The sequence below is a fragment of the Symphodus melops genome (genome assembly GCF_947650265.1).
Source record: "Symphodus melops genome assembly, chromosome: 2".
In the NCBI taxonomy this organism is placed as follows: Eukaryota; Metazoa; Chordata; class Actinopteri; order Labriformes; family Labridae; genus Symphodus; species Symphodus melops.
The window spans coordinates 26947902-27008849 of NC_136692.1; the positions used below are offsets into that span (position 1 = coordinate 26947902).

General features: G+C 41.4%; 3 protein-coding genes and 1 long non-coding RNA gene across 4 annotated transcripts; 2 read left to right on the forward strand and 2 right to left on the reverse strand.

Annotated features, from left to right (window-relative positions):
* Positions 1–1223: 1223 nt before the first annotated feature.
* Positions 1224–2972, reverse strand: LOC306820431 (uncharacterized protein). Its single transcript, XM_079338267.1, has 2 exons — positions 1430–2972; positions 1224–1338 (listed from the first exon to the last, which is right to left on the reverse strand). The coding sequence occupies exons 1-2, from the start codon at positions 2816–2818 to the stop codon at positions 1318–1320; spliced, it is 1410 nt and encodes a 469-aa protein (XP_079194393.1). The 5' UTR covers positions 2819–2972; the 3' UTR covers positions 1224–1317.
* Positions 2973–35713: 32741 nt separating this feature from the next.
* Positions 35714–40474, forward strand: LOC306819799 (tubulin beta-4B chain-like). The gene is made up of 5 exons (XM_079337357.1): positions 35714–35971; positions 38139–38247; positions 38333–38443; positions 38963–39207; positions 39286–40474. Exons 1-5 carry the CDS (start codon positions 35915–35917, stop codon positions 40096–40098), a joined length of 1335 nt encoding a protein of 444 aa, XP_079193483.1. The 5' UTR covers positions 35714–35914; the 3' UTR covers positions 40099–40474.
* Positions 40475–42075: 1601 nt separating this feature from the next.
* dennd1c (DENN domain containing 1C) lies at positions 42076–54168 on the forward strand. Its single transcript, XM_079338097.1, has 24 exons — positions 42076–42219; positions 42662–42726; positions 44025–44068; positions 45050–45099; positions 46186–46305; positions 46733–46802; positions 46897–46977; positions 47243–47308; positions 48255–48308; positions 48440–48550; positions 48850–48950; positions 49145–49190; positions 49308–49409; positions 49608–49733; positions 49889–49990; positions 50687–50774; positions 50862–50902; positions 50989–51039; positions 51156–51203; positions 51290–51397; positions 51836–51918; positions 52017–52230; positions 52338–53240; positions 53683–54168. Exons 1-23 carry the CDS (start codon positions 42203–42205, stop codon positions 53202–53204), a joined length of 2655 nt encoding a protein of 884 aa, XP_079194223.1. The 5' UTR covers positions 42076–42202; the 3' UTR covers positions 53205–53240; positions 53683–54168.
* A 1634-nt stretch (positions 54169–55802) lies between these two features.
* Positions 55803–59257, reverse strand: LOC306820214. The gene is made up of 3 exons (XR_013778651.1): positions 59058–59257; positions 56990–57059; positions 55803–55820 (listed from the first exon to the last, which is right to left on the reverse strand). It is a non-coding gene; the product is annotated as an uncharacterized lncRNA (long non-coding RNA).
* Between the last annotated feature and the right edge of the window lie 1691 nt (positions 59258–60948).

The window sequence follows — 60948 nt, forward strand, 5'->3', positions numbered from 1 at the left end:
CTTACTTAAGTATTGTAACTTCTTACACAGCATCTATGTTCTGCATTCTGGGTCAAAGAGAACGGAAGCTGCCTTTGGTGTAACAGGTGAGGTTACTACTTTAAGCAGCCTTAATGAATGCATTCAAGTTTCATGTCTGTAGAGAATTGTAGGCCACATTTACAGTCAACACTCGAGTCATTTTAATTCAACCCTCTCTTTCCTAGACTCTGTGAACTTGACCCTTGACCCCGACACAGCCCACAGACGTCTGGTTCTCTCTGAAGGCGACACAAAAGCTCCTCTTCAAGGGGCGGCGCAGCCTTACCTTGACACACCGTGGCGTTTTCACGGCTGGACCCAGGTGATGTGCCCGAGCCTGCTGTACGACCAGCGCTCTTACTGGGAGGTGGAGTGGTGGAAATGTTTGTCAGTGGGTCGACCGCTCATCTCCAGATTAAATTAAAATAAAAGGAAAAATTGGGAAGATATTTTGTTTGTTTTTTTAAAACCAGAGGATAGACCACAAATGTCAGAAGCCACAAGATGAAGTAGTAAGCTGCATCCTCTAAAATGTTTGAGTGCTATGTCAGCTACAGTCTATGTGTCAGCAGAAGTTTTAGCAGAAGTGGCGTGATGCTCGTGTGTTAGTTTCTGATAAACAAAGTGTCCTTGAAATGTTGCAAAATGCAAACAGCCAGTACACATTTAGTACAGTGCTGCAAGTTTAGAGCATTAAAGGAGAGGTATACATTGGCCTAAGAAAATAGCTTTAACAGGTTGTTAGAGGGTTTTATGTAGGTCCTGACATGGTTAATGTGCATAAAAATGGTTATGCATGTAGGACAAAAAAACATCTACGGGGAGGCCTTTTTGAAGGTTTCACGGGGGCGCCACTGAGCCATTTTGTAAACTTTTTTTTGTTAATGAAAATATCAAAATATCAATTTTTTTAGCCAGACCTGCTGAGGCATAAGGATACTACAACTTAAAACCATTCAATGCAGGCCCTCAGAGATCCTAGACATACTTTAAAGTATTTTAATCCCAGAGTAATGGTGATGAGGTTTTGTAAACTGCACCATAGCTCAATTGTCTTTAAAAACTGTCATCACAGTTTTTATTCTGTAGAAATGTTTGCTTTTCATCTTTTCAATACAGTCACAAATCACACAGCTGTGGAAGACAAGGTGTTCATTATTTATGTTATAGTGTTTTAAGTGAAAGGCAGACACATGCAGAAATATGTTTACCATTTTTTATTATCGTTATTAGAGTGGCCAATTAAGCGAATGTCTTGATTATTTGGGAGGAAAACTGGAGCATCCAGAGGAAACCTCATATGCAAACGGGGAGAACATGTAAAGCCCCACACAGAAAGACCGGCCAAGGATTCAAACCAGGAACCGTCTTAATGGTGGCACTGTCGTGCAATCCCGCAGCGTCATAGATTAAGAGGGGAACGAAGGGCAGGTGATGGAGCGAAGGCTGGATGAAAGGATAAAAAGAGGAGGAAGGAGATCGAGGTGGAGGAGGATGGAAACCAAGGAGCTACTGATACCTGAGCTGACAGGCTACAAGGAGCCTCCTCCGCCTCTTTTACCTTCTCTTTTTTCGACCAGAACTTCCAAAAACTTTTACTAGTCTTCTCCTCTTTGTCTTTTTTCTTCTGTTCTTTCTTCCTCTGTTCATCCTTCTTCTGTTCTTCCTTCTCTCTTTGTTTCCTTTCATTTTCTTCTTTTTCTTGTTGTTGCTCCTCATCTGTTTTCCCTTTAAAAGTCTTTGAGAAGAAGCCTGTCTTCTTCTTTTTTTTCTTGAGATGGAGCTTGACTTCTTCTGTCTCTGTCTCGAGCTCTTCGATTCTGGCCACCAGGATCTTTTCTTTGTTGACCAGTTCTTTGTTTTCGGTCTCTACCTCCAGGACTCTGGTTTGTTCCTGATCAGCCTCTTTTTCAGCAGTCATCTCGAGCACATCAACTTGGGTCGTCAAAGTCTCATTTGTCTTTGCAAGGACTTTGTTCTCCGTCTCCAACTCTGTGACACTTTTACACAATTTCTGGTTCTCCTCTACCAGCTCTGATTTCTCCTGCTCTACATTCTTGATTCTGGAGGTCCAGATCTGTTCTTTCTCCTCCATCTCCTTCATGAACTTTTCCTGCAGAGCCTTGTAGTTTTCCTCCTGGGGATCTTTTTGGAAGGACTCATTTTCTCTGCTCTTCAGCTGGGTGGAGGTCTCAAAGAGTTTTTGGGAGAGGTCCTCCTTCTCCTTCCTGAGAGCCTCTATGAAGCTGTCTCTCTGCTGGACTTGCTGCTTTTCAAGGTCCAACCTCATCTGGGTCTCCTTCAGCAGAGAAGCAGCCCTCTGGATCTCCAGAGATGCCTTAAACATCTGATCTCTGAGCTCAGAGTTGATCTGCCTCTGTGCCTCCAATTGTGCGTCATTCTTCTCCATCTGCTCCTTGTTGAAGCGCTTGGCAGCTTCAATCTCCACATCCTTCAACTTGAGAGAGGTGTTGAGGCGGGAGATCTCCAGCTCTTGTTTGGAGATGGTCTGGATGTTTTTTTCAAGATTGTCTTTAAATTCCTTTTCCCTGATGCTCATGATGTCCTGCAGCCGGTTGGCTCTGTACCGTCCATTGTGAATCTTATGGCACATATTCCGCCTTTCATGTTCCCAAAACACCTGGTCATCGAACCTCTGACAATGAAGGTTCCCAATCTGGCTTTTAGCACCTTGAAGGGCTTCTTTCAGGTAATGTACCTCATCAGGGTGATACTGAGCGCTCTGAGGGGCAGCAGAAGTAGAAGCCTGGTTTCCTGATTCCTGTCTTGAATCCATGTCTCTTACTTATCAGACTTTTGTAAACTAAGTCTTGAGCAGGCTGTTGCAGGCTTGAAGTTGTCTATCGCAAACTGTTTAAAATGCTCTCTGCAGTTGATACTGTAGTTGATCCTTCTCGAGTGATGAACTCGTCTTGTCCGTGTGGTCAGTAAAGCCAGTCTCTCGTTGTGCTTTGATGACTCATAACTCAAGCATCAAAGCAGCCCAACCTTCCACTAAATTGTAGCTTTCTGATTGGCTCTGATGCTTGAATGTTCTGAAAGAGGGCGGGGCTTCCAGAGCATTTTAAAACAATAAACAAAAATAAACAACCACTGTAAGGAAGGGGGGGAGGCAATGGTTGTTTATTGTTTACTGTTCATTGTAACTAATGTCTTGTGTCCTGCATGCCATCTACTAGAATTGAATTTCCCTCTAGATCAGGGGTGCTCAATACGTCGATCGCTATCTACCAGTCGATCGCGAAGGCAGTGTTGGTAGATCGCAAAGCATTATAAAGTAGACGTCAGCCTATCGTCCGTCCTCACTATGAAAAAAAACGGCTCAGCGCCTCCGCATTTTCCTCTTAAGTTTCGTTTCATTAAAACCGAAAGTAAAGACGGTCGCGATGTGACTGTATTTGCTGAATGAATATTAAAATATGTAACGTAGTGTTAAAAGGCTGCATCAATCAAGTTATCATTTGTTGCAGCAAGAAAGGCAGAGGATCATCAGGCAAAGAGGAGGAAAGGTGAGAACTGTAATAAGCTAAGAGAATGAGAAACATAGTGAAGGAGCCTTCAGATGAAACAGATTAAAAAATAGAGATATAAATTCAGATTACATAATTTACATAAGCAAAACTACATTTCTGTTGGGCAGTGGGCCCATCAGAGAATAAACCTTCATAGAGGCAAATAAGGTGGTGAACAAACACATCTGGAAGTGGATGAGCTGCAGCGGACTACTGGGTGCGCGTGTGTGTGACAGCCGACGTCCTGACGTACTACGGTGAGCGTATTGCATCACTTCCTGTTGTGTCTCGCTCTATCGCTACTACCGATCGATAGCTCGGTAGCTAAAGCTAGATTGTTTATCCTGTGTATTTTCTTACATTTTGTCTCCATTCACTGCACACTCTGAGTAATCGAAGTAATCACTAAAGCACCCCTGCTAGCTATCTATAGATCTTTTGTTTGCGTTAAACTACGTACTCTCAGGCTAACTTAGCAGTTAGCTTCTCCTACTATGGCTTCTCTCCCTGCCTCTCCCTCTCCTGCTCTCTCTTGTTCTGTGTGCCAGATGTCTAGTTACTCCTCGTCCTCCTTTACTGATAAAGGTATCTGTATTAAATGTAGTTTATAGCTTTGGAGGCGAGGGTGTCTGAGTTAGAGAGCAGGCTCCGCACCTTTGAGTCAGAGTCATCTTATGCAGCAGCAGTTAGCCAGCCTTCTGTAGCCGGTGCGGGCCGACATAGTGTTAAATCTCCCCCGGTAGCTCCCGAGCAGCCGGGAGGCAGTGGCTGGGTCACAAAACGAGGCTCACGACTCCCCACCAACCACTTCATGTTTCAAACACATTTTCCCCACTCAGCGACGCACCCGCTGAGACAAAAACTCTGATAATTGGAGACTCCATAGTCAGAAACGTGAAGTTAGCGAAGTCAGCGGGCATAGTTAGGTGTATACCCGGGGCCAGAGTGGGCGACATCATGGCTCACTTAAAGCTGCTGACAAAGGCTAAACGTAGATTTGATAAAATTGTAATTCATGTCGGCACAAATGACTCCCGACTTCGCCAGTCGGAAATTACTAAAGTTAATGTGGAATCGGTGTGTAGTTTTGCTAAGACGATGTCGGACTCCGTAGTTTTCTCTGGTCCTCTCCCTAATTTGACCAGTGATGACATGTATAGCCGCATGTCTTCATTCAACCGCTGGCTATCGAGGTGGTGTCCAGTAAACGATGTGGGCTTCATAGATAACTGGCAGTCCTTTTGGGGAAAGCCTGGTCTGCTAGCTAGAGATGGCATCCATCCTACTCTGGTTGGTGCAGCTCTATTATCTAGAAACGTAGCAGAGTTTATTAGTCCCAAACCCTGACAACTCATCAGAGTTCAGACCAGGATGCAGAGCTGCAGTCTTACACACTTCTCTGCGCTTCCTTTAGATCTGTTTACCTGCCACTATAGCTGTCCTTGTGACTGTAAATCTAACTGTAACTCAGTTAGATCTTCTTATAGCTGTAACCCTACTTATACTATAGATACTGTGTCTGTTCTCTGCCCAAGACCTGTCATAGGCAATTCCAGCCTCAAAAAAAGAGGCGTAAATCATCAAAATTTAGTCAAAATCAAAACTACAAATACGATTTGGCAAAAAAATCTAACAATTAAATGCGGCTTACTAAACATTAGATCCCTAGCATCTAAATCCCTCCTGGTAAATGAGCTAATATCAGAGAATCATATTGATCTACTTTGTTTAACTGAAACCTGGCTTTCTCAGGATGAATATGTTAGTTTAAATGAATCCACCCCTCCCAGTCATTTGAATGCTCATATAGCTCGAGACACTGGTCGAGGTGGTGGAGTAGCAGCTATTTTTAATTCTGGTCTTATAATCAATCCTCGACCAAAGCTGAATTATACCTCTTTTGAAAGTCTTGCACTCAGTCTTTCACATCCAGTCTCTAGAACTTTTCAGCCAGTTCTAGTTGTTATAGTTTACCGCCCTCCTGGCCCATATTCAGAATTTCTATCTGAATTTGCAGAATTTCTATCACACATAGTTCTTAGCAGTGATAGAATAATTGTTGTAGGTGATGTCAATATCCATGTGGATGTTGTTAATGACAGTCTTAGCACGGCTTTCATGTCTCTATTGGACTCTATTGGCTTCACCCAGGGTGTAAACAAACCTACCCATCGATTTAACCACACCCTGGATCTTGTTTTAGCTTATGGTATTGAAATTAACAGTCTGTCGGTTTTTCTGGAAAATTCTCTGATATCAGACCATTTCCTAATAACCTTTGATTTCTTTTTACCAACCTTAACTCCTCTTAATAAAAAAGTGCTCTCTAGAAATTTAAATGATAATGTTGTAGCTAAATTTAAGGATGCTATTTCAGCTGCCTTTGTTTCTGTTCCATCCCCTAACCTAGTTGAAAACTCCTATAATCACTTTAGTCCCTCTCAGCTAGATCAGTTTGTAGATAGTGCGGTGGATTCACTTAGAGTTACTCTGGATTCAATCGCTCCCCTAAAACAGAAGCCAATCAAACGACAGAGATCAGCTCCATGGTACAATTTAGAAACCCGTACTCTAAAACTAACGTCACGTAAATGTGAAAGAATTTGGCGCTCCACCAAAACGATAGAATCTCGTTTAATTTGGCAAGATAGTCATAATCGATATATGAAAGCTCTACGGCAGGCCCGCACGGCCTATTACTCGTCTCTTATCGAAGAAAATAAAAACAACCCAAGATACCTCTTCAGCACTGTAGCCAGGCTGACAGAGAGTCATAGTTCATTTGAGCCATCTATTCCTTTAGCCTTTAGCAGTAATGATTTCATGAGCTTTTTTAATGATAAAATTCTAAACATTAGAGACAAAATTAGCAACTTACTACCTTTACTTAGTGCAGATTCCTCCTATATTTTCGATTCGGCAGAAACGGCTCCAAATTCTGATACTAACCTCGATTGTTTTTTTCAAATTAACCTCGCAGAACTAAATTCGATTATTTCTGCGTCTAAACCGTCAACTTGTCTTTTAGATCCAATCCCAACCAAGTTGTTTAAGGAAGTCTTTCCTCTAGTTAGCAGCTCCATACTAGATATGATCAATATATCTTTAGCAGCAGGTTATGTACCCCAGTCATTTAAAGTAGCTGTAATTAAACCGCTCCTTAAAAAGCCTACTCTTGATTCAGGAACTCTAGCTAACTATAGACCTATATCTAACCTTCCTTTTATCTCCAAGATCTTAGAGAAAGTGGTAGCTAATCAGTTGTGATTTTCTCCACAACAACAGCTTGTTTGAGGAGTTCCTGTCGGGATTTAGAGCTTACCATAGCACTGAGACTGCACTAGTTAGAGTAACAAATGATCTTCTGTTAGCCTCAGACAGGGGACTTCTATCTGTGCTTGTCCTGTTAGATCTTAGTGCTGCTTTTGATACAATTGACCATCAGATTCTGTTACAGAGACTAGAACAATTGCTTGGAGTTACAGGGACTGCTTTAAGTTAGTTTAGATCCTATTTGTCAGATAGATCTCAGTTTGTGCATGTTCATGATGAGTCCTCTTTGTACACCAAAGTTAGCCATGGAGTGCCTCAAGGATCAGTGCTTGGTCCGATTTTATTTACATTATATATGCTTCCTCTAGGTAGTATTATGAGAAAACACTCCATGAACTTTCATTGCTATGCAGACGATACTCAGCTCTACATAGCAATGAAGCCAGAAGACACCAACCAGCTTCGTAAACTAGAAGCCTGCGTCAAGGACATCAGGACCTGGATGACCAGAAACTTCTTACTGCTCAACTCAGACAAGACTGAAGTTATAGTGATTGGTCCTAAGAACCTTAGAGAGACTTTCTCTGCCGATATGACGGCCCTTAGTGGTATTAGTGTAGCCTCTAGTACCACTGTTAGGAACCTAGGAGTTCTGTTTGATCAGGATATGTCCTTTGATTCCTACATTAAACAAATTTCAAGGACAGCTTATTTTCACCTTCGTAATATCTCTAAGATCAGGCAGATCCTGTCACAAAATGATGCTGAAAAATTAGTTCATGCATTTGTTACCTCCAGGTTGGATTACTGTAATTCTATTTTAGCAGGGTGCTATGGTAAATCTCTAAAGACCCTCCAACTCGTCCAAAACGCTGCAGCTCGTGTTCTTACTAGAACGAGGAAAAGGGACCACATTACTCCTGTATTGGCTTCTCTCCATTGGCTCCCTATAAAATCTAGAATAGAATTTAAAATCCTTCTGCTCACCTACAAAGCTCTAAACGGTCAGGCACCATCGTATCTTAAAGAGTTAATTGTACCGTACTATCCATCAAGAACATTACGTTCCCAGAATGCAGGCCTGCTCGTGGTGCCTATAGTCTCTAAAAGTACTATGGGAGGTAGAGCCTTTAGTTATCAGGCACCGCTCCTTTGGAATCGTCTACCAGTCGGGGTCCGGGAGGCAGACACACTAGGTACTTTTAAGAATAGACTTAAAACTTTTCTTTTTGATAAATCTTATAGTTAGGGCTGGCTTAGGACCAGCTCATAGTTATGCTGCTATGGCTTAGACTACCGGGGGAACTGGCACCAGGATCTCTTATCTCTCTCTCCCTCTTTCTCTCCCAGCTTTCTTACCTTATAGTAATAAGATATGTCTATAGTGACAAGCAGTAGCTTGTCACTATCTTTGTATTCTAACCTCTCCTTTTGAGCTCTCTTAGGTTCCTTGAGCTCTCTTAGGTTCCTTGGGACTGTTGGTGAGGATGGCCTGCCCAAACAACCCCCCCCCCTCTTTCTGAGGATGGCCTGCCCAGACCCCCCCCCCCCTCCCAACCTATCCCATCCTATTCTTCTTTCTGCATCTTGTCCCATCTCCCCCATCCCATTTTCAAGCCCAGCACAGTTTAGCAGATGGCTGTTCCGTCATGAGCCCGGGTCTGCTGAAGATTTCTGCCTGTTAAAAGGAAGTTTTTTTCTTGCCACGCCATGACGGATTAAGCTGGGCTCTTGTAACATAGCCATAAGTAAGGTCCTTTACCTGCTTTTTGTAAACATAACAATGAGCATGGTCTTGTTACCTGCCCTTTTGTTAATGTTAACAGACAAACAGTAAGGTCCTTTACCTGCTTTTGTAAAGTGTCTTGAGATAACGCCTGTTATGAATTGACGCTATATAAATAAAGATTGATTGATTGAAATGTAGCCTAGGCTGGAAAACTAAAGGATATGCAATGAATCGGAATATTTCAATATATGTTTTGCACGTTTATATTAGGTAGATCATTTTAACTTGGTCATTTTATAAGTAGCTCCCATGCCGAAAAGTATCTATCTTTCGAAGTGTCAAAGGTGCAGAGTCTGCAGACTGATCCTTTGATTTCTCCAACATACTTTCACCTCCTGATCTGAATCTTTGTAATACGGTAAGATATTTTTAAAACATAAATCATGACTTTTAGTTGTTTAAGTGAAAGGTATCACACCATCTTTAACCATCACCATCTTTTAGGGTTTTATGTAGGTCCTGGCATGGTTAAGGTTTTTCATAGCCCGTATTGTTCATATCCATTTTTTAGGGACATGCTTTGTATTAACATGAATCTCTAAATACTTACCATCGAAAATATTTGATACAGACTCATATGTGAGGTGTTCATTATTTATTTTATAGTCTTTAATGTGAAAGGCAGAAATACAGAAATATGTTTATAATTTTCTATTATTATTATTATTATTATTATTATTATTATTATTATATCGAGTGCACCTAATACTTGTGTTTTTATTATTAGAACACACTGACATCGAGCTTGCAATGATCGGCTGAACCCCCTCGGACAAGTTTGTTCAAATTGGTGACCTGTGAAATGCGAATTTCAGCCAATTTTCTTGCATCCAAAAAAATATGGCAGACTTCCTTAATGTTTTTCTTAGAGAAGGAAGAGAAGAGACTCAGAGTCAAATTGAACAAACCAGAAGGTTTAATAAAGCAAGGAAATTCAATGTAGATACCGAGGGTTTATCTGTCCACCTCGCGACCAAAACCAAAACCTCTAAAATGTTTGAGTGCTATGTCAGCTACAGTCTATGTGTCAGCAGAAGTTTTAGCAGAAGTGGCGTGATGCTCGTGTGTTAGTTTCTGATAAACAAAGTGTCCTTGAAATGTTGCAAAATGCAAACAGCCAGTACACATTTAGTACAGTGCTGCAAGTTTAGAGCATTAAAGGAGAGGTATACATTGGCCTAAGAAAATAGCTTTAACAGGTTGTTGGAGGGTTTTATGTAGGTCCTGACATGGTTAATGTGCATAAAAATGGTTATGCATGTAGGACAAAAAAACATCTACGGGGAGGCCTTTTTGAAGGTTTCACGGGGGCGCCACTGAGCCATTTTGTAAACTTTTTTTTGTTAATGAAAATATCAAAATATCAATTTTTTTAGCCAGACCTGCTGAGGCATAAGGATACTACAACTTAAAACCATTCAATGCAGGCCCTCAGAGATCCTAGACATACTTTAAAGTATTTTAATCCCAGAGTAATGGTGATGAGGTTTTGTAAACTGCACCATAGCTCAATTGTCTTTAAAAACTGTCATCACAGTTTTTATTCTGTAGAAATGTTTGCTTTTCATCTTTTCAATACAGTCACAAATCACACAGCTGTGGAAGACAAGGTGTTCATTATTTATGTTACTGTGTTTTAAGTGAAAGGCAGACACATGCAGAAATATGTTTACCATTTTTTATTATCGTTATTAGAGTGGCCAATAAGCGAATGTCTTGATTATTTGGGAGGAAAACTGGAGCATCCAGAGGAAACCTCATATGCAAACGTGGAGAACATGTAAAGCCCCACACAGAAAGACCGGCCGAGGATTCAAACCAGGAACCGTCTTAATGGCGGCACTGTCGTGCAATCCCGCAGCGTCATAGATTAAGAGGGGAACGAAGGGCAGGTGATGGAGCGAAGGCTGGATGAAAGGATAAAAAGAGGAGGAAGGAGATCGAGGTGGAGGAGGATGGAAACCAAGGAGCTACTGATACCTGAGCTGACAGGCTACAAGGAGCCTCCTCCGCCTCTTTTACCTTCTCTTTTTTCGACCAGAACTTCCAAAAACGTCTTTTACTAGTCTTCTCCTCTTTGTCTTTTTTCTTCTGTTCTTTCTTCCTCTGTTCATCCTTCTTCTGTTCTTCCTTCTCTCTTTGTTTCCTTTCATTTTCTTCATTTTCTTGTTGTTGCTCCTCATCTGTTTTCCCTTTAAAAGTCTTTGAGAAGAAGCCTGTCTTCTTCTTTTTTTTCTTGAGATGGAGCTTGACTTCTTCTGTCTCTGTCTCGAGCTCTTCGATTCTGGCCACCAGGATCTTTTCTTTGTTGACCAGTTTTTTGTTTTCGGTCTCTGCCTCCAGGACTCTGGTTTGTTCCTGATCAGCCTCTTTTTCAGCAGTCATCTCGAGCACATCAACTTGGGTCGTCAAAGTCTCATTTGTCTTTGCAAGGACTTTGTTCTCCGTCTCCAACTCCGTGACACTTTTACACAATTTCTGGTTCTCCTCTACCAGCTCTGATTTCTCCTGCTCTACATTCTTGATTCTGGAGGTCCAGATCTGTTCTTTCTCCTCCATCTCCTTCATGAACTTTTCCTGCAGAGCCTTGTAGTTTTCCTCCTGGGGATCTTTTTGGAAGGACTCATTTTCTCTGCTCTTCAGCTGGGTGGAGGTCTCAAAGAGTTTTTGGGAGAGGTCCTCCTTCTCCTTCCTGAGAGCCTCTATGAAGCTGTCTCTCTGCTGGACTTGCTGCTTTTCAAGGTCCAACCTCATCTGGGTCTCCTTCAGCAGAGAAGCAGCCCTCTGGATCTCCAGAGATGCCTTAAACATCTGATCTCTGAGCTCAGAGTTGATCTGCCTCTGTGCCTCCAATTGTGCGTCATTCTTCTCCATCTGCTCCTTGTTGAAGCGCTTGGCAGCTTCAATCTCCACATCCTTCAACTTGAGAGAGGTGTTGAGGCGGGAGATCTCCAGCTCTTGTTTGGAGATGGTCTGGATGTTTTTTTCAAGATTGTCTTTGAATTCCTTTTCCCTGATGCTCATGATGTCCTGCAGCCGGTTGGCTCTGTACCGTCCATTGTGAATCTTATGGCACATATTCCGCCTTTCATGTTCCCAAAACACCTGGTCATCGAACCTCTGACAATGAAGGTTCCCAATCTGGCTTTTAGCACCTTGAAGGGCTTCTTTCAGGTAATGTACCTCATCAGGGTGATACTGAGCGCTCTGAGGGGCAGCAGAAGTAGAAGCCTGGTTTCCTGATTCCTGTCTTGAATCCATGTCTCTTACTTATCAGACTTTTGTAAACTAAGTCTTGAGCAGGCTGTTGCAGACTTGAAGTTGTCTATCGCAAACTGTTTAAAATGCTCTCTGCAGTTGATACTGTAGTTGATCCTTCTCGAGTGATGAACTCGTCTTGTCCGTGTGGTCAGTAAAGCCAGTCTCTCGTTGTGCTTTGATGACTCATAACTCAAGCATCAAAGCAGCCCAACCTTCCACTAAATTGTTGCTTTCTGATTGGCTCTGATGCTTGAATGTTCTGAAAGAGGGCGGGGCTTCCAGAGCATTTTAAAACAATAAACAAAAATAAACAACCACTGTCCTTCCTCTGTTACATCATTGCATCACTAATATATAAGGAAGGGGGGGAGGCAATGGTTGTTTATTGTTTACTGTTCATTGTAACTAATGTCTTGTGTCCTGCATGCCATCTACTAGAATTGAATTTCCCTCTAGATCAGGGGTGCTCAATACGTCGATCGCGATCTACCAGTCGATCGCGAAGGCAGTGTTGGTAGATCGCAAAGCATTATAAAGTAGACGTCAGCCTATCGTCCGTCCTCACTATGAAAAAAAAAACGGCTCAGCGCCTCCGCATTTTCCTCTTAAGTTTCGTTTCATTTAAATCGAAAGTAAAGACGGTCGCGATGTGACTGTATTTGCTGAATGAATATTAAAATGTGTAACGTAGTGTTAAAAGGCTGCATCAATCAAGTTATCATTTGTTGCAGCAAGAAAGGCAGAGGATCATCAGGCAAAGAGGAGGAAAGGTGAGAACTGTAATAAGCTAAGAGAATGAGAAACATAGTGAAGGAGCCTTCAGATGAAACAGATTAAAAAATAGAGATATAAATTCAGATTACATAATTTACATAAGCAAAACTACATTTCTGTTGGGCAGTGGGCCCATCAGAGAATAAACCTTCATAGAGGCAAATAAGGTGGTGAACAAACACATCTGGAAGTGGATGAGCTGCAGCGGACTACTGGGTGCGCGTGTGTGTGACAGCCGCCGTCCTGACGTACTACGGTGAGCGTATTGCATCACTTCCTGTTGTGTCTCGCTCTATCGCTACTACCGATCGATAGCTCGGTAGCTAAAGCTAGATTGTTTATCCTGTGTATTTTCTTACATTTTGTCTCCATTCACTGCACACTCTGAGTAATCGAAGTAATCACTAAAGCACCCCTGCTAGCTATCTATAGATCTTTTGTTTGCGTTAAACTACGTACTCTTAGGCTAACTTAGCAGTTAGCTTCTCCTACTATGGCTTCTCTCCCTGCCTCTCCCTCTCCTGCTCTCTCTTGTTCTGTGTGCCAGATGTCTAGTTACTCCTCGTCCTCCTTTACTGATAAAGGTATCTGTATTAAATGTAGTTTATTTATAGCTTTGGAGGCGAGGGTGTCTGAGTTAGAGAGCAGGCTCCGCACCTTTGAGTCAGAGTCATCTTATGCAGCAGCAGTTAGCCAGCCTTCTGTAGCCGGTGCGGGCCGACATAGTGTTAAATCTCCCCAGGTAGCTCCCGAGCAGCCGGGAGGCAGTGGCTGGGTCACAAAACGAGGCTCACGACTCCCCACCAACCACTTCATGTTTGAAACACATTTTCCCCACTCAGCGACGCACCCGCTGAGACAAAAACTCTGATAATTGGAGACTCCATAGTCAGAAACGTGAAGTTAGCGAAGTCAGCGGGCATAGTTAGGTGTATACCCGGGGCCAGAGCGGGCGACATCATGGCTCACTTAAAGCTGCTGACAAAGGCTAAACGTAGATTTGATAAAATTGTAATTCATGTCGGCACAAATGACTCCCGACTTCGCCAGTCGGAAATTACTAAAGTTAATGTGGAATCGGTGTGTAGTTTTGCTAAGACGATGTCGGACTCCGTAGTTTTCTCTGGTCCTCTCCCTAATTTGACCAGTGATGACATGTATAGCCGCATGTCTTCATTCAACCGCTGGCTATCGAGGTGGTGTCCAGTAAACGATGTGGGCTTCATAGATAACTGGCAGTCCTTTTGGGGAAAGCCTGGTCTGCTAGCTAGAGATGGCATCCATCCTACTCTGGTTGGTGCAGCTCTATTATCTAGAAACGTAGCAGAGTTTATTAGTCCCAAACCCTGACAACTCATCAGAGTTCAGACCAGTATGCAGAGCTGCAGTCTTACACACTTCTCTGCGCTTCCTTTAGATCTGTTTACCTGCCACTATAGCTGTCCTTGTGACTGTAAATCTAACTGTAACTCAGTTAGATCTTCTTATAGCTGTAACCCTACTTATACTATAGATACTGTGTCTGTTCTCCGCCCCACACCTGTCATAGGCAATTCCAGCCTCAAAAAAAGAGGCGTAAATCATCAAAATTTAGTCAAAATCAAAACTACAAATACGATTTGGCAAAAAAATCTAACAATTAAATGCGGCTTACTAAACATTAGATCCCTAGCATCTAAATCCCTCCTGGTAAATGAGCTGATATCAGAGAATCATATTGATCTACTTTGTTTAACTGAAACCTGGCTTTCTCAGGATGAATATGTTAGTTTAAATGAATCCACCCCTCCCAGTCATTTGAATGCTCATATAGCTCGAGACACTGGTCGAGGTGGTGGAGTAGCAGCTATTTTTAATTCTGGTCTTATAATCAATCCTCGACCAAAGCTGAATTATACCTCTTTTGAAAGTCTTGCACTCAGTCTTTCACATCCAGTCTCTAGAACTTTTCAGCCAGTTCTAGTTGTTATAGTTTACCGCCCTCCTGGCCCATATTCAGAATTTCTATCTGAATTTGCAGAATTTCTATCACACATAGTTCTTAGCAGTGATAGAATAATTGTTGTAGGTGATTTCATTATCCATGTGGATGTTGTTAATGACAGTCTTAGCATGGCTTTCATGTCTCTATTGGACTCTATTGGCTTCACCCAGGGTGTAAACAAACCTACCCATCGATTTAACCACACCCTGGATCTTGTTTTAGCTTATGGTATTGAAATTAACAGTCTGTCGGTTTTTCTGGAAAATTCTCTGATATCAGACCATTTCCTAATAACTTTTGATTTCTTTTTACCAACCTTAACTCCTCTTAATAAAAAAGTGCTCTCTAGAAATTTAAATGATAATGTTGTAGCTAAATTTAAGGATGCTATTTCAGCTGCCTTTGTTTCTGTTCCATCCCCTAACCTAGTTGAAAACTCCTATAATCACTTTAGTCCCTCTCAGCTAGATCAGTTTGTAGATAGTGCGGTGGATTCACTTAGAGTTACTCTGGATTCAATCGCTCCCCTAAAACAGAAGCCAATCAAACGACAGAGATCAGCTCCATGGTACAATTTAGAAACCCGTACTCTAAAACTAACGTCACGTAAATGTGAAAGAATTTGGCGCTCCACCAAAACGATAGAATCTCGTTTAATTTGGCAAGATAGTCATAATCGATATATGAAAGCTCTACGGCAGGCCCGCACGGCCTATTACTCGTCTCTTATCGAAGAAAATAAAAACAACCCAAGATACCTCTTCAGCACTGTAGCCAGGCTGACAGAGAGTCATAGTTCATTTGAGCCATCTATTCCTTTAGCCTTTAGCAGTAATGATTTCATGAGCTTTTTTAATGATAAAATTCTAAACATTAGAGACAAAATTAGCAACTTACTACCTTTACTTAGTGCAGATTCCTCCTATATTTTCGATTCGGCAGAAACGGCTCCAAATTCTGATACTAACCTCGATTGTTTTTTTCCAATTAACCACGCAGAACTAAATTCGATTATTTCTGCGTCTAAACCGTCAACTTGTCTTTTAGATCCAATCCCAACCAAGTTGTTTAAGGAAGTCTTTCCTCTAGTTAGCAGCTCCATACTAGATATGATCAATATATCTTTAGCAGCAGGTTATGTACCCCAGTCATTTAAAGTAGCTGTAATTAAACCGCTCCTTAAAAAGCCTACTCTTGATTCAGGAACTCTAGCTAACTATAGACCTATATCTAACCTTCCTTTTATCTCCAAGATCTTAGAGAAAGTGGTAGCTAATCAGTTGTGTGATTTTCTCCACAACAACAGCTTGTTTGAGGAGTTCCAGTCGGGATTTAGAGCTTACCATAGCACTGAGACTGCACTTGTTAGAGTAACAAATGATCTTCTGTTAGCCTCAGACAGGGGACTTCTATCTGTGCTTGTCCTGTTAGATCTTAGTGCTGCTTTTGATATAATTAACCATCAGATTCTGTTACAGAGACTAGAACAATTGCTTGGAGTTATAGGGACTGCTTTAAGTTGGTTTAGATCCTATTTGTCAGATAGATCTCAGTTTGTGCATGTTCATGATGAGTCCTCTTTGTACACCAAAGTTAGCCATGGAGTGCCTCAAGGATAAGTGCTTGGTCCGATTTTATTTACATTATATATGCTTCCTCTAGGTAGTATTATGAGAAAACACTCCATGAACTTTCATTGCTATGCAGACGATACTCAGCTCTACATAGCAATGAAGCCAGAAGACACCAACCAGCTTCGTAAACTAGAAGCCTGCGTCAAGGACATCAGGACCTGGATGACCAGAAACTTCTTACTGCTCAACTCAGACAAGACTGAAGTTATAGTGATTGGTCCTAAGAACCTTAGAGAGACTTTCTTTGCCGATATGACGGCCCTTAGTAGTATTAGTGTAGCCTCTAGTACCACTGTTAGGAACCTAGGAGTTCTGTTTGATCAGGATATGTCCTTTGATTCATACATTAAACACATTTCAAGGACAGCTTATTTTCACCTTCGTAATATCTCTAAGATCAGGCAGATCCTGTCACAAAATGATGCTGAAAAATTAGTTCATGCATTTGTTACCTCCAGGTTGGATTACTGTAATTCTATTTTAGCAGGGTGCTATGGTAAATCTCTAAAGACCCTCCAACTCGTCCAAAACGCTGCAGCTCGTGTTCTTACTAGAACGAGGAAAAGGGACCACATTACTCCTGTATTGGCTTCTCTCCATTGGCTCCCTATAAAATCTAGAATAGAATTTAAAATCCTTCTGCTCACCTACAAAGCTCTAAACGGTCAGGCACCATCCTATCTTAAAGAGTTAATTGTACCGTACTATCCATCAAGAACATTACGTTCCCAGAATGCAGGCCTGCTTGTGGTGCCTATAGTCTCTAAAAGTACTATGGGAGGTAGAGCCTTTAGTTATCAGGCACCGCTCCTTTGGAATCGTCTACCAGTCGGGGTCCGGGAGGCAGACACACTAGGTACTTTTAAGAATAGACTTAAAACTTTTCTTTTTGATAAATCTTATAGTTAGGGCTGGCTTAGGACCAGCTCATAGTTATGCTGCTATGGCTTAGACTACCGGGGGAACTGGCACCAGGATCTCTTATCTCTCTCTCCCTCTTTCTCTCCCAGCTTTCTTACCTTATAGTAATAAGATATGTCTATAGTGACAAGCAGTAGCTTGTCACTATCTTTGTATTCTAACCTCTCCTTTTGAGCTCTCTTAGGTTCCTTGAGCTCTCTTAGGTTCCTTGGGACTGTTGGTGAGGATGGCCTGCCCAAACAACCCCCCCCCCCCTCCCCCTGAGGATGGCCTGCCCAGACCCCCCCCCCCCCCCCCCCCAACCTATCCCATCCTATTCTTCTTTCTGCATCTTGTCCCATCTCCCCCATCCCATTTTCAAGCCCAGCACAGTTTAGCAGATGGCTGTTCCGTCATGAGCCCGGGTCTGCTGAAGATTTCTGCCTGTTAAAAGGAAGTTTTTTTCTTGCCACGCCATGACGGATTAAGCTGGGCTCTTGTAATATAGCCATCAGTAAGGTCCTTTACCTGCTTTTTGTAAACATAACAATGAGCATGGTCTTGTTACCTGCTCTTTTGTTAATGTTAACAGACAAACAGTAAGGTCCTTTACCTGCTTTTGTAAAGTGTCTTGAGATAACGCCTGTTATGAATTGACGCTATATAAATAAAGATTGATTGATTGAAATGTAGCCTAGGCTGGAAAACTAAAGGATATGCAATGAATCGGAATATTTCAATATATGTTTTGCACGTTTATATTAGGTAGATCATTTTAACTTGGTCATTTTATAAGTAGCTCCCATGCCGAAAAAGTGTGAGCAACCCTGCTCTAGATCAATAAAGTATCTATCTTTCGAAGTGTCAAAGGTGCAGAGTCTGCAGACTGATCCTTTGATTTCTCCAACATACTTTCACCTCCTGATCTGAATCTTTGTAATACGGTAAGATATTTTTAAAACATAAATCATGACTTTTAGTTGTTTAAGTGAAAGGTATCACACCATCTTTAACCATCACCATCTTTTAGGGTTTTATGTAGGTCCTGGCATGGTTAAGGTTTTTCATAGCCCGTATTGTTCATATCCATTTTTTAGGGACATGCTTTGTATTAACATGAATCTCTAAATACTTACCATCGAAAATATTTGATACAGACTCATATGTGAGGTGTTCATTATTTATTTTATAGTCTTTAATGTGAAAGGCAGAAATACAGAAATATGTTTATAATTTTCTATTATTATTATTATTATTATTATTATTATTATTATATCGAGTGCACCTAATACTTGTGTTTTTATTATTAGAACACACTGACATCGAGCTTGCAATGATCGGCTGAACCCCCTCGGACAAGTTTGTTCAAATTGGTGACCTGTGAAATGCGAATTTCAGCCAATTTTCTTGCATCCAAAAAAATATGGCAGACTTCCTTAATGTTTTGACTATGGTTTATTTAAAGGTTTTTTAAGTCACCTTGTGCGTGTTGGTTTTCTTAGAGAAGGAAGAGAAGAGACTCAGAGTCAAATTGAACAAACCAGAAGGTTTAATAAAGCAAGGAAATTCAATGTAGATACCGAGGGTTTATCTGTCCACCTCGCGACCAAAACCAAAACCTCTAAAATGTTTGAGTGCTATGTCAGCTACAGTCTATGTGTCAGCAGAAGTTTTAGCAGAAGTGGCGTGATGCTCGTGTGTTAGTTTCTGATAAACAAAGTGTCCTTGAAATGTTGCAAAATGCAAACAGTCAGTACACAGCCAGTACAGTGCTGCAAGTTTAGAGCATTAAAGGAGAGGTATACATTGGCCTAAGAAAATAGCTTTAACAGGTTGTTAGAGGGTTTTATGTAGGTCCTGACATGGTTAATGTGCATAAAAATGGTTATGCATGTAGGACAAAAAAACATCTACGGGGAGGCCTTTTTGAAGGTTTCACGGGGGCGCCACTGAGCCATTTTGTAAACTTTTTTTTGTTAATGAAAATATCAAAATATCAATTTTTTTAGCCAGACCTTAAAACCATTCAATGCAGGCCCTCAGAGATCCTAGACATACTTTAAAGTATTTTAATCCCAGAGTAATGGTGATGAGGTTTTGTAAACTGCACCATAGCTCAATTGTCTTTAAAAACTGTCATCACAGTTTTTATTCTGTAGAAATGTTTGCTTTTCATCTTTTCAATACAGTCACAAATCACACAGCTGTGGAAGACAAGGTGTTCATTATTTATGTTACTGTGTTTTAAGTGAAAGGCAGACACATGCAGAAATATGTTTACCATTTTTTATTATCGCTATTAGAGTGGCCAATTAAGCGAATGTCTTGATTATTTGGGAGGAAAACTGGAGCATCCAGAGGAAACCTCATATGCAAACGTGGAGAACATGTAAAGCCCCACACAGAAAGACCGGCCGAGGATTCAAACCAGGAACCGTCTTAATGGCGGCACTGTCGTGCAATCCCGCAGCGTCATAGATTAAGAGGGGAACGAAGGGCAGGTGATGGAGCGAAGGCTGGATGAAAGGATAAAAAGAGGAGGAAGGAGATCGAGGTGGAGGAGGATGGAAACCAAGGAGCTACTGATACCTGAGCTGACAGGCTACAAGGAGCCTCCTCCGCCTCTTTTACCTTCTCTTTTTTCGACCAGAACTTCCAAAAACTTTTACTAGTCTTCTCCTCTTTGTCTTTTTTCTTCTGTTCTTTCTTCCTCTGTTCATCCTTCTTCTGTTCTTCCTTCTCTCTTTGTTTCCTTTCATTTTCTTCTTTTTCTTGTTGTTGCTCCTCATCTGTTTTCCCTTTAAAAGTCTTTGAGAAGAAGCCTGTCTTCTTCTTTTTTTTCTTGAGATGGAGCTTGACTTCTTCTGTCTCTGTCTCGAGCTCTTCGATTCTGGCCACCAGGATCTTTTCTTTGTTGACCAGTTCTTTGTTTTCGGTCTCTACCTCCAGGACTCTGGTTTGTTCCTGATCAGCCTCTTTTTCAGCAGTCATCTCGAGCACATCAACTTGGGTCGTCAAAGTCTCATTTGTCTTTGCAAGGACTTTGTTCTCCGTCTCCAACTCTGTGACACTTTTACACAATTTCTGGTTCTCCTCTACCAGCTCTGATTTCTCCTGCTCTACATTCTTGATTCTGGAGGTCCAGATCTGTTCTTTCTCCTCCATCTCCTTCATGAACTTTTCCTGCAGAGCCTTGTAGTTTTCCTCCTGGGGATCTTTTTGGAAGGACTCATTTTCTCTGCTCTTCAGCTGGGTGGAGGTCTCAAAGAGTTTTTGGGAGAGGTCCTCCTTCTCCTTCCTGAGAGCCTCTATGAAGCTGTCTCTCTGCTGGACTTGCTGCTTTTCAAGGTCCAACCTCATCTGGGTCTCCTTCAGCAGAGAAGCAGCCCTCTGGATCTCCAGAGATGCCTTAAACATCTGATCTCTGAGCTCAGAGTTGATCTGCCTCTGTGCCTCCAATTGTGCGTCATTCTTCTCCATCTGCTCCTTGTTGAAGCGCTTGGCAGCTTCAATCTCCACATCCTTCAACTTGAGAGAGGTGTTGAGGCGGGAAATCTCCAGCTCTTGTTTGGAGATGGTCTGGATGTTTTTTTCAAGATTGTCTTTAAATTCCTTTTCCCTGATGCTCATGATGTCCTGCAGCCGGTTGGCTCTGTACCGTCCATTGTGAATCTTATGGCACATATTCCGCCTTTCATGTTCCCAAAACACCTGGTCATCGAACCTCTGACAATGAAGGTTCCCAATCTGGCTTTTAGCACCTTGAAGGGCTTCTTTCAGGTAATGTACCTCATCAGGATGATACTGAGCGCTCTGAGGGGCAGCAGAAGTAGAAGCCTGGTTTCCTGATTCCTGTCTTGAATCCATGTCTCTTACTTATCAGACTTTTGTAAACTAAGTCTTGAGCAGGCTGTTGCAGACTTGAAGTTGTCTATCGCAAACTGTTTAAAATGCTCTCTGCAGTTGATACTGTAGTTGATCCTTCTCGAGTGATGAACTCGTCTTGTCCGTGTGGTCAGTAAAGCCAGTCTCTCGTTGTGCTTTGATGACTCATAACTCAAGCGTCAAAGCAGCCCAACCTTCCACTAAATTGTTGCTTTCTGATTGGCTCTGATGCTTGAATGTTCTGAAAGAGGGCGGGGCTTCCAGAGCATTTTAAAACAATAAACAAAAATAAACAACCACTGTCCTTCCTCTGTTACATCATTGCATCACTAATATATAAGGAAGGGGGGGAGGCAATGGTTGTTTATTGTTTACTGTTCATTGTAACTAATGTCTTGTGTCCTGCATGCCATCTACTAGAATTGAATTTCCCTCTAGATCAGGGGTGCTCAATACGTCGATCGCGATCTACCAGTCGATTGCAAAGGCAGTGTTGGTAGATCGCAAAGCATTATAAAGTAGACGTCAGCCTATCGTCCGTCCTCACTATGAAAAAAAACGGCTCAGCGCCTCCGCATTTTCCTCTTAAGTTTCGTTTCATTAAAACCGAAAGTAAAGACGGTCGCGATGTGACTGTATTTGCTGAATGAATATTAAAATATGTAACGTAGTGTTAAAAGGCTGCATCAATCAAGTTATCATTTGTTGCAGCAAGAAAGGCAGAGGGTCATCAGGCAAAGAGGAGGAAAGGTGAGAACTGTAATAAGCTAAGAGAAAGAGAAACATAGTGAAGGTGCCTTCAGATGAAACAGATAAAATATTTCAAGGCCATTTTAATCAGTTGTTAATCACAGTATTAATTATCCATCAATAATATTATTTGGGTGGATTAAGTAATAATGTAACTAAACATGGCATTACAGTTAAAGTAATCAGTAATCATGACTCAGTGGTATACTTGGACTTTTAATTTTAAAAATTCAACAGAGGATCAGACAGACCAGGACCCAGTTACATACAAAGACCAGAGTCACTCTCTCTCTCTCTCTCTCTCTCTCTCTCTCTCTCTCTCTCTCTCTCTCTCTCTCTCTCTCTCTCTCTCTCTCCTCCCCACACAACCTTTACCAAACACTTAATATACAGGTATAGAGCTAAATTCTAAATAAATATATGTTTTGCACGTTTATATTAGGTAGATCATTTTGACTTGGTCATTTTATAAGAAGCTCCCATGCTGGTTTAGAGCAATCAGATTTCTGGATACGGCCATGCCCATCGTATTTGCAGCTCAGAAAATATACCATTAAGTTTATCAGTTAGCACCCAGCTGTGTCACTTAATTAAAGAGAAGAAAACAGTCAACGTTTAAGTGTGATGAAGGCTCTCATCCTGCAGCACTGTCCCTGCTTCACATGCTTTACACTGATTCCAAATGTTGTCCACTTGTTAGGTTTTTATAAATCACACTGAATCATTTCTGATGCTGAAACTCAGAGAGCGCTCACTTTGAGGTGGAAATAAAATGTTCGATGAGCTAAAAAGTCAGGATGTAAAGATGAATCGTGACAAAACCAATCAAAGGTGTCGAGGTTCACATCCATGCTCTGAAAAATGAATCTCAATAACACGCTGAGCTTCAGCAGCTGCAGAGACACATTTACAAATTGAGGATGCATCGTGTCGTCTTAGCTTTTTATTGTCTCCTAATGATTTCTGGCTGAACAAACAGAACTTCAAACGCTGCTTCGTCGCACAGATTCAGAGCTTCGCTGCTTTAGTTTGACCAAAGGAGCTGAAAAACTAACACGGAGAGTAACGGCGGTTTGTGCAAGTTCATCCTGGTCTTAAACGGCTATTTCTTAAACTTGCTCTTTGGTCCCTACGTTTGCATCCCAGAGCTCAAACTAGACTCTCTCAGGTCGTCATGGAAACCATATTTGTAGCTTTAAAACACCCTGACCAATCACATCAGAGGGAAAATGGTTTGTTTGTTTTTGAACACAAACAAAGAGTTTGGAGTCTTTTCTAGAACAGAATCCTCGATTGCGACATCAAAGGAACGCTGAGGTCACAAAGCGCTCAGAGTTCACTCCGAGCTTCATCACCACTGTGAGCAGCCTCTCGATCAGTCGCTATTTTCACAGCAAGTCGGTACTTTTACAAACCTTTAAAAAACGTTCAGTTACTCGGTCAGTAGTTTCTACCTCTGTACGAAGTTTGATTGCAGCGATGGATGAACACTTTTACAACGAAGCTCAAAATCCAAGGAGCAGAAATCAGGAGGATACCTGCAGCAGCACCCAAGACTTCGAATACCAGTTTGAGTCAGAATTCGAGGAGGACAAAATGTCCCGGCTGATGGCAATAAACACTCACTTAACAGCGCAACTCAAAGATGCCGAGTACCAGCACAAAAAATGTTACGATAAATATGTAGCTGCAGACAAGAAAGCTACACAGCTGAAGACCAAGCTGAAGAAGGCTCGCTCCGATCTGCTCCAAGCTGAGAATAAAGCTGCAGCTTTGGAGAGCCAACTTGAGATGGTCAAACAGAAAAAGGAGCAGCAAAGCGCCAACACCACTGCTGAGGTTTCTGCAGCCAATCAGTGCATCAAGACTGAGGACACCAGTGAAGACTTGCAGGAAGAGGATGAGCAAGAGCACCAGCAGAAGGTCCGTGCCCTGAAGACGAGCATCCTGAGCTTCAGTGAGAAGCTGCAGCAGGATCAGGCTGCTCTCATGAAGAAGGCCACACAAACGGATCCCTGCACCAGCCAGTCTGCTGAAGATGAAGAGGTGGAGAAGATGAACTTCCACCTGCAGAAGCTCCAAACTGATCTCCTGAACCAGGCCCTGAGTCTGAAAACAGTCTGCAAGGAGAAGAAAGCTTCCAACAAATCCAAGTGGGTCAGAAGCCACCGGGAGCAGCAGACTGACGAGCTGGACGAGACAGCAGCGAGTCAGACAGCTGCCGATGTGAAGAAAGACCTGCAGAGGCTCAAAGAAGAGTCTCAGGCGGAGCTGGAAAGATCCCGCTCCTCCTTCACGGCCGACCTGGAGAGCCTCAAACTGGTCAACGCTGAGCTCGCTGCGGGCCAGAAAAATGCCCAAGACGAGCTGCAGCAGCGGCAGAAGGAGTGGCAGGAAGAGAGGAGCTCCCTCTTAGACGCCATTCAGCTCCTCCACAAAAGCCTGAAGGAGAAGGAGGAGAAGTGGACGGAGAGGGAGAGCTACATGGCCTACAGGATGGAAGAGCTGGAGAGCAAGATGGAGGAGATGTCAGAGAAAAAAGCAAAGAAGAAGAGAGGCTGGCTGAGACGAATGTTCACCTGCTCCAGCTCCAACTAACACCGCTGGTCTCCTGCTGGCTGCACTGAAACATGTGCATGTGAAGAAATCAATAAAAAAACAACTAAATTAAACTACAAGTGGTACATTTAAATAAAATGTCATCTGGTGGTCGTTCCACTCGATATTTTAACAGACAAAACTTGAGAATCTGCCATTGCTGTTGTAGTCCATCTATTCACCCATGGCAATTGACTGGAAATGTAATGCATGTCTAATATGTAAAAGGATAAGGGTCACTACTAAAAAAAAAAAAAGTTATGATTTTCTTCGAAGAATCCTGAAGAGAATTTTTGAGAGAGTGTTCCAGTATGGCAACTGCAATCATTTGGCTCCAAAAGTCAGCTTCAAAAACCCCACAGGCGGGGTGACGTCACTGAAAACATGTCCATGTTTTATACCATCTATCACAGGAACCATTTACTATGATGTCAGGGAAAGAGATGTACTTTACCAAATGTGAAACTACAAAGTTGAACTTGAAAACAAGTCCAAACTCACTGTTTTTTTAATGAGCAACAAATGTGATAAACAATTAAATGTTTGTGATTTAAGAATTCAAGCAGTTAACCAATTTTTTCGGCCAAAGTGTGTTCATTAAAGCAGCTCAGTTCGAGTTTGGTAATTAGCTTCATTTAGTGTTTTTCATTTCTCTTCGGCTTGTATGGGACTTCATTTTGACATCAAACATGTCTTGTTTGTTTTTTTAAGAATTCCCTCTTTTGGATCGATCTCTATCCTGTCAACTATTCAGCTGGACACGTGTTAGTTTAAGTTGCAACACTGACAGAAACGCTCTCAAAGTCTCTTCTTGCAGCTACTTGAAATGGTTTGAATGAAAAAGTTCCTCCACTCCAAACAACCACAGTCAAGGCCAAACAGAGTCATCAGCCTCCATTCCACTAGTGTTTGTGCCCACATAGCATCTGCGGAGTGAAGTAACAAGCTGTTAATGAGAAAGCAGGATGAGCTGGTATTTATGCAGCATGCAAACTGCATGGCTTCTTGCTTAAAGGGATACTTCACCCATTTGCATGAAGCTGTGTATCATTAGAAACATGGTAGTAGTGTTGAATGGTCGTGAATCCAACCCTCATTTTGCCCTGAGACAAGAAAAATGTGTTTTTCTTTGCCTGGAAGTTTTCTTCATGTGATTCAAAAAGCGTCATATTGCATCACATGAAGAAAACGTCTCAGGGCAAAATGAGGGCTGGACTCACGACCATTCAACACTACTACCATGTTTCTAATGATACACAGCTTCATGTAAATGGGTGAAGTATCCCTTTAACTGTTGATCCTTCACTTGAAACATCCATGTATACCAATGAGACAGTAAATATCATGTTAGCTCAAGGCTCTATCATGTTATTGTGACAGAAAAGATTGCATGTTTTTACAGACGACTGTCACTCTGACATCGGCTGTTCAGGCTGCAGGAGTCGAAAAAGAGATTCAGCTGAAGTGATAGGATCCAATTTCAGACATAATGCAAATTTCAAAACACATTCAGAAGTCTCAAACTAACACAGTAATGGAAATGTGTTGCCACTGAAGGAGCTGTGACAATTCATTACATTCATCCATTCTGCACGATAGACAGACCTGGAGCACTTTGGTAATGATAACTGGATTTGCAGCATCTCGTGTGGTTCTGAGTTTGTATCACTGACGGAGTGAGCATTCCTCATTAATGTTTCTGTGTTTGCTTTTTCATATGCAACATATTTCTGTTGATATATTTATTGTAGACTTCAGAATGTTCTTTGGGAATTACATTGTATATAAATGTGCAGAATGTCTCTCCAAATGCTAATTCTTTGAGATCTTGCAGCTGCATCACTGAGTGAACCACCTGGTTTAACAGCAGTGTTCATGTTCAATACCAAGCCTATGCAGTTTAGTTAATCTGCATATTTCAACCTACCTTAGTAGTAGTGCCATGGTGAGACTTCATTTAGAGGTGTAAACAAATCCAGCATATCCCGGAACATATTTGCATGACCCAATATTCGGCTTGATACAGGCATGTCAGGGGTCTTATTCAGGTTTTTTAATAATCGAAAAATTAGCTTGATCGGGTTATGATCATTGGTATAATAAGGTGTTTCCATGACTCCTACGCAATCAGAATATTGTTATTATTCCGATTAAAACAGGAATATGATGTGCACGTTAACATGTTTCTTTACAGACCAATAAAAATCAAGAGGGGGCGGGACTTCATAGATTCATTGCTTTGCTATCAACAATGGCGGAGGAGACAATAGTCCAACTCGTCTTTCCAAGTACACTATCCAGGTGTAGCGCTGCTGCTTAAAGAGAGACAGATGTCTTTACATTGTTTTCATGTTTGTTTTCAGAGCGGTAAAAACCGACCGAACTGTCACTACCGAGGGAAACAGATGTGATATTTCGTAACCTAGCAACAATGAGCGCCGCTGAGAAGCGCTCTGAAACCAAGGTCGTGGGCGCTGCCAGAGCAGAAAGCGCAGTCAATGGACAGGGACGATCATACTGCAGGCTAAAGATCATCACCTGAATAAATAATGTGCATGAATTATAGAAAAGAAAGCTTTTTCTGAAGGTCGAGATTGAACATTTGAAGTTTGTGATTTTATTTTCTGTTCTTGATCTGCTCTAGTTTGTGTGCATATTTATTTATATAGCACCTTCCAAGAGCTTTACATGGTGGATGGACAAAGAATATAAAAACCAAACTGAAGAAGCAACAGGATGGAGAGGCAGAGTTATGGGAGCTGCAGAGAACTGATGCAGTTCGTAGTGTTTTTGGATAACTCGTTGACTCAGTGACGCTGTCAGTGGTGAAGAAAGATAATGCGTTTAGAACTATCAATTAACTACATAACATTTCATCAAACAGGGCAAATTACACAATGAGTTTAACATTTATTCTCTTGGCAGGATAAGAGAGCTGAGCCACAAATAATGAGCAGTTTCCCTCAGACTGTGGCTCAGATAGTTTCCAGAATATAAACCAACAGGCTTTAGATAAAGACATTAATGAAGGTAATATATTATTGGCTGTGGTCTGTTTTATTTGCCTGTTGTCTGTCAGGGGGATTCAATGAGAGTCGTGTTTGTTTTTCATTGGGTTTCCCTTTAGGACTCAACTTTTCTCCCATAAATTACATGTTAATTAAACTGTCCAAAGCAAAGACAAAGCCGGGAGAAATCTTTTCAGCAAGAACTGAAAGAACTTAATTGTGTTTCTGGTTTGTGCTGTTTCCCTTTAAAAACTAAACTTGCTGGTGACTGCAAGCCTTGGCTGAATGAAGCAGGTTTTTAAAGAACTGATCCATGTTTTATTACCTCTCCCCTACACTTTAACTCCCTCTACAGTCAATCCTCCCCCTCACCTCTGCAGCAGTGCACATGTCACTTTAAACAGGTACACAAAAGCATGATCACATATCTCCCTGTAGGCTTTAGAATACATTAAACATCTTATTGCTTGTTTTTAAGTCACTCCACACATCAGCTCCCTAATTTATCAGACATCATTTCTCTTCACGATCACTTTGGCTCAGTTGAAACTCAGGTGTGGGGTGTCTCAATATGGGAGTGGCATGACATAAAACGAACAATGAGGAAGTGATGTACAAAGATACAGTCAGCTGTACAACATAACATTGACTTTTTTAATGCCACCTATAGTCTGACACAATCACGATACAGAAAGAAGAACAAGCTGGTGAACAAGTGCATGGAGGTTGCACCAGTTGTGTGCATACAGTTTATGGTCCATGGATAAACATCATATGCACCACCCCTCCTACTCGCTCATAGAACACACACAAGACAAGTTTTCAGATCCTTACAAAAGCACCGTGTTAGTTCACAAAGTGATAAAGAAGAATCACTGATGAAATGGCTACAGCAGGTAGAGTCTGCCTCAGGCTTATGTTACTTTAATGGCTGGAAAGTAATACAATACTGCTGCAATAAATCCAATATTGCCCTAAAGCAGTCGTGCTCACTGAGGAGCATCAATGCTCACAGACGTTAGGGATATAAAAGAGAGCATAAAACTTCAGACGGGCAATATATTTATACAATCTCATAAGACACTTCTCCATATCAGCTGAATACAGCCTATAACTTAGAGACTCAGTTAAGAAACTTAATGAAGTAAGCAGCAGTTTACCGTTTTCACACAGCGGCCACAGTTATAATGTACTGCTGAGTTCTGGTTTGTCATTCGTAGGGATGATCATGGTCATGTCAAGTTTCAACAATTGATCAATGGCTGAAAAGATTTTAGTGTGGGGGTCATCAGTTGATGTTCTGAAGTAAAACAGTATATTTGATAACCTGCTTCCATGGCAACATCTCCTTGCAGGCATAATGTTATGAGGACTTCCGTTTTCAGGTTGTAACATTTTGAAGTGCATGTATGAATTTCCTTTTTTTGCAATCTGAAAACAGTTTTTGTTTGGTTTGCTTTTTTTTTTGAATTGTTGTCATGCCTCAAGTGAGTATTCTACTTGATCTTTGGATGCAAACCAGCTTTTATTTTTGAAATAAAATGAGAAATGTCTGATAGATTTCAGGTTAAAAATGAACTTCACCACAGCAAAGGAAACTCGTAACAGATCTAAAACCCTGATAGACACAGCCAAAAGAAACAGTAAAAAAGTCAAAGGTTTGATGTCACATGGTGGATCGAACTTTAGACTCGTCAGCTGAGCTGCCTGAGAGTTTTTTTTCCATGTCAAATGAGACATTCAAAGGCGCAGCAGAGTCGTTCTTTTCATGCACTGTTATGACGAGGTAATGCTATGGTGGCTGACTTTTGGCGCATCTGAAGGGACAAAATAGGTTTGCAGAATTGAAAATGAATGCATTAATTTCAGACCTTAGACAAATCATGATTCGTGCGTTAACAGCCCTCATCTTTGGAATATGCTGTCGGCCTATAAAAACTTCTTAGTGACACCGCAGGTCACACCTACCATTCACACACTGATGGCAGAGGTTACTATGTAAAGTGACCATCAACATTAACTGATCCCATTCATACACAGTCATACACGGTGTGTGTGTGTGTGTGTATACTGGCTTGAGTAATCTTACGTTACCGGCCTGCCTGCTAGTTTTATGACTGTCTTTCATGAAGGAGACACTATCTGCCAGCTCTGGCATTAAATGACAAACTGGAGCAATCACCTCGGCAGAAAGCATTTTTAAATAACTGAAATTTATGAGCAGCAGGAACATTTGAGAAAGTGTGTGTGTTTTAAGAGTATTCAATTAAGCAGGAAATGAAGGGTATGTTGGCTCGATGAAGAGCAGGAGATACACTGATGATGGTCACAGGGAGATTGTGGGAGATAATATGGCCAGTGGGATGATGTAGCTGAATGTGACCTGCATGATGGAGCATTTTGAATACAACTTTAGACTTTATTCTAAAAGGAGTGAAATATGCAGAAAATGAAGAGGGCACTCTTCCTGTCCTCTCGAGGAGGCAATCTTAGCAGCAGAATGTCAAGTATGTGTGTTTTTGTGAGTCCACACGCATGCACAAAGGATCCTCTGGATATGCACTAATGAAGACATGTCAGAGTGACGGGGCTGTCCACAGCGAATGCTCCTGATAGTGTTCAGCGTTGTGAATGCATCAAGAGTTAATTTTAGATTTTCTTTTTTTTTGTAAATAAAAAAGCACTAAAACATAACACATCATACTTTGTGAGAGGGCAAAGAAAGAGGTTTTTTTTTCTAATGTTATTTGTAACTTTATGTCACATGAAATTTTAACAGTTCAATGGATTGATTTTATAGACATCAGAGCGAGGGGGCAGTAACTATACTACACTGTAGTAACACAAAGGAGTGCATGATCAGCTGGACAATGGAAGATCTATGTCGCCCCTTTGTGGATGTCATGTGTTACTACAGTGACAGGGCTGTTTTCAGCATACTATTTTGGGTGAGTAACTTGGGACATCATGGTTGGGCAAGTGGTTCAGTGTGTCAGATCACTGGTGACCGCAGTGTAGGGTTCATTTAAAACACTGAGGCAAAAGTGCACAGAGGGGATCTCCGGTCCAGTTCCAACCTTTATTGTCCCTGACAGGGAAATCAGATTTACAGCAGACGGTAAAAACACTTGAAGACAAACATGAAAACTTTATTTTCTGCATTGTGTGGAATTTTTATGCACCACTTTGTTTGGAGAAAGTTTTATGTGAAAAGAAGAAAATGAAAATATCTAAAGCAACATTATATAGGAATTCACTGTCTGCGTATTTTGATATGAATAAACGCATAATAGAACTAGTTGGTGTTCTCAGTTAAATGGATTTTACAAAAGGACAATATATTAGCATGTCATAACAAAAATATACATCTCTTGGTTTTGTTATTGTTATTATTGAACCTTAAAATATGACATTTTTGAGTCTAGTACTTCAGGAGCAGGTCTCCAGAAAAAGTTCTCTCTTCGTTACACTAAAGAATGAGGAATTTCTCTGGCATTATAATGTGATGTGATCTCTGTGTATGAGTGTATTGATGTAGACAGGGGTGGAGCTGAGCCATCCCAATGGTCTAACACTATTTCTGGTTGTTTGCCTTGTCAGATGTGGGACTATAAAAAATAACATTTCAGGCTGTGTTTTGCATAGACTGCTTGTAGCTTCCTTTGCATCTCAGTGAAGCACATTACCTTTGGGGGCTGTGCAGTGATTAGCGCTGTTGCCTTGCAGCAAGAAAGGTCTTGGATTGAACACCCGTCAGAGGCCCAGCAGAGTTGGCTGGGCCCCTGAATGGGCCCTCCCAGGATATGGGAGATGGACCAAGTTGTTTCTAACCTATATAGGTAGAAAGCTTTCCCCTTTATGGTCAGCTTTATGTGTAGGTCTGAAGACAAGTTAGATCAGTTGGTGACTTTAATTTGCCCTGAGGTGGGAGTGTGGCATGTTGTCTGGTTCTATATGTCAGCCTTGTGATTGACTGGCAAATGATGACCATTACCCTGCCTCTCGCCCAATGACAGCTGGGACTGGTGCGATGGCTGGAAAGTGCAACCTTTACAAAGTGTGAAACCCTTTTACAAAATTTGAGACAAATTTAAATTTTAAAAAACGTTGTTTTTATTTTTGCAGTGGCAGAACTTTTACCAGTCCCCAAACACATTTACAAACGACAGAATCTTGACGGAAAGGGAATGTACCAAATGTAGGAAGTGACCTTGAAGTTATTGAGTAAAGGGTCATTTTTGTTTGATTTGGCAGAAAGACCTGAAGACTGTGATAAAGACTTTGTTCAGACAGAAAGATGTTTTCCCTGTTTTGTGGAACATATTTGAGCCAGATTAGTAAGTTTCTCTTTGCGTGCGGACGGTCTTTTGAATATTCAGCATCTTGGAGTTCTGCAAACAACTCAATCCAGAACTGAGACTTAGAGAAAGTAATACAATCTTATGAGTATACGTCATGATTAACATACAAAATAATGAACATACAATGAAATTATCCACCAAGTCTTTCCACCAGTCTTGAGTAAGAGGTCATTTTGTTTGTTTTGGCAGACGGAATAATCTAATCTGTCTGAAATATGTTCCACAAAACATCTCCTGTTACAAAAATGTTACAGTCCACCAAGTCTTTCTGCCAAAACAAACAAAATGACCTCTTTTGGCCCCCACATAAGGTCATTACTAAACGGAGGTTTACACCTCCCTCAGTTGCCACAAAGTGACAGAACATCAATCAGAGCTGTTTGAATATTAAGGATCTATACTACAGGCACTTGAAATCTTAAATGAGTGTCAAAATACTGCCTCTAATGGCTCTATAATGTGGCACTCTCTCAATGTTTTTTTTTTTTTTTAAAGTTCACTATAAAGTTCTGACAACAACACAGACTTTGCATTGATCTTCAGGTGTCATGGATGTGACTCAGTGTAATTCGGGGATGGGAGAGGAATACTTAATGAAAACAGATCTGAACATAATGTTTCCCATCTTTCACTGGATGATCAACAACGATGACAGTGACTCCAGATTGTGTCAGGATCCAGTTTAAGTAAAGCCTGAGGTTTGTTCTTGCAGACTGTTGAGTAAAGATCGAGGAATGCCCTCAGTGTTTCTGACTACTCACTGTCTGCTTCCTCCGTCCTCCTCATTCTACTCCAATCTCTGTTTTCAAACTCCCTGTTGCTATAGCAACGCACAAACAAAACAACCAACTGCTTCCTAATGCAGACAAATGTAATCAGGTTGTACAAGTGAATATTCAGGACACTGAAAGCATGTCCTCTGTGTTTTTCAGTGCGTATTTTCTCTCAGTATTAGCAATGACTTCCTTGAATGAGGCTAGAGGCATCTCACTGCTGGGTCAGTTTGTCCTTGAAGTTTTTCCAAATTAGGGGCGTGTCTAGAGGGATGGCATGGGCCCCCCCTTAAAATCTGATGGCCACCCAAAAAATCCTAAACTGTGATGTTTTTGCATAAGGCTGCTCAGTTTTCTTTAACACGCCGTCCTAACAGCACGCGAGCGTTATACGCCGCATCAAGTCGCATCATGCATGTTCAAAGGCTCGCTGTCCACACTATCTGTTAAATATATATTTCTTTGAATTTCATTTTCCCGTGAAAACAATATATAACGACATGAAAACATGACAATTGTGCCTTTATTTTCTGAGGCCTAGTAGCCTAGGCAGTAATCAATTTATGCCTACGCCACTGAGGAGAAGGATAGAGACATATAGAGCAACATCAACAAGAATGAACAAGCTATGTGTATAGCTACAATGCCAGTAATAATGGTAAAAGGAAAACATGACAATTGTGCCTTTATTGTCTTTGAAGTTGAAAGACAATGTGTAGTATCCAATACCTACAGCTAAAGAAAAACCAATGTTACAGCAAGTGTAAAAGTCTATAATAAAACAGGGAGGACTGATTATGTTAAATATAGAGGTTGAAGTTAAGCAGCTTGACTGTATTGCATCTATGATCATTAATAAGTAGTAGTGAAGTTGAAAGACTTTTTTCCCCATTCTCAGTTCTCATCAGCTTTCTCCATAGAGTATGTTAGCATAGCTTCCAAGCAAAATGCTGGATGTTAAGTTTAAATTTCTTACATGGAGTAGCTTCAGTGGTTAAAAACACAAGGAACTAGCCATATAGTTTCACCTCTGCTAACCAAAGCAGCCTCTGATGACGTAAAATGAAGATTTCTCCATCATCAGAGGCTCCTTTTAAGAGAAGAGATAAGGAGCTTTAACGTCTCAGGGGAAATGAGGGCAGGATGACCGACCATTCAAAAATACTACCTGGATTCTTTTCTTTTTTTTTGACAAAAAACACCCCCACCCAAACAGAGCAAAGCAAACAACATAAAATAAATTACATTATTTGGATCCCTTCAGTGTGCATAAATTCAACAAAAAAAAATTCAGTCCCAGTACACTTCACAAATCTGCATGACCTGCTGAACCTGCCCCGAGCAAAGCTGGCTCCGCCTAGACAAAAAACCATCAGCCCCCTTGTCAGCCACTACCACGCCGTCGGTCACATGTCGCCCCTCTCCTTCTTTAGCTAGATGTGTTCGGACCCTCCCACCTGGCTTTGCTCTTTGAATGTTATTTTGTTTGTATCCTATTATCCATCATTCATAAGTACTGAAAAATTGTCCCATTTTGCCTTATGATGTTCTACTTTGCATTGGTTTTGTGATGACCCCTGACTGTGTCAGTGCTCTTCCTGCTGTTTTGTATCTCTTCTCACTCAGGTAGTCTTCAAGCAGAAATGGGTGGAGCCAATTAATGTGATCTGATGCACCTGAGCAGGCTGGGCCTGAGGATTAAAGTTGGCTCTGTCTCTCACTCAGGGGTCAACATTTCACACGTTCAACGTTGCAACCACCACTGATTTACTGACTGCGCATTCTTTGATTCTTTGCATAGAGTTAAATAAATACTGGAAAGATTTGAATAACTTAAAAACTGTGTGGTCTCCCATACTTTGTTGTGACCTCCTGAGCCGGGTCGTGACAGTTTATAGCAATTATTTTTTCCAACAGATATTGTCTAATTTAATGTATTTTTGAAGAAATTAATATTCAAACTATTCTTTGACTGAGCTGTAAATATGAAGATTTTGCATAACAGAATGATAGTATTTGTTATCTGAGGCGCATCTTCATCCAGAATCCCAAACAGGATGTTTATCGGTTCAAATTTAAAGCAGATATGGTGCAGACTTAGCCAATTTTGTATTTTGGTCCACAAACCTGCAACATATGGACAATAGAAAAACAAATGCATCTGGCTTTCCTCCTCCTCTTTTTACAACCTGGATTCTAATTGGGATGTCCCAATACAACTTTTCACTTCTGTTATGATACCGATACTGCAGCCTTGAGTAGTGGCCAATATCGATACAATATCATCATGAATAATACATACTTTTATGACTTATTTTGTAGTGTGTTAGAAAAGGATTGAACAAGTGATGTTACTCAAACTGAGAACATGTATTATTAACCAATTGGTTGCATACATTTTAGCCTTCTAATACATACAGTATTCTCCAATTGAATAAAAAATAAATACATAAGAAGACCCTGAAAAATCGAAATAAATCCAATTATACTTATAAAGTCTGTTAAATGGTCTGCTTATCGGAGCACTTATGTTGGAAATTTTAGATGCAGTCTGATAAAATCATCAATATCGGATCAGGATACCCGTAATTCTACAAAGCTTAATGCATATAGGTGAAGTATCCCTTTAACAAAGAAAATAGCAAGAACTTAAATAAGGAAACATAAGAAGCAATTACAAATAAAATATAACATAAAATGTAAAGTATAAAACACAAAAGGTGCAAGGGCGCTGTGCAGATGACAATGCAAAATAATCTTACAGTGTAAGAAAGGCTGCTATGGTTAGTAGGCCTGCATGAAGATTCAGGCTGCAGATAGTGACATGTAGGAGGCTAATAAGATGTGAATGCACAGAGAGGGAGACGAAGGGACAGCTAGCCTAATGTGCAGGTCACCCTGCATTCTAAGCTTGTAGGCAACAACAGCTACATCATATTTAACAAGGAGCTGGCACATACCCGAGCAAGCCCGAGCTATAAGCTTTATCGAGAAGGACCGTCTAGCAATGACCAGTCAACATTATGCTACTTAATACCCACCCTTTAGAAACAACCTACACCAAACCTGGCACGCCAACCAGGCCATTTTTCCGGCTGAACCTGGTTCCCGTTGTCATGGAGATGACGTCATGCTGCAGCACAGGGATGAACAGCGCAGCCGTGAAAGGAGGGGCCAAGCAGGGCAGAGGGAGAGAGAGAGAGAAAGAGAGAGGAAGAGGACTTAGTACGCAGCTGCAGCTCATCCGCCATTCTGCCAGAGTGAGTGCTGAACCAGGAGTGCCAACACCGAACAACTGCTGAACAGGAGCCCGTCGTTAGCGTTCCCTTTCTTTCTCTCTCCCTGAGATACCCGACAGCACGACGACAACATGCGTGAGATAGTGCACCTGCAGGCCGGCCAGTGCGGAAACCAGATTGGAGCAAAGGTATGAAATTACACACCCACAGCCGCTGACGTACTTGTTAACAGTGGTCGGTTTATAGGTGAGAATACCTTTTTAAACCCGCGCATAAGATAACATGTCGGCTGTAAAGAGGCGGGCTTGTCTTCAGGAAACGGTAAATAGGTCAACCTAGAGAAATGGAGTCTGTTGTCTGGATGGGCGGTGGCAAGCCGAGACATCCCTGCTGATGTCGCTGATGCCAAAATCACGCACTAATGAATGCACGCGCATGTGTGCGTGTCTATATTCAGAGAGGGATCAGTACACATATAGTATGTGTATTGTTGATGCTTTGGAAATATTGTCTTGACATTCATACCATTAAAGAAAAAGAAAATGTAATCGGATTGCACCGGATTGGATTTAGAGGGGTGTGGCTCAGTCACCGAATTCACTTGACGACGGCGGCGGCGGCAGGTAGACGTGCAACGACACACACACATGCACGTGATGGTTCATATAATCATTATGATCATTATAGACGCACAAAAGAATATTTCGTCATAAGCGTCCATGCTTCAGTTCCAGGCTGATAGTTTGGATCCACCCGTGCCTTCAGGTATCTGTGATCCGGAGGCTGATTTAAAGTCCCCATGAAACCCAGTTTAGAGAGCATTTAATTAATAGACTGTACGTATAAAATGATGACGCCCGAGTCTCGTCATTGTGTTACTGCAGGGGGCTTTGACACATTTAGAGAATGGATTTAGCATTGGAGGCAGAGCCGGGTTCACTCCAATGAAAGCTGCTCAGTGGCGCATGAAGCAGAAGAAGTCTGACTTGTGTGTGTGTGAAAGCACCCGGATCATTTGCGTTACTGGGCAAATGGCGCATGCGCACTTCGAGTCCCGTGGTGGCTCTGATCTGCATGCATTGTCTACAAAATATCTCTAAATTCGGCTTTACAACTGTAGGATCTAATGCTTTTTTAAATGATTAATTGTTCCGACATTATTCGCGACACACCTTCTCAAAGTAAGCTTATGGGGAAACCACAAGATATTTTTTTGGGGCCCAGACAGCCAAGTTTCAGTTGGCTTGCATTGGAGTCGCATCAATGGCGAACCCCGTGCTGAAAATGCTGTCTCACCCTCACTTTTAGTCAACCTAGCGGCAGGTTGAGGGCTGCAGCTGAGTCGGGGTTTTAGCCTCTGGACAAAATGTTACACCGCGCCGGCCTGTCAATGAGGACAGCTACTTATTATCTCATTCGTGTGAATAACACTTATCCTTCATTATATCCAAAACTTCAGAACCGTACACTCAGGACATGAGCCAATCTTTAGTTTCTTGAACCTGTTGATCTCTGTTTTTTGTTTTTTTGTGCATTTAACATCTTCTGCAGCCAGCCTACAGGACACAAGAGGAACTGCAGGACCTAGGTCTTACTGCTGTGTCATGATGTCATTTCAAATGAAATGGGATGAACCAGTCACATGATAAAAGGCGGGACATTACGTCCTTGATTAATTTGATTGGATCGTTAGCTTTGAAAAACCCGTGTAATTGGTTGAGAAATGAGTAAACGCCCCTGGGTGCAGGACGAATCATCAGACAGTTATTAGTCCAAAAGTTCTTCATTGAAATACATTTGATAAATCAATAAACATCTGGGAACATGTTTTTCATTTCTGTGGGACTATAAGGTTGACGAAGTATGGCAACAAAACAAGTAGTCTATATTATTGATTCAGCTTTTAATTATCCTTTAAATTCATCGATTAATCGTTTGTTCTAATGAATACTTGACAACACAAATAAATACTCTTTTCAAACGAATCATAATTCAGTGGTTGGTTTAAAGAGGCTAAAGTAGAAGTCCCCAACTCCCTGATTACTGACTCTCTCTCTCTCTCTCTCTCTCTCTCTCTCTCTCTCTCTCTCTCTCTCTCTCTCGCGCATTAAAAGCCCCTAAAAATATCTTAAGAAAAATGAATTCAGTGATTTAATCAGTCAAATCGCTTGTTTCAGCTCTTTGATGCTCACATAGTGACGCTGATGGTGGAGCAGATTGTAAAGTCAAAATGTAGGCAGTGAACATCATACTATGTTGGGATATTGAAATGTCAGTAGATTTAATCCTTTATCCGTAATGTAAATTTTTTTATTTCTGTATTCTGACCGATGTAACCCGTCGACCTCTGTGTAGTTCTGGGAGGTGATCAGTGACGAGCACGGCATCGACCCCACTGGATCTTATCATGGAGACAGTGACCTGCAGCTGGACAGAATCAATGTCTACTACAACGAGGCTTCAGGTGTGTAGCAGCATCACCAAGTCGAGTGAAGCAAACGTGATTTCCTTTTTTAGTGTGAAGCTCTGACCCGTGCGTTTGTGTTCAGGTGGGAAGTACGTGCCCAGAGCCATCCTGGTGGATCTGGAGCCAGGCACCATGGACTCAGTGCGCTCTGGCCCCTTCGGACAGATCTTCAGACCTGACAACTTTGTCTTCGGTACGTGATCAGTCAAGGACACATGTACAGTATGTAGGTCATCATGAAAAGTACGACTGTCTTTATTGACAGCATGAACAAGTATCAGTGAGCAATAATTATATTTTATATTTCTGCAATTTTTATGTTTGGTTTTAACATTCTTTCATCCTTTCGTGCTTTCATCCTCTGTAAGGTGACCTTGGGTGGCTTGAAAAGCGCAATTAAATAAAATGTATTATTATCTAAGTATCATTTAATATGCTGCTAACCGTAAATAACTCTGACCATCTCACTTTAATTAGAGTTACTTTTTTATGTTCTTCTTCTGTTGTCTTTACTTTTCAGCTGTGTGCTTTAAGATGAAGCCAAATCATTTCATTGTACAATTGTAATGTAATGACATTAAAGGCCTTTTATTCTACTGACTCTGTATATAAGTTCAGATTCTCCCTGGTTTCACTGTTCGCCCATTTTGACTCGATGAAAAGGGTGAAACTATATTCGATAGGTTGACCGTATTCAACCCTTTACTTTCAGGTCAGAGTGGAGCTGGTAACAACTGGGCAAAGGGTCACTACACGGAGGGCGCTGAGCTGGTGGACTCGGTGATGGATGTGGTGAGGAAGGAGGCTGAGAGCTGCGATTGCCTTCAGGGTTTCCAGCTGACACACTCCCTGGGCGGAGGAACCGGCTCCGGTATGGGCACTCTGCTCATCAGCAAGATCCGTGAGGAGTACCCCGACCGCATCATGAACACGTTCAGCGTGGTGCCATCTCCTAAGGTACGTCCATCATGTTGCATTAGTTTGTGTTTGGTTTGGTTTTGCTTTTCCTGGCTGACGTTTGTCTTGTTGCTCCAGGTGTCTGACACTGTCGTAGAGCCGTACAACGCCACGCTGTCTGTCCACCAGCTGGTAGAGAACACCGATGAGACGTACTGCATCGACAACGAGGCCCTGTATGACATCTGCTTCCGTACTCTTAAACTGACCACACCCACTTACGGAGACCTTAACCACCTGGTCTCCGCCACCATGAGCGGCGTGACAACATGCTTACGTTTCCCCGGCCAGCTCAACGCCGACCTCCGCAAACTGGCCGTCAACATGGTGCCCTTCCCTCGTCTGCACTTCTTCATGCCTGGCTTCGCCCCGCTCACCAGCAGAGGCAGCCAGCAGTACAGAGCGCTCTCCGTGCCTGAACTCACCCAGCAGATGTTTGACGCCAAAAACATGATGGCCGCCTGCGACCCCCGCCACGGCCGCTACCTGACTGTCGCCGCCATCTTCCGCGGACGCATGTCCATGAAGGAGGTGGACGAGCAGATGCTGAATGTGCAGAACAAGAACAGCAGCTACTTCGTGGAGTGGATCCCCAACAACGTGAAGACAGCCGTGTGCGACATCCCTCCCCGCGGCCTCAAGATGTCCGCCACCTTCATCGGAAACAGCACCGCCATCCAGGAGCTGTTCAAGCGCATCTCTGAGCAGTTCACGGCCATGTTCCGCCGTAAGGCCTTCCTTCACTGGTACACCGGCGAGGGAATGGATGAGATGGAGTTCACAGAAGCCGAGAGCAACATGAACGACCTGGTGTCTGAGTACCAGCAGTACCAGGACGCCACGGCCGAAGAGGGAGAGTTTGAGGAGGAGGGCGAGGAGGAGGTGGCCTAAGGCTAACGTCTCTTCATTCCTCATGCACTTGTCATAAGTACATCCAACCATCATTCCACCCACCTGAATCCTACTCTGCCTCTCGTTCTCTTTTCTTTGTCACACTCTCCTCCCTTGCCTCGTCTCCTATCCCTCTATTCTGTTCTCTTCTCTCCTTTCCTTCCCTTTGCTCCGCTCAGAATGGGATTCACGACACTTACTCTTCACTCCACATATCGGGTAGTTAACACAGATGTGCTTGTGTTTTTTTGTCAGTAGTTCTGTGTTTATGTTAAACATTATCTTTCATAACTGGGCCAATAATTCAATAAAGCTCACAAGGATATGATCACTTGTCTAATTTGACATTTACTCCCAATAAATTTGTTGTTTCAAACCCCTTCTTGTCTTTGTGTTTATTGTAAATGTGAAACTTTTACAAACGTGTCCCAGAAAAGATGGGGCTGTGTGTAAATCAAGACAGAAAATTTGGTCATTTCAACACAATATTTAATTGAAATTAGAACAAAGACAACACACCAAATGTCAAATCCCAGTAATTATGATGTTTTTTTTGGAAATGATAAGCCAATAATGAGGCAGTGGCTGAAAACCAGAAGTTCCTGCGGCCTGCGAAGTGTCCTTGAAGAAGAGAATCGACAACATTTGGATTCTGGTTTTGCTGATGACTTGCATAAAGGCAAACCAAAATGGAGTACCTGATTTAAGAATGAAGCAGTTCTGCACAAAAACCACAAGGGGGCAGCAAGAAACCTGTTAAACCAGCTGCTCTCTAAAGACATGACAGACATTATTTAAAGGAAAAGTACAGATTTTAGCAATTACACCAAATCATCTTTTCATATCACAAAGGTCAAAAGGTCATGCATTACACTGATTCCTCATTGGCTCCAGTGTTTTTGACATACTGAAATAGTCAGTTCATAGACCATGTGTCATATGGAGCTCAGTATTCATACAGTAACAGTTCCTGTTTATGACGTGATCAGGCAGAAGTGGCTCTGGCAGAAATAAAGAGATAAAAGTGAAACCAAATAAAAGTATTTCTTTCATGAGAATCTCCGTGAGGTCTCTGAGCAGGTCATTATAATCACCTGTAACTTCCACTATCCATCTACTGTATATAAGTGACAGCATTACACAGTGGCTCTGGATTTTTTTTGATAAAAACAATGGCTAATTGTTTATGAAATATGGACATTGATACAGATATTTAGAGAAAGTTCTCATACTTCTTTAAGCTATAATTTGGGAACTTTTGCTTTTATCGGAAAGGACAGCAGAGGAGAGAGTGGGTGATGACAGAAAAGGTTGGATTTGAAACCACAGCAACAAGTACTTTTAGCCTCTGTACATCGTGTGGGCGATATAACCACTAGGCCATCAGCACCCCAACTTCTCATACTTCTATGTATATATTTCTATATAGATATTTACGAACATAAAATGAGCTTCATGTAAGATAATTTTCTAAGTTGGAGAATCCTTCCACATGGTATCATGATGGAGGGGAGCACTAACCTTCTGACCCTGGCTCTCTCTTCCCTGTTCTCTTTGTAATCTTTTTCTGTAGACCTCACTGTTTTTCATTTTCTCTTTTCTTATTGGTGATGGAGTCACCAATAAGAAAGTCTTTACTCGGCCCTTGTTCTATGTTCGGGCATTGTGTCATGAAGGCAGATGCTTCAGATTAGTTTGTCCTTTAATTGCAAACCTTTTACAATAAATGAGAAAGTTTACATTAAATAATATGAAGTTAAAACATTTAACTGAAACTGAAGAGACGTGAACTTGAAGCGTGAGAGGTTGGAGAGTTGGTTTCATAACTCATGTAATGCATGCACACACACACACACACACACACATACACACACACACACACACACACACACACACACACACACACACACACACACACAGAATACAAAACCCAGTGATCAGGAAGTGTTCCTTCACTTCACTGCTGATCGTGCAGACTGCTGCTGCTGTCGTCTGCTTTACTTTACATCACCGCTACATCTAAGGAATGACCTTTAAACAGCAGACCGCCTGAATACTTGCACCCTCCTGGACTAACACATGGACACACACACATCCTGACAGCATGGGCTCCAGACTGAAGTAAGTTAATTGTGTTGTTTTTGTTTATCTTCTATCTTCATAAGTCTGCCCTTCACTCTGTTCTTGTGGTTTTTATTACTTCCTCTCACAACTGCACAGGAAGCTTCCTGCAGCAGCTCTGTTGGCCTGAATGTGATGCCACACTCTTCATAGTAGACCTGTGTTTTAAGAAACAGCTCACTGTTTGATCTGTACCTGTTTCACAAAACCAATTAAATATTTGAATTAATTCACACTTGTTGTAGCATTATCTTCTGACCCACACTATCACAGTCAATCTATCACACTTGGTCTTTAAAAAGCATCTGAGGCAATATGCAGCATGTTGTACATTTTTTAAATCAATGATTGAAGCGATACAGAAAGATAAATGTAAGTCAGATTTTGGTAACATACTGTCAGCCTTATCTCAAATCAGCACTGTGAATGTTTTTCCTGTCAGACCTAACCCTGAGCAAACCTTCTACTGGTTCTTTGAAGCATCATGTCCTGTAGCCAGAGACAAAGGTGAGTCCTCTCTCAGTCTCTAATGTGGCCTCTAAGGGTTTAACTTATTCATGACAAGCTACTTCTTTTTTTTTTTTTTTTTTTTTTCTTGTGGGAGATAACATCGTTCAGATCAAAAATACCTGAGGGTACACAAAACGCGCTAAAGCTATTTTTATCGTACCTGAATTGGTGGATAAAGTTGTGTTTTTTAGAACAAAAATAACTTTTAAAGGTCCTATATTATGCATTAAACACTTAAACATGTTTCCCAATACTTATATGGATCCCAAGTCTGTCGACAACACCCCCAATTATGTGAAAAGTCCATCCTCTTTGTTTTTTTCCTGCTCCACTTTCCCCAGCTTTTCCTTTGTGACATCACAAAGGGCAGTAACCCCTCCTACAGGTGGTTGACACTCCCACAGCTCGTTGTTTGTTCTGCCCTCTGAGTCTGCCTTCTCACCATAAAGCTAAGGCATGCTCACAAAAGCCCAAACACATCCCCTTTCAGAAGGGGGCGTGGTCAGACACTGCTTATTTACATTAAAAGCTACAGACATAGAAACCGCCTACAGAAGACATCACAAAAGTCTGCAAATGGTGATTATTGAACCAAGACAGAGTAGAGCATGATCATCAATCTTTTCAGACTGAGCTTTTTAAGAGTTGATATTCCTCATTCATTGATTCAATGTGAATTTCTGTAAAAAAAAAAAAAAAATACAAAAAAAAAACCTGCCGGTCCTTTTGACTCTGAAAGAAAGTGTTTTTTGTTTAAATCCTGGCGATGCAACCTTGTACATGCTTTGAATTAAACCATTTAATTCCACTGTGGACATTAATGGGTTAAATATGCAAGTGTTATTTTTTGTCAGCAAAAGAGAAGTTGCATTAAATTGTTCCTCAAATTCTTCCTGTGACTCTCATCATTTTATTAACACACACTCCACCGATCAAACACCACCTGAGAATCATCTCATCAAACACATCATAAATGATTGTACGTCATGAAATATTTCGTTCTGAAGATTATCTGCTGAACTGAGAGTTGCTCACACTTCCTGTCATGTGACTAGATAAACCTCACAGCCTGTATGGTCTTAATAGACTGAGCAGCTGTGTGAGTTGAGGAGCTTAAACACACTACGGATGTTTGAATTGAATCATAATTACATTTTCACTGTTGTTGCCAGATATGTCTTCTTTTTCACTCATCGTTCCCTGAACTAAAATACACTCTTCTTTCGTTCTCTTAATCTCGAGTCTGTTTAGAGTATTAGTAATGATGATTTTGTTGCTCTTTTTCACTGTTACAGATCCTGGTGTACTGTTACAGTTTCCAGAGGACTTCAGTGATGAGGTACCCCCTCCTGTTTCCTGCATGCTTTTGGATATGCAGATGCTATGCTAGCTGTGTTGCTATAGTCATAGTCAGATCAGAATGAAAGAACTCAACAGCTGTTTAACAAAATGATTGATATTTGATGCAGACCTTTACATCTCTTCTGAACTTCATTGGTGTTTTTTTTTTATTATTAATTTTGTCCGAATTTGTGCATGACCAAATACCTGTGAACCTTCTGATGATCACATTAGATTCAGTCACTTTATGATTAAAGCGTATCACACACTAAGCTGTACAGGACAGTGTACAGTCAATGCAATAAAATACATGTTGTCCTGAAACCCTATCATCCCTCAAAACCAATAGTAGTCTAATAATAGCCTAATTTTTCCTTAATGTCTGCCTTTCCATGCACTTGGCATGTTGACTCGAGCTCAAAGCGCCCATGTACCCTATTACAGCTTCACAGAGGTCTCTAGCATGGCTTTGGCTTTTTGGCCTCTTCATTCCAATAAGAAGTCATTTTGCTTTTGGTTTGTCATTTTCACCACACTCTTAAAGAGTTAGAAATGTAATGGAAATGCCGTCAGTCCTTCCTTCAAGGCAGGTTGACACCAGCATGTTTCAAACACAGATAAATGAAGCAGCTCTTACGTCACTATCGATTTGTCCAATGCCTTTCTTGAAGCCTTAAATTCTTTAGTGTTTTGCCATTTCAGTGTTATGAATAAAAATGCAATAGATTTTTGATTTGAACAAAGAGAGACAAAAACACATCCAAATGGAAGCCAATACTGAAGCTTTCCTTCAATTTTGGACTCTTCTTGATTTGAACTGAGTTGAGGATAGCATTACCGCCTTGGATGCAAAAAGCTACTTTTTCCTGTATAATTTCCCTGCAGGTTGTTTTGTCAGTTACACGGTCCACTGCTGTCTGAATTAAGAGGCTAACAAGCTTTCACTGCAGACTAACAAACACATTTTTGTCAACTCTAGGAGTGCTGTCAAACATTACCCAGGTTCTGCTTCCCCTATGACATACACAGGTGAGTAGATGTTCATATAATAATTATTATATTTATATCAAAACATAGTGTGATGAATAAAGAAAAAAATACAAGAAACAAGGGACATTCAGGAAATGAGAATAAATATACAAAGTAACGAGGAATGATTATAAATGAAAACAATCAATATAAACAATAAGTAATACAAAAAAACAAATTACAGTAAAGATCAAATAAAAACAAAACACTAAATGAAATAAAAAATAAGGTAAAAACATTATAAAGGCAATATCAAGATGAAGTCCAGATCACGTCAAATCACTTTGGTTGTGATAAGTATAATAAAAGATTCTTCAGCCTCGTCTCCTCACGCTTGGATCTCAGCCTCGACTGTCTTATGGACTCATCAGTTCAACGATGTAGCTTCCAGCTTGACTTTGTCATGCTGTGAAAATGAATATTAACATGAATCAAGGAGCCATGAATGGAGCCAACATTTGTGTGATGTCATGGCGTCCATTGAAACGAATAAGAAGGCCAAGGATTTATAAAAAGTTGGACATGAGATTTTCTTTGTGTTTCTTTGTTGATGTTGAAAATAAGGATTGGCTTTTTTACCATCTTAGTCATATATGACAACGAGGGCTATCAAACGATTATTATTTTTAATTGTGATTAATTGCTACATTTCAATAGTTAATCGTAGTTTAAATGCATTTTTCAATCACATTTCAAATTTCATGTATACAATTTTTTTTAAAAGTCTTTTTTGAAGGATTGAACTGTTTTAAGCTGAGATGACTTTACATTTAACGCTGCTTTTTATTTTTAAAATAAAGTAAGGACCTTAGATCCAAGGTTATATTAACTTTTACACAGAAAAAAGAACTTGTTACGGATAAAAAAACTAAATGAAACCAGCTCAAAGACGCAGCAACAAAGTAAAATGTTTGATCTCATAAGATAGATATTACTTTGAAGCTGAGCTGAGCTGTGCAGTGTTCTTTTCCATCACTGTGACTACAGGGAGACACTGTGTGAGCCTAAAGAAACGCAATGAAATAATTGTGATGAACTGTTGACAGCCTCTCTGTTTCTCCCCTCCTTCTACATTCGTCCACACAGAGTGAGGGAGGGCGTGTCCGTGCAGCACTTTACTTTTGTTTTGACTGACATAGAGGGATGCCAGAGGTTTGGATTCTGTCGGCTCACCAACAGCACACACACCTGCCTTTGTATACTCAGGTAACTGCATGAAAGTGTAAGAATCAATGACGTTGTAGTAATATGGACAGCATGCTTCACTCTCCTTTTGTACCATAAAATTGAAGCCAAGATCCCTCCTGCAATACACGCTGACATATCGTGCTGACACCACACCCTTCCCACTAACTGAAGCCCAAATGTAACTTACAGATAAAAGGCCATAGATTCCCCTGCTCAGTACAGAAGCACATCACAGTCTCAAATAAAAATATGCTACATGAATACTAAATGTTTTTTTTTATTTGTTGGGTTAATGCATTACACCTACGCAGGTTTGCTCTCCCCACAACAGAACAGGTCCTTGTGTCGATTTGTCACACACTCATGCTGCTCCGTCCATCTTCATATGCAGTAAACCACATCTTCACCACTGACTGACAGCAATTCTAAATACATTTCATTACAGCTACCTTCCTTGGTTTGAAGTGTTTTACAAACTTCTCAACAACTTGGCTGACTACCTCACAAAAGGACAGGTATGTTCTCATTTCCCGTGCGTGATCTTTTTGCTCTTTCATTTTCTCTGCCCAAGTTTGTAAGTAACCATGACAACCATGATCTTCTCAACAGACCAATGAGATGAAAGCACTGCTGGCTGCACTCTACGCGCAGCCTGTACCACTGACACCAGGATCTGTCACTCTTCAGATGGTAAAATCTCCCATTAAGGCTCATTTCTGTGTTCTTTACGTACAAAACAAGATATAACACAATCATCACTACCTTTATACTTTTACATGTCCTTTATGTTGGGATGGACAATAAAACAATCAGAGGGTGCAGCCTGGTATAGAGTTTTATTTCTAGTTCCCATCAGATCTGAGTATAGTTGAGCCTTTAGCAAATAAAAACCAGGAGTCACACATGAATCTACGGCTGTATCGTCAGTGGTTAGTGTGTTGTGCTTTCTTCTGAGGGAGAGCAGCTTTTGGTCAGCACAGAGGTGTCCCATCCTGTTGGACACCAAGAGGATCAAGAGGCGGTGAGTCCCACCGCAGGAGTTTGTGTGCCTGAGCAGATACAGACTAACTCCTGCTGGTACGCTTGGTGGCTAAACCTGATGTCTGTGGACTTGTCACTAACTACTCTAATCAAATATGATTTACACAACCTGAACTAAAATGTCAATGTTTACTCTCTAAAACATGAATGACCCGTTAATGCACTAACTTGAAATGTTACTATACCTACTTGTGGCTCTAATTCAGCGTTGTTGTATGATTTGAATGTTTGCATTTTGTTTCATTCCAAATTAAAAAAGTATTTGCTCATTTCAAACCCTGGGAAAATGAATGGGAAAAGGAATATATTTTTTTCTCATTTGGAATCCATATAAATTGATTTGGGGACAAGTGTGTATGGGTGGTGCAGCAGGTAAATGGTTAATAGTAAAAAGAGTTGAGCTTGTATAGTGTTCTAGTTTTATGGCAACTCAAAGTGGTTTTACACCACAGGTCACGCCTGCACATTCACTCTCTGATGGCAGAGGCTGCTCTGTAGTGAGACCATCAGAAGTAACTAATCCCATCCGTATGCATTCATACAGTACGCTCTTCTGTTGACTTAATGCGAACATCATCATTATGTAGCCTGAAGTGGATTGTCTAATCAAACCATTTGGTAAAAAGATTTATGAAATAAGGAAAGACTTGCTGTTACTTTCATTAACTTTTGACTTGATAGTCTTTGTTCGTTTTCTTTTTTATTTCAGCAACAAACTTTGGGATCATCTTAGTTATTGTTTTTTTCCCAGTAAATATTCTACCAATCGCTAATAATATGGAGTAATGCTGGTTAAGGTGATTTGTATCCAGTGGAGGAATGACTAACAACTAATAATCTAATAATCTAATCTAATGTCTGATCATGTAACCTGTAATGAATACCAACACCTGATTTCAAGGTTTTCTTTCATTTGTCTCGACTAGGTTCCTTACTTCATCGCTCCAGACCCCAGAAGTCTCCCTTCAATCCCTGAGAATGTGAGTTAAAGTCAAACTGATCTCAGAGTTTGTGTTTTATATTTTACTAATGATGGGCAGATTCTTACAAATCCTATTCTGCCAATTCACTCTGATGCTTTTGTTGCATTCGTGCATCTGTGTCAATGCAGAGGAACCTGACTGAGCTGATTGTGGCCGTTGATGTGGGGAACCTGCTCCAGCTCTATGCCAGCATCCTGTTTGAGAGACGCATTCTCATCTTTGCCAGCAAACTGAGCACTGTAAGACACGTCTTTTTAACTTCAGTCTGCAGGTCATTCTCACAAAACTTAGACTAACTTATTACAGCATCATAATAAAACCAAAGCTCCCAACCATCACAGTTCACCTAACCCTACTGTGGACAGAAACCACAATAGCTTCTGCTCAATGCAAATACTTAGAAGAACCTCATGGCAGCTAGAATCACCATCGTGTTGTCTTACACTCACACAGTCTTTGGCTACTGTAGGTGTCTTATCTGTATGGCAGACCACACCGCAGGCTCTAAAACGGTCCTCCTTTCCTGTGTTTTGTGTAGCTGACGTCTTGTGTTCACGCACTCAGTGCAGTGTTATATCCCATGTACTGGCAACACATCTTCATCCCTGTGCTGCCCCCCCACCTACTGGACTACTGCTGGTAAGAACTCTGTCTGTCTGTCTGTCTGTCTGTCTGTCTGTCTGTCTGTCTGTCTGTCTGTCTGTCTGTCTGTCTGTCTGTCTGTCTGTCTGTCTGTCTGTCTGTCTGTCTGTCTGTCTGTCTGTCTGTCTGTCTGTCTGTCTGTCTGTCTGTCTGTATGACCTAACTACTAACACATTATCATTTGCTTACAGCGCTCCTATGCCATATCTAATAGGGGTCCATACCAGTCTATCTGAGGTAACGACTTAGTTACTACAATGCTTGAGCATTTTACTTAACAAACAAATCTATAAATCCAACAGGTGTTTCTTTATAACACAACAAACTGCGTGTGTGTGTGTGTGTGTCTGTCAGAGGGTGAGGAGTCGTGGGCTGGAGGAAGTTGTAATTCTTAATGTGGACACAAATACTCTGGAAACCCCCTTTGATGACCTGAAGAAGATACCTTCAGATGTGGTAATTAAGTTTTGTGTGTGTGTGTGTGTGTGTGTGCATACGTGTGTGTGTTGTTTATGTATCCTCTTATTTTTACAGTAAGTCACGTGTCAGAAGTATAACTCCAATGATGGTATCGTAGCTCAGTCAGGGCCTTATTATTAAGCAGCAGGTGCTCTGAATGTGTGTTCTTTCACTGAGGTGTAAATATGTCTCCAGATGTCTGGACTGAAGATGTGTTTGAAGCGCCAGGCTTTGATTGCTGGCTGCGGTGTGTCCGAGGCCTTCCTGAAAACTCAGGCTCTGTTGTTTGGAGGCTACAGGGACGCAATACAGTGTCACCAGGTAGTCAGTAGCACTCATGTTAAGCCTTGACCACCATATTAATAATCAAAGAAAATAAAATTGGAGTAAACAAAGTTTGATGAAGTGCCCTGATTGCACCTTTATATGCATGTTAGCCATGTGGGCTTGTTAATGTGAGCGTCTATGTTTTGCAGGAGGGTGATGTGTGGTTCAGTGAGGAGCTGTTTCTAGATCACAAGTCTTCCAGCATGAGGCAGTTCCTACAGAGCGCTGTTCATCTCCAGTTCTTTAAACAGGTACAGGTCATTGCTGCCCTCTGCTGGGCAGAGATAGGAGTGCGCCCTATTGGCCAGTGAATTACAGTTACTGACATACAATTTCCAGGCTGCAGATTCACACCTTACAGAGGACATATAGCCCTTTCCACCTCTTTAAACATTTCTATGTGGTCTGATTTAAACATCTGGGCTGTTTTTTGGTCAAATTGTAACATAAATGGGTATACAGGGTTAAACCAGAGAAGGTTTGTGAGTCTGATTACACATTAAACTAAGCTCAAAATACTCAGGGTTAACTAGATGCTTATTAGCATGCTAATTAGTAGCATACTAATGGCTTATTTATCATTATTAAGGGCTCATTTGTTATTCTACATGACCATAGCCTAAAGCTAATAACCCTTAATACCCTCCTAATAACTGCTTAATGACTACTTAGGAAGTAGTTAAAGCTGAATTATAATTTATATAATTTTGCTTCCCTCTACTTTATATATATATATGTGTGTGTGTGTGTGTGTGTGTATATATATATATATATACACACACACATATATATATATATACACACACACACATATATATATATATATATATATATATATACACATATATATATACACACACATATATACACACACACACACACACACACACACACACACACATTTAATACTTTGACAATAAATAAATAACCAGTAGATGTTATTTTAGTTCATTGACGACCGCCTGGATATTCTGAAAAAAGGCGAGGAGCCCGATGATCTCTTTGAAGAGGAGATCCTGAAGTGTGAAACTGCAGGTGTGTACCTGTGCGTGTCATTTCCTTCACTTACATTCTATTTATCGTCATTCATATTTCATCCCTCTTTTTTATCCACTTTTATAGGGAGAAGCAAATCTTATCAGCAGTTAGTTGGTAATCTAAAGGTAAACTATTTCTGATATATTTTTTTTAAGTTTGTTTTCCAAATTTTATGAAAAGTTCTACACAAATGCTCTCGTGCGTTGCACAGAAGGGTGGAGGAGCGCTCATACTGAACATGAGGTCCAAAGCAAACATTAGGGTGAGTGCACACACAGGTTCTTTTTTTTGTTTTTGTTTTTTTGTGGCAGGAGATCAAATGACTCCAGTCTGTCTTACTCGATCATCTCTTTTCACACTCTTGTTCATCCCTCACAGGCCAAAGGTCTCACCAAGTCGGGCCTGAAAAACCTTCTGACTCACAAGGTGGGTCTGTGTGTTCGTGGGAGCGTGTTTTCCACTGATGAATATTCTGCTGCAGTTTTAATCTCGTGCTAATTTGTGTGGTGCAGACCCACGATGAAGAACACTCCCTGCAGAGAGGAGGATCCATGTCACACCGACGTGCCAAATCTGACTGCCTGCAGAACCGCCTGCCGATCACGCAACACTTTGGGATGGTGAGAGAAAATGTTTCTTTAAATCACGACAAACCAGGGAGAACCTTTATTGAGCCACACAATTTATTTACTCTATTTATTTACGGTTAATTGCTTGATTACATTTCAAGCAATTTGAATGCACAGGTACATTTCTGTCCTCCTCCGCTCTAATGTGGAAAAAATGTGGGTGAGGTCGAGCCAAAGAGGCATTTCTTCCATCATCACAACTCCACCAGTTTCTCATCCTTTGTTAGTTTTCTGCTCATCATAACTGAATTAACTCCACCCCAAAAATCCAGAAAACAAACATTGTTCAGTGAACGTTTGGTGCTAAAAACAGTTAAAGGACATTTATTATTATGTGTTGCTTTCTTTGTGACGACATGTAACACTTTGGGGGAATGTTGCGTTGCTTTGCTCTGTTGCTTCGTGTGGCTTCATGTTGCTTCCTGTTAGTCACGTCCCCGTCGGCCTGTTCACAAACACAGGTCTCCCAGAAACGACGAGAACCCAAAGTCCTCAGACGATACATGGGACGGGTGAGAGAAAAATGTCAAATTAGGAACAAAGATAAAAAAATACACAGCATGTTTTTTTTCTCTCATGGGTGATTCTGTTTTTATTCTGTGCTCATCAGAGCCGTGTCTGAGTCGGTGGTCGAGCCTGACTCTGAGCTCCAGAAGGAGGAAGACGAGGGCCAAGACTCTCCGCTGTGTGACCCGGAGGAAATGGATCTGCTCGGGGAGATCTTCGACACCCTCAGTTCTCGCAGCTACCACGAGCGCGGCATTCTGTACGGCACACGCAGCCTAGACCTGTTTGGATCAGACAGTCATGACTATATCACAAAGGTAAAAAGAAAGGGACTGACACACACACACACACACACACACACACACACGGATAAAAAGCACATGTGTTATTTCCAGTCTTGTAACTACTGTCATTGTTCCTCAAGATTGGTTATCCAGCCAACCCGAGCCAGGAGAGTCTATCTCTGTCCATCAGTGGCAGCGGCAGCCTGCACAGCTGGAATCTGGAAGTTGCAGAGGAGCCATCAGACCTGGTGGATGACTCTGATTGGCCGAGCCCCTACGCCAGCGTACCAAAAGACGAGGATACAGACAGTCTGCAGATAGTGTGTGAAATTAAAGAGCAGGAAAGCGGATTGCAACAGGAGGAAGTGAACACAGCAATAAATGAAAACCAAGAAGGAGGAACAGGAGACAGAAATGACTTGAAAGAAGTGGAGTTAAAGGAAGAGCCAATGACAGATAAGAGGGAGAGTTTAGGAGAAGATCCAGTGAAAGAAATGTCTGAAAATCCAGAGAATGGGTTGAAAGAAAAAAGTGAAGATGAGCAAAATCAGAGTGAAAAGATATTTGAAAGAGAAGAAGTTCACATGCAGAACGATGAAAAAAGAGAAGAAGAAGAAGAAGAAACAGAGAACCAAGAAAGTAAACTGACAAACCTGAACTCCCATCCCCCCGACCCTGAACCTCCAGCAGCTCCACAGATGAGGAGAGACGAAGCAGTGAAGGAAGTGGAGCGGGGGATGAGACCGACGACCTCTCCGACGAGGATCCTGTCTGCCGTCGAACGCTTCCAGTCTCAGTCTCAGGGGCACGCTCAGATCTTTCAGCTGAAATCAAGAGCCAAAGAGCTGAGTGAACCTGGCAGAGTTTGCAACAGGTTTCAGAACAAGGACAACGCACAATCTCAGCCGCCATGTGACTCAACTGTATCAGAGAAGAAAGATAGCTCAGATGAGACGGAGCTGCCGCCGATCAAGGTGTCTGAGCTGAAGAAGAGATTTGAAGGTTAAAGGAACAAACTGGAACATTTAAAGGGATAATGTGAGGTGAGCGGCTTGTTATCGCACCTTGAAAGTATTGATTTGGAAATGTTTTAGAAATGTCTTTGCCCCCCCCCCCCTAAAAAAAAGTAGTAGATCTACAGCTAGAGATACGTCCATGGCAACTGTTTACTGTGTAGCCTTTATAAAGCAGCTATAGGCATTACTCACATTAAACTGAACATTTCCACCGATGGTGAAGTGTCACAGTGACAGGATCGCCATGACTCCCAGCAGCACCTGACTGAGTTTTTCTGCCTCGTCATGTCTGTTGAACTTTTTTTTTTTCCCCATTCATCGTCTCAAAACGTGCCTGTATCTCATATCACGCTCCACTGTTTACTTCACGTGTGATTATAATAAATGACATTTCTGTCATAGAGTTTTTTTTTTACATCTTTATCTACTTTTTAGCTCTGTTTTTGTCACCTTTCTCTTTTTCCTCCAGTAAACAGACTGACGTCAAGTTTAGTTGTCTTCCCGTGGATGGATGTGATTATAGTCCTCCAGGGTCTACAGTATGTTCCCTGAGGCCTACATTCCCCCAGCGTCAGGGCTGGTCCTAATGAAGACAATACTGTAAACTCAGTTCATCTGGTTGAAGAGGGAGACAAGAGGTCTTAAGCTGTTTACACACCATGAGTGATTCAAATAAATGGCATGAAACAGCGAGACGCATTTTGACGCAGCTGACGCGTGCATTAGTTGTCAGGGGAACGTGGACTGAAGTGTGCTTCATGATTAGTAACAGGTGACACGGTGGGCTTCACAAATGTTACAAGTTTACCATCAACTCTTTGCAGTCGTTTTTTTTTTTTTCACAGGCTTAAAAAAAATGCAATTTATTTTTCTGACATCAAGATTGGACAAATATTTGATTTTATTTATTTGTTTTGTATTTTATAAGATGAGAAAATTATGATTTATATTCAGATTTAAAGGCCAATATGCAGGATGGTTGAAATAAAGAAATAATTTCTCCAAAAGTGTATACGGTGCATGTTTTACAAATCACTAACCACATCTTGTTTGTCACGTTGATTTTCCCTTCACAACATTAGATGAGCTCGTACCTGTCAGAGAATGTGACACAGCTCCTGCTACACACTCGTGATATCAGGCATTTAACTCTTCACCGGCAGCTCTTCCTGCACTCACTATCAAACCCTTAAAGACGACCCCAAACGCATCAGAGCGACAGGTGTTCAACCTACCCAAAAGAGTCACGTCACGTTGCCGTTCATCTTCCTCGACGGGCTCCCAGATACGGCTCGCGTCAGATTTAAAACTCTGGAAAACAGAGACAAAAAGCACTCCTCCTCCTCCTAACCTAAACTCTCTCATCCAGGTTATACTCTCTCAGCCAATGAAAGGCAGCATATCCAAACTTCACAACCAGTCTGGACCTAGACTCTTCTGTCGCCCTTCGCTGGTGGAATGAACTCCTAAACTCCACCCCAATCTGCCGTCCCTTTGCACCTTTAAGAAAAGTTAAAGCCCTTTCATGTAACACCTATGACCTTAATGATACTGATAACTTAGGATAGTTCGATACATTGTGTGTGTGTGTGTGTGTGTGTGTGTGTGTGTGTATGTGTATATATAAGTGATCTTCCTCTGTGCACTGTCTGACAGCCTCCTCTGTAATGTGCCTATCCTCAGACGTCCTACACTTAAGATAAGTCTTTTCTAAATTAATTGTAGAATTGTCCTCATACATGGATATTTTTTCTTCATGTGTAAAAAAAAAAAAAAGATTTTCATTGGCTACTTACCAACAGCAGGGTAAGTAGCAAACAATCATTTTTTGGATTGTGCAACTTGTCAAACTCAAAAACTCAAATGTTTTAACATTTCCATCAGTCCCAAGTCAGGAAGAGAGTCAATGTGTGCACATTCCTGTTTTACTCACAGGACTACTTATGTTTCATACAAAGTGATTTTTATTATTTACAGAAAATGTGCCTCTCCGAGCATAACATAAAGTGCATAAAAGTCATTAATGGTGTTTGAATCAATATCCTTCATAATTTTAAAATAGTGAAAAGGTGATATGTTCTGCATAATTACATATAAGAAAGATAACAGTACAAAAGGACAAATACAAAAAACTCAACACTCTTCAGCTCATGTCAAAAAAACTGATGAGACATATTTTCCATGCAGTGAGACAGCTGACGGAACCGGCAGGCTGATCGGTGTGTTTATTGTCCCAAAAAGAAAATGTGCGGTTCAGAGTGTCTGAAGATGTTAGAGATGGGTCCATGAAACCTTTGAAGGAACAAGGTGTTGATTGGTTTGCCCATAGTCATGAAGGTGAAATTGTGTATGTCCGCTTCTTTATGTTCGTCATATGAGGCGTTCTTCTTTAGGCAGCGGCAGAGGGAGGCCGGGTTTCTCGGACCCGGCTACTCTCGCCTGTTTCTTCTCCTCCGCACTGGGCCTGTACATTCCCTCCATGCGCCTCTTCTTCCTGATCACACACAGCAGCAGCAGCAGAGCCAGGCTGAACATGGACAGCACAGTGGGCCCCAACACCGACGCCACAGAAGGGACTAACACCTGGATCGCCATGGTGACGGACAGCTGGGGGAAGAAAAAATAAAAACATGGGTAAGATCGTCAGAGGGGTCAGTTCATGTAAAACTAGTGATGATGACATGTAGGATGATGAGGAAGACTTTGTGCTCTTCATATAAGAACACAAGATTCAGTCTTTGATTCAAAGGATCAGGCCAAATGTTCAATTGTCCCTATATGTTCATTTAGATAAATGATATAATAAAATTATAATTATTATTATAAAAACCCATTCGCTACAGAGTTGGGATGTTGGAAAATTATATGAAAAAAAACCCCAAACAGAATGTGATGACTTTTAAAAGATTGAAACCCCACTTTTATTTTAAAAGCACAAAGACAACACATTAAATGATGAAACTTTGTTTTCAGCTTATTTTAAATATGGTGCCAGCAACACTTTAAAAAACAGCTGCAACAGAGGCAAAAAAAAAGCTGCAGGGTTGTGAATTGAAGGGGACATGTTATGAAAAATCCACTTTCACATAGTTTTTGAACATTTACTTGGGTAAGCCGAGTCATAAATCCATCCTGTCCTGTGTTTGTGATCTGCATTAGTCTGGCAACATGGGAAAACCCCTCCCCTCCCCTGATACCTCCACCCCCCAGCAAAGAGCTAAACTTTTGCTCAGGTCTGCCATTTTTATTCTCACTACAGAGGAGTGATGTCTACTGGGAAAACTCGGGGGTGTTTATTGTATTTAAAGAGACACACGCACCAAACGGAAAGTTCTGAGAGAGCTGGTTCCTACAGGGTCACAAACCTGCTCTGGTTCTTGATTCATGTTATATTTGGACCAAAGCACAGCACACGTTTCATTTAGAACACATGAGACTGTAAGGATGGAAAAGGGCGAGAACATGTTCTCTTTCACCTGATGGAACACCCCACAGTTAATCCCAATTCACACACACATCGTGCACGCTGCGGTACGTCAGCACCCCTCCCCACTGGATCTGTTTCTAGAACTTCAGCACAGCGCACCTATCAGCAGCTGTGTAAACATCACAGGAGAACTACAAAATCATTAGTTTGATTCCTGTTTGGACATAATGTTAACGAAGTGATAAAATACAATCTCAGGTCAGTCTACTGTGTTAGCCTTTATAACAGGCTTTATACTGACAACAGGGGAGTACAATGATTGGGTGCTACATGTTAGGTGGGAGCTCACCAAGCTGAGACCTGTTAGGTCTGGATCAGGTCTGTGAGGTCTGTGCTCTTACATCTGGACTGTGAAGCATCTGAAAAGAAGACAACACAAACCAGAGGATGAATCACTGAGTTTAAACTTCAAGGACAAGGACGCATGAGCATTTTCACAAGCAGAAGAAAGAACTCATCAGCTCCCTGCACAGACGAGAAGACTGCTCAAATGTTTGAGGAGCCATGACGTCATTGCAGCGACTTAGTCAAGACCAGAACTGGAGCATTCTGGGTAAACAGTCCCACTACAAGTGAGGAAAAAGAGATGGCAGAACTTTTTAGGGTTATGTTTTTATTTAAACACAACTGCAAAATGAACAAAAGGTCAATTAAACCTCCATAAATAAAGCACGTATGTTTTTCACACCTTTTTTTACAGGTTTAAATCTCTGTTCAGTCAGTGCCCCACTGCAAGACATCGATAGGGAGGGATTGTACCGTGTGTAGAGAAACCAACGCTTGAGCCAAAATATTACTCATAAAACTGCGAGAGAAGAAAAAAATCATTCGCAAATACTTTGTTTTCCCCAATCGTCAAGTGTTAAAGACATAAAGACATGACCTATTCAGATCAAAAGTGTTTAGAAGCAGGGCTGTAAACACGTTTATTTCTGCTGTAACTATGAGCACGTTTGAATGGTTGTGTATCATAGACGATGGACGGAATGAAGTCAGCCATCTGTCGCTGCAGCGGGCTCTGCAGTCCCGTCCATGGGGGTCACATGCTGCCTCACTTTCAGACAACCACAGAATAAGAGCTGGAGCTGAGGTGGGTTTTAAGCCTCTCGACAAACAGTTACATGGCACCCACCTGTCCATCAGGTCAGCTACATGCCTTCTTATCCTGTATTACATTTAAGTTGTCAAAATAAATCTCCCTCCCTCCAGTTTGTGGTGATAGAGACACGAGCTAAAGAGAAATGCTTACTTTTTAATTAGTAAATATGTTAATTTCTTTTGAATGTGTACATGAGTTTCAGTTTCATAATGTAAATGTTCTTGGCAATAAAACTGAGTCTGAAAGTGGACACTCTAGGAACTGCAGGATTTTGCACGACTGCATTAGCTTCATTTTTTGAACACCCAGAGGAGGTATCACGTTGGTCTCAAACTAAATCTTTTGGTTGATGACAGTTCCACACAACTGAAGAAGTGTTTTAAACTCCAGTAAGCTCTGACTGTCAGTGAAATGTATTTTCTGCTTCAGCACAGATAAACATTTATTTGAGAGAATAGTGAGCAGAACACTAGATTATGTAGAGAATTACTATTTTCAGGCCAGAGATGCTGAGCAGTTAAACCTTAATCTTCACTTTCATCTGAATCCCAAAAAATGTTCTGATCAAGAGCCACTCAGTACTACAACACTAATGTGAACTATTACTAATGTAATGATTATATTATATGTTTTTTATTCTAAATTATTGTCTGATTAAAGTGTAAACTTTACACAGAGGATATTCACGGTGAGTCAAAGTAATTTGTTAAATATGAGAACAGTTTCACTTGTGGTTCCCACACCCTACCAAAGGTTGTTCTGCAAATCGTCAGGGTATAAATTAATGAACTAATTTCCTCAAATCCTACTCACGAATATGGAAGTCGAAAGCTAGTTGTTTTTAATCAGTGCAGCCACATTAAAGGTTTTCTATTGTAATCCTACTCTCTCTCATAAAACATTCAAAGGCTGCTGAAGGGGGTCCTTGGGGTGCCCTTCATTCAGCACAATTAGAAGCCGATGTGTTCCTTATCCTGGACAAACCAGTCACACAAACACATCCGCCAATGTTGAACATGGTCACAGGCGGATGCCTTGTGTGTGACGGAATGCGGCAGGTCCTGCTCCACCTGTTGAACAGGTGCCTCCCTGCTCTCAGCTGCTCGAGCTCACAGGTGAAACCACCACAGGCGGGTAAAGCCACTAAAAAGCCCCTGCAGGTTCCCACAGCAACGTTTCAACCGTATAGTGTGCAGCTTGACTCACAGAAATACGTGTTGTTTCGTTAGAGCGCTATTAATGTGATACATTTATTTACCTGTCACTTGCTACGCATCCAGGTAAAACGTCCCTCGTGCTCTGCCGTTACTCAGGTTGAACGAGAAAAGCTCCGGAGGACTGGCAAAACTCATACTCCGACAGAGAGACATTCACGTGCACGCGTCATAACTGAAACTAGTGTGCGCGCAGGTTCACCTGCCTCGAGAGCTGAGACTCGTCACGTGCCCCATCAGCGCCAATCACAAACATGTTCTTATCTAGCCGACATGTATCGCTGCATTCATGTCCTGCTCAGGTGATCCAATTTTGCGAGTTGGCAAGTCGGTTTTTCCGACCTCATTGTGTTCACATTTATAATTTCAGTTCGGGAAAGTCTGAATGATGTAAGAACAGCACAAAACAGCGTTGATGCTACGAAGATCAATGACATTTAGTATCTGATAAAAGTTAAATTTGAGCAAAACATTGATGTGCAACCGTGAATAAATAAAAATTAGGCCATGTTAACATTAACATATATTTTGCCCCTCATGTGATGACGATTCTGACGTCAAGTCGGGCACCGAAGGCTTTTCCGAGTTCTTGTTCCGACTTGCGCAAGTGTAGGCCGATGTGCATTTTACAACTTGGAAACTCGTTTGTCCGATGTGTCGGACACCACATGAATGCACCATAAGTGTTGCGCGTCTTTTCCATAAATTTCACCGTCTTTTTTTTTTTTTTTGTTGCCAAGTTATATTATGTTCAATTAAGATCACATTTTGATACATTAGGCGACCACAGAGTACAAAGCCACCATTCACTGATAGATGGAAAGTTTGATTTAGGCTAATCATTAACTTAAAAGTCCTTGTGTGAGTTAAAACGCCTGCTATTTGTCAGCTCAGGAAGACATTCTGCAATCTGGCTTGTCCCACTTTTATTAGCGTACAATGGGGCAACATTACCGCATGCTTTATTTAATTGTGTAAATGGGGAGCCATAAAATCTGGGAAATATTGCTTGTATGGTTTAACAGCCATTGAAGTCAATCAAGCAATATTGCAGCCTCTGAAAAATAGGGCAAGTGACTAAGATCACATCACTGCAGAGCAACTTAAGTTTGCTACCCTTAAGGTTGCTATTCTTGTTGCTATTTGTTTTACTGGTCTAATGGCTCAAGGCCTGCTACCAGACATTATGTTGTCTGTCACTTTGGTGTCTGTTATCAAGGACAAAGCTGCGTTTGGAGCCTAACTACCATTTAGTATCTAAGGTCTTCAAGAGTTTTATTTTGGGGCGGTTAACTCAATATATTGGTACCACTGATAATCACTTTGGTTATAAATCAAGGCATGACACTGATGTTTGTATTTATGCCTTGAAAGAAGCTAGTCAGAATCGTTTTTTATTGCCATGTACATTTACATATACAAGGAATGTGTCTTGGTTTATTGGTGCAAAAAAAACCCAGTTAAAATACGATAATACAGCAATTAACTGACTGAAATAAAATAGAATATAAGCAATTACCAATATATAGGAGAGTCTGTGTTATGTGGGAGGATGGGACATTGTTCATGAGGCTGAGGTCTGAGGGGAAGAAACTAGACAGAAGACCATCTCCCAACAATTTCCCCAGTCCGGGTCACCAGTTCTCCACCCCTGCTGATAACAGCCGAGGGCAAGCCTTGCTTTCGCTTCCTGAACCGTTTGTCCGAACCTCCTTGAGGCCAACCGAAAGTCCTTCTCCAAAGCTTCCCCGAAGTCCTCCCACACCCAGGTTTTTGCTTCCGCATCCAGTGAAGCCACAGCCCTCCGAACCATCGATACCTGTCAGCTGCTTCCAGAGTCCATTGTTTGGCACTCGGGTGCTCTTGTAACATGTACACTTATAAACATCCTATGTTTGAACATGGTGTTTGTAATGGCCAACCAAGGCTGGCACA

What these genes read in the sequence shown, in the direction of transcription:
- LOC306820431 (XM_079338267.1), bottom strand. Translation starts at nt 2,818, where the DNA reads ATGGATTCAAGACAGGAATCAGGAAACCAGGCTTCTACTTCTGCTGCC. An exon ending in CCCTTCGTTCCCCTCTTAAT is followed by an intron (nt 1,339 to 1,429) that starts CTATGACGCTGC and finishes GGGGCTTTACAT; the next exon opens with GTTCTCCCCGTTTGCATATG.
- LOC306819799 (XM_079337357.1), top strand. Translation starts at nt 35,915, where the DNA reads ATGCGTGAGATAGTGCACCTGCAGGCCGGCCAGTGCGGAAACCAGATT. An exon ending in CTACTACAACGAGGCTTCAG is followed by an intron (nt 38,248 to 38,332) that starts GTGTGTAGCAGC and finishes GTTTGTGTTCAG; the next exon opens with GTGGGAAGTACGTGCCCAGA. An exon ending in ACCTGACAACTTTGTCTTCG is followed by an intron (nt 38,444 to 38,962) that starts GTACGTGATCAG and finishes CTTTACTTTCAG; the next exon opens with GTCAGAGTGGAGCTGGTAAC.
- dennd1c (XM_079338097.1), top strand. An exon ending in TTGCCAGCAAACTGAGCACT is followed by an intron (nt 48,551 to 48,849) that starts GTAAGACACGTC and finishes TGTTTTGTGTAG; the next exon opens with CTGACGTCTTGTGTTCACGC. An exon ending in TCCATACCAGTCTATCTGAG is followed by an intron (nt 49,191 to 49,307) that starts GTAACGACTTAG and finishes TGTGTCTGTCAG; the next exon opens with AGGGTGAGGAGTCGTGGGCT.